This window comes from Bidens hawaiensis, unplaced genomic scaffold (assembly GCF_021521415.1).
Source record: "Bidens hawaiensis isolate Kalapana, Puna unplaced genomic scaffold, B.hawaiensis_p1.1 tig00038378_1, whole genome shotgun sequence".
Classification (NCBI taxonomy): Eukaryota; Viridiplantae; Streptophyta; class Magnoliopsida; order Asterales; family Asteraceae; genus Bidens; species Bidens hawaiensis.
This window is the reverse complement of record NW_027496734.1, coordinates 101,905-173,993: the sequence shown is the minus strand read 5'-3', so window position 1 is coordinate 173,993 and position 72,089 is coordinate 101,905. Positions and strand designations below refer to the sequence as shown.

Below are 72,089 nucleotides of genomic sequence, written 5' to 3'. Positions count from 1 at the left end.
CTAAGAGATAAGTGTATGCCTTATATGGATAATGTGAAATATATGAATGATTGCTTGATGGTACGTGAACGATCTTCGGATATTGCACGTACTGTCAGGTTGCAGCGCTAAGAATAAGGTAAGTATGTTATGTATGTTTATGTGTATGAACATGATAGAGATAGTAGAAGAAAGAAATGATAACGTATGGTTGTATGGTTACGAAGAGGGTACCGAGCCCTAGTAATACTCGAGGAATGTAGGGCGTAATGCTTTTTATAACGTAAGATATGAAAGTAAGATAATACAAAAGAAAGTAAGAAAGTATGAACGAAAGGATATAATTTTATGTGTATGCCGTGTATGGTATATGTGATCGATACGAATGAAAGCTTGTCGGTACGTGAACGATCTTCGGATATTGCACGTATCGTCAAGGGAAGTGATTAGCTCTTTACATGGATATTAAATAATAACGTATAGATAGTGTTCCTTTTATGGAAGGTATAGTGTTCCTTTTATGGAAGGTATAGTGTTGTTCCTTTTATGGATAGTAAAGTGTTCCTTCTATGGATAGTATAGTGTTGGAAATTATATATGGTAGGGTAATGGTAATGGTTCTTTTAATAGATATTACGTGACGATCCTCCTATGGATATTTATACAAGGTTAAGGTAGTAATATGTGTCTTCGGATACGGGAAGTAATATATGGGAATAGATTGTATGTTGCCTGATTAACTAGAACTCACTCAGCGTAGCTGACTTTTAGTATGCACGCAGGTGAGCCGATTACAGAGCTAGCAAGAGGATGACGCATGGCATGGATTGAACGGCTGGCATCTGAAGAAAGAAGTAAAGATGTTTTAAATATAAAGTTTTGTGTTATGGTATCAAAGAAAAGATTTAATGTTTTGTAACAAATGATTGATGTTTTATATTCCGCGAAAAGTTTTAATAAACTCTGAATTGAAGGACTGTGTTTATGAGTAAATCCGACGCTAAAATAGGGCTACCGGGTTCGGGGCCTTACAGTTTTTTTCATGTATTAATTCAAAAGAAAAAATACAACATCAGTTATGTGGCCCCTAATTCATTAGTATGTTGCTCGTGCTTCGTTTATTTATGTCTTTCGTTTATTTAGTTGTTGGGTCAGTCTACGGTTTGTTTGTGTACTTTGTTTGAAGATTTTTCCAAGCTTGGTTGTAAAGAGTTAACACTATTATCACGTTAGTTTGGTCACATTCATGTTTGGATGATTTGTTCTTGTTATCATACTTGTGTTTGCGTGATTGCGTATATGGTGTCCAAGCAAAACTTGGTTAATCAGAGACAGATTCACTATCAGAGGGCCAACAAGTTGTTATCTCTATAAAATAAAAAGAATCTCCAATGGAACATGCATGCATTCATGACACATGATTAATGATTTTAAGGTAACAAAAGAGAATTAGGTGTAGAAAGGAATACCTTGAACAAAACTGCTTGAGCTTTTGGAATGGCCTCAAACATGTCTCCCCCAACAAAGCTGAAGTTCTCACTTCCTACCAAACCATTAAAAACTTCTGGAAGATCAAAATTTACGTAACGAAGATTCGGAAAAGCTTCAGCAATGCATTTTCCAAAAGTCCCAGTTCCACCTCCAATATCAGCAACTGAATCTAGCCCTTCAAAGATACCTTTACAGTGTTTAAGAATGACACTTGCAACAAGCCTTCCATCGCTGGCCATCGCTTCGTTGAAGGACTGATAAATCTTTGGATCTTCGGCTGCTAGTTCATATGTCATCTTCCCATGGGTAGTTTGAAAAAGGGTTGATATCATTGTCATAGCAGAGCCATTTGCTCATGTTTTGCCATGGATCCATCATTACCGGGTCCAAAAAGACCATGAAAAGGGTCGTAATATTTAATGGATCGTCCTTTAGAAGTAATCGAGAAGCAGGAGTAAGTGAATAGCCATCTCTTTCCTCACCATCAACGGCGGGTAAACTTTGTAAAGCAAAGAAACCAGCATGGACAAGGATGCGCATCAATCGATACACATATTGAGATCTCTCCTTGTTGATGGGGAGTGCATCAACCAACTCCGAGAGCAACATTGGTGAACCATGGCGATTTATGATATCAGGTATATCTAGCTCAACTGCACATTTGAGTACATGAACTTTATAAAGCTATAAGCATGGTTCAATATGTGAGCTTGAGAATCAAGCAAGGCACTAGATTGCTCATCAATTTGCAATGCCATCTCTCTATTCTTATAATGTGTGATAATAGTGATGGACAGATTGATTGATGTGGTGTAACCTTTAGAGAACCTGCCTATATATAGGAAAAATTTGTGAGGTGATTGAGTTGGATTTGATAACTAATTTATTAGCTTAGTATGTGTAATATGTTGAATTCACTTAATTTTTTATCGAGAGTACTAGAAAGTCAAGTGATTGTGTGGAGTGGCTTGAAAAGGGAAATATAATCTGCTTACTATTATGTAAATTCTTGATATGTGGATATATTATTCATTTATTTGTGTACAAATTTGACATTTGGCAAGACCTTTCCATACCGAATATTGGAAATACCAAGAATTCATCCATACCCTTATTATCCGGGTACCCTTGAAACGCCTACAGGTGTAGGCGTTTTGAACGCGAATTGTGGCGGTAGCGTTCAAACAAGCTTCATCATTGAACGTGAATTGTGGGTGGCTCAATGAAGGAAAACTGGGATCTTTGTGATCTCTAGTTTGAATCCGAGGGCGCGCGGGTTTTACCACCTGTGGTTTTTCGGGCTGGTGGGTTTCCCCGAAACAGAAGATAACTTGGAGGAGCTTAAGGGTTCCGTACAGCTAGGTTGGGCCAGCTGGTGGTGGCATTTTACCATTGGGTCACCCAATACAAATTACCTAGACATTCTATGTTAGTTGGCCGTTAAAAACAAAGCATTTTTTTTATTTAAATTCACATTTAATTTTAGCTATCTATGGGTAATAGATTAAAACTATTTTAGTAATTGGGTTATAATATTGTCAGGAAATTAAAAGTAAAATATTGATTCTCAAACAAATATAAATATAAAAGTTAACCAAGTAAAAAATAGGCAAGAACAATTTTTTTTCTAGTGTCGGTTAGTTTGTTCCTTCCATGTCCACTTTATTCCTATAGACAAGTATCTATGGTAACCAGTAGATGTGGTCTAAAATTGGATGATGATGAGTATAGTTGTGATAAAACAATAAATGTTGTACATAAATAAATTTTCTCAAATTTATAAATTTGAGAATTTAAACTTCTTATTGTTTGTACTATATATTTAATTTCTTTTTTATCTTTAACTTTGTTTCTTTATATTAAATAACAGCCCTTATTTACTTTTATCATTTTACAAATCACGTGTAATACATGTACAGATTCTAAAAGTAGTTTATTTATATTCCTATACATAGGAACTGGCTTTGCCTTTGAGTGTGATAGTTGGATAGTTTGATAGTTTAATTATTAGTTTAATGAAGTTGAATTTTCCAGGCCACCATAGGCAAATATTTTTCTTCGAAGTGTACTTAAAAGTCATACAGACGCGACGCTGTATCTCAATTTCTTCTCGTAATAATAAATTGTTTGATGTAATAATAAATTATTTGATCGATCTTGTGTCATGAGTAGGTGGTTCTGGAATATTAAGGAACATGTACGAGCCGAAAAAAGCCCGTAGGCCATAGAGGATTATAAACTAATTTTTATAAATGATAATTAACGTTAAAGCAATAAAGATAACAAAACCTTCGTGTTAGTTTTGAGGTTTTAATATTTTATATAGAGATCTTAATAGGTTTTTTAGTTTTATATTTTAAAAAATATATATATATTATGTAACAACAAAAACAAGTTACTATTCGTTGTGACAAACTTTTAATTAAAAATATTGATTAAAAAAATAAAAGATGATAAGATAAAATATATACAAAAATAAAACTTTCCATATAAAAAACTTATTGGATTTTACCTTTCTACCCCTCCATTTAAATAAAAAGGAAAAATAATAGGAAATTTTTTATTGGTTGAAACCACTTCTCTCATTTCTTGCAATAATTTGATTTCTTTCTTGAACTTAAATTACCTATATTGGTTCAGGAGAGAAGTAAAATTATTGCGAGAAATACAAGAAGTGAATAATAACAATTGATTATCTTTGATCTATGTCCTACATCTAAGATGACAGTCTTGTAAATATTAATAGCTTTTATTACATGCTTTTAAGGGAAAAGGGGTATTTTCGTATTTTATGTGTAAGCTAAATTAAGAACATATATGTTATCATATCTCATTCCATATTTTATGCCTCGTAATTATTTTCTCAGCCATATCAAAAGTCAATCAATCATCTAGAGAATTTTAATACAATAGTCTTCTTTCGTTTTGAGATTATTTCATCCACACAATTTAAATGTGAGATCTTCGAAGGTTGTCACTTGATTATTGGTTGAACGATTTGTGATTTTTTTTCTAGCTTTTATTCTTCTAAAGCAAACTGTACATTCATACCTACATTTAGATTCTTTTTATAAAAATACATCCTTAAGGTTAATTATTTGGGGGAATAATAGGGCTTTTCTAAATAACTTTGACATTTATGTAGAGATTTTAATACTTGTGTAGAATACATTGATATAGGCTACACAACATATGTATATACCAATTATATTATATAGGATATATAAGTTATGTATATGTATCAATTATTACTGATTGTGGAGAGCAAACGCTAGTGGTATAGGCATAGATTAATATACTATGTGTTAATTGCTAATAGTGTGTATGAAATACTATATGTGTAGGATGAATACTTTATTGTGTAGGTATTGTATATGACACTCCGAATGAACTCTTTTTATTTATGTAGGATGAATACTTTGTTGTGTAGGTATGTATATGAAACTCTAATGAGCTATTTGTATATGTGTAGGACACTTATGTGTGTAGGCACTAACTATGAATTTGTCTATGCATGATTTTTTTTATGTGTAGGAAAGCTTATTTGTTGTGTAGGATGTTGTTTTTAAAATAATGATGTTTGTTTAATTTGTTGGATGTGTATGTTGTTATGTAGGACCGATGTGATGTTTAAGTATATGAAGAATGTCATGTTTGTTGTGGAGGACATATATGTAGAATTTATGTCGAACAATTTTATGTCGTTCAAGTATTTATGTCACTTGAATAATGTGATGTGTTTTGTCATTTGGAATAATCCATTTTTTTGTTATGGATTTATAATCTGCTATAATTGGTGATAAATAATAAAATTTTACGACCTATTGAATAAGTAAACCAAAAAGGAATTTTTGAGATGTATATAACAAGATATGAAAAAGATCTTCTAGGATTTCATCAAAATGATTTTTGATAGACATAAATTTTGAAATAAATAACATGGATTGTTAAAAAAAATACTGATTTGTTGTTTCTAGTTACTAACTTTTAGTTAGTGTTAATTTCCAAATATAGAACTAAAATACTTGACTAATATACCCTTAAATAAATCAGAAAATTAAAAGAAAAAACCTGATTGGTCTAAATCATTTCTCGCATTTCTTGCAATAATATCATTTCTCTCTTGAACTTAAACATATATATATATATATATATATATATATATATATAGAAAAGGGTTCAAATAAAAATAAATAGTTTCCTAAGAATGGTAAGAACCAATAGATTTTTGACATGTGTCATTACAACCTATGTTTAAAGAATGATTCTAGGAAACTATGTCGGTTTTTAGTAATTTTAAATCTCAACCATTGATTAACATGAACCAATGGCTATGATTTATTCTTAGTCTTTCTATGAAACTACTTCCTTTTAGTATAACCCTCCCATATATATATATAAATATATATATATATATATAAATTTAGTAGGGGTGTGCAGAATTAGGGACCGGACTGAAAAAACCCGAAGAACCGGCAAAAAAAATCCGATACCGGACCGACCCGAATTTTATACATACGGTTTCGGTCGTTAATTTCTGTTCGGGTCGGGTTCGGGTGTCAGACCCTGAAGACCCTTACAAACCCGAATAACCGATAGATGAAAAAAAATAGTTCGCAATAAACTAAATTAGCATGTGTGTAGCTGCTTCTAATTGAATGCAATACAATTCAATCTTCTAATAAACTGCCACAGTTAATCTGCCATCGCTTCGATTCTCCTGGATTTTGGTTCTCCATCTCCACTCTATTAAATTGCTACTAGTTAATGGAGATATTTGATCGAACATCTGGAGGGCATACTGAATCAAACTGTAAATTAAGTGTATATCGATGAATGAAGCACCAAAAATGAACAATTATATCATACTCTTCAATATAATATGATGATTCATGGACCTAACTGAACATATACTTCGAATTCACAATGAAATTGCAAATCATCAAGAAGAAAATTGCAATAAAAACATGGAAAATTACCCATTTGATTGTGGATTACTCTATTAATCGTTCAGAAGATGCGTTTGAAACGCATCCACGTCAATTTATGCGGTTCAGACCATATTATTTTCTGCAATTCAGATCTACAGGTGCGAAAATTTCCAGTCTCGGTTCAATTGCAAAAAACCGACGAACCGACCATTGCTAGGACCGAACCCGATTGTCCCTTAGAGGTCCAATTTTCGGTCTACATAATCCACACATGTCAGTTATCGGGTCGGGTTTCTCTCGGTTCGGGTCAGTTTTAGGCCGAGTCCTTGTAATTATATTACTTGTGCAATGTGCATACCTTATATTCCATCATCTACCTTTTTTCCCAATAATTTACATGTATTTGTGTATTTATGATTTTATATCCATAAATCAGGGCACCTTCCTTTTTGTTCTCTATATTTACAGCGGGAACAAAACATCATTCATTCTGAAGGTACCATACACAAACAGAGTAAATTGTCTGAGTAACTCCTAACAAAAGCACAAACATAACAGACTTTCCAGTTTTCAGATTGGTACGTAGCCTCGCCTCAGTGCCAACCATGCCCACAAATATCAATATCATATGCATACTAAAAGTCATAATCGCTAAGAAAGTTCTAGCGTTTAAACAGTCTAGCATTCATAAGAGTTATTAAATAAATTAATTAGTGACACATACGCGCTACATAAAGTACAACATTTGTAACATGCCATACCTACATAATAAGTCAAAAGAGTTTAGTTGCCTAGATCTACCCATATTTCATACGATGTTGTGATAACACCCCCCCCCCCCCCCCCGGAATGATTGTCATCATTTAACATTACAAAATTGTAAAATTTCCGACAAAACCACAAAATCATTCACCTTCATCGTCATGGTTACATATACTCCAAAGGGCAAACATTGGCCTATGTGGGGCATAGTAGATCTAAACCTACATTGACTTATAACAATATTCATTAAACGTACATTCGTTTAGAAAAACATACAGTAGCCTCTCATACTAGTGTGCACACCACTCAAAAACATGTAGAAAGAGACTAGAACTCACCTAGTCCATTGAGCTTGTAGTCCTAACAATATCATTTATACTAATGAAAACAACTTGACTATACATGCATGGTTCACATAGAAAATTATCACTTAAAACATTCAAGAGTAATTACCTTTCATCTAGGTTATCGCTAAGCTAAGTAATCGCCTAACATAATTTATCGCTAAACTAACTTATCGCTAAGCATAAGTTATCACTAAACTAAGTAATTGCCTAAGACGTATTTGCGACACCAAAAACTCTTAATATATCAATATATATTTAAACAAAAAAAATCACATATAATATAACTAAAAACACAAAAAAGAAACCACAAAAATATGTATGAAGAATGGAGTTCTACACAACAAAAAATAAATACCAAAAAATTTTACTTCATGTGTGGCTTGAAATTGCATGACTTTTCAAAATTCCAAAGAAAACTTTACAACAACCAAGACACCAAGATCATAATAATTGGTCAACTGCTAAAATGATTTTCATAAAAATAAAATAAAACTAATAATATATTTAAAAAAATCTTTGACACCAAACTTAATTATATATAGCATAATGGCCGCCATACATCACCCACTTGTGATTTATTTATTTAATTGATCTAATTAAAATTATCAGGTCGTAAAATATTAACCAATTATATGAACTAGTTTTATACCCGTTCAGTGGACGGGTGATTAATGAAACAATGACACAAGTATTTTTTTTCTTTACATTCCAAACAAAAAAGTGTTGTTGAAAAAACAGAGCCAAAATATGTGAAATGTTTCATAAAAGAGTTCATATTTACGTAGACATCATAACATTAATTACAACAAATACCAATAACAATGCTATAGATGTGACTGAAGAAAGAGGTTGCCCCTGTAAAGCTTCGTCCGCCATAGCCAATTCGTTTACAATCATAAAATAACCCTGTATTGTTTACAATTAAAATAAACACATATATAGAGGAACATGGTGTAAAAATGAAAGAGGTATGGCCTAATAAAACTGGTTATTTACACTCCAGACCACCCATTGTTTCCATCTCTGCCTAGTTCCATCTTAAGTAAGAAAAAATTAACTTAATTTAAGATAAATACCTTACGACCAGCACCTAAGGGAAGAATCCACTTCAACAGCTCGTGCATAAAGAGAGTAATAAGTGAACTGAAATGAATCCCAGCTACAATGCTGTTTGTGTGACCATATTTTGTCAAAACTCGTAGTAGTCCAACTTTCTCCGCTGCAAAATCACACTTAACATTTCAATTCCAAACTCAAACTGAATCGATCTCTAATGTTTATAATTAACCTTAATACAATTTCGTCCGAAACGTACCCAGAAAGTGTGCCACATTTTAGACGTTACAGAACCGTCCGGCGAAGAAATCAACACATTGCCTGAAAGTTGCAGATTGACTAGTTCTCCGGTATACTTTATTGGAGCAATTGTTTGTATGGAGGAGCCTGGTTTGACGGCGCATTATTTTCCTTCAATGATGATATGTAACTAATGGATCATAAAAATTGATTAGATCTGATCCGTTCTGGATCAAGACCTGACCCCATTGACAAACTTAAATTAGTTAAATAGCTAGACAAGTTCAAAAGTATGACTGGCACACTTGCCCAAGAAGTAAATCTGGCAAATACATATAGATCAGGTAAAAACTCTGAGCAATTAAAAAAAAAGAGACCTTAATATTCAAAGTTAAGCAACACTAAAAAATAAGGGTGCTATGAAACACCAAATGGACCTGGTGAACAGTAAGAACTTTTTTTTTCTAATTACCCTAACTCATAACCGCCTCAAAATAAGGCTCCTAAGACACAAGTAATGTTACCAATGTAAGTTGTAGGGGACTTGTGAGCCTTCATTAAGAACCAACTTGAACCTCGTTTTTGCCATTAAAGTATAACATTTAACCATGTATTGTTGGCTTCACACTAAGAACCAAATTTGCTACTGAAATCCTGCATTTTCTAATTTAACTTGACTGTTCAGATCATAAGCCAACTAAAAAAAATTAAGTAAATTTAAACTTTTACTAAATACTAATAATAAAGAAACTTTTAAAATACCTAATCACCATAATTTTTTTGTAAAAGCTTACCGGTAACATAAGCTTCATTAACAGTTTGCTGTAACTCTTTAAGCTCTGGCCCTTTGTATTAAGGTAGGGGAGAAATCTGAAACCTGAAGCGATAAAAAAAAGGGGAAGGTTAAATATCACTAAATGAATAAAAAAACCAAATGAGCAAATCTTTAGTTTTCTTAATACCTCAAGCAAGGGTTAACATATAGCAGGCTTCAACAATTTGATGATAGCTAATTAGTAACTTTAACTTGGCCTGTGAAGCCTTCAAAATTGATATCTTTTCCATTTTTGTCTTCAATTCAGCAAGATAAAATGAGACCTGCTCAATTCCCACAACAAAACCTTACATATATCAATTCAAACTCCTCTTCCTAACACTATATATATATAACTAAGAATAAAACATCACGTAAAGAAGAAAAATATAAACAATTACCAGGATATAATTGAGATTAAAATATCTAATCGACTCCCATATCTTTTCTAGAAGCCTAGGGCTTCGTTTCCTATGAATAAAAAGTAAATAGTACCTCAATTTCAGGCATCACAGTTACATAAACATCTAGAATATTGAACAAACCATCAAGGGCTCACCTGTCATGGAGACTCCATTAGCAAAATTAAGTAGCTTCAATGAGGAATGATGTTAACAGCAACAATGAAGGAGGCCATTGGCGATGGGGATGAAAGATGTTTGAATCGGCAAAATATGTTTGAATCGGCAAAATATAAATATTTTGGTGATTGTAACTGCTCCGATGAAGGAGGATCGTGGGGACAGAGAACGGAGGATGGTAACCGCTGGTAACCTCTCCTTCTAGAAGCAATTTACTGACTTTAAACGGTCAAGATCTTATTTCAACTTGATCCAACCGTGATGATTCAACATAATAGCAGTTATGTGCACCGGGAACAATATATTATATAATTATGTGAAAGCGTTGACTAGTTGCATGCATCATGCATGGGATAGTTGATAGAAGACCGAAAGGTATAAGTTTAAACGACAAAAAAAAGAATTATTCGAAAAACGTCAACTGTTGTTGCCACGAGCATATACTTTTCTTCCTGTTTCCGTACATTATGTCCTATATAAAGCAATTCGTACTAACTGTATTGTCAAAAACAAAGGCTAAAGCTTTTAATTTTCTCTTTAATCATATGGGTTAACCTAATCATATGGGTCTATACCCTTTTATAAAATCTCATGTTTCTTAATCATAAAGAAACACTAGTTTTTTGATCAAGGTCTAGGCTATACCCCTAGTTAGGGTCTAAGCCTTTGAAATAATAATATTTTATTTAGACAGAACCCTTACCTTGTTTGGCTTATTATTTTCTAGATTCTCGGGCAGCACCACCCTGTGCCACGTGGCGGACACGTGTCATTTTCTAAGACATGATCTGCCACGTTTTGGCACATGGCCTACCACGTTTCGCGACGTATGCCATGTGTCACCTCCGGGTGACACGTGTTGTTGAGTCATCGAGGACCATCGCGTATCGCGATGGCCTCTTTGGCTATGCCCATCGCGTATCGCGATGGGTCAATAAATCAGGATTTTTATTTTTAAACCCTTTTAGTTTCACTAACATGCCATTTTTAGATTGGAATTTTGGGGATGTTACATCCTCCCCACCTTGGAATGAATCTCGTCCTTGAGATTCGTGGTGAGTGATTTCTTGCTTATCGATTTACGATCAGTCTCTTTCTAATCTGCTGCTTGAGCTTAACTTGAACCGTTTGCATGGTTTGCAATTTATGATTTGTTGTTAACTTATATCTTTGGGTGATGTATTCAGTCAATAATTCAGAATATCATAAGTAATTGTAAATTGCTAAGCACAATGGCCAGTTGTGTTTAACTATTTACCTTACCTTTGTAATCTAAATATTTACTGATGTTAACAAGATTGCTTCTTGGATTCGGTCTATCGAATCCTTTTAACTTATTCGCCTTGATACCTTTCAAGATATTCATACTTAAGTAATAATATTCCTTTACTTCTTGATCTTGACGTATTCATTCCGTTTATTTCTATCAATTATACTCTTGAACTTTAAATGTTCGGATAACTGATTTTTCTTGAGTAGACATGTTCTTATGTCTTAGTTTAATTTATTCCTTTCATCTTTCTTTTTTCTTTAGATGATAGTTTCTTGTAATTCAAAAATTTTACTATCTCTTTTCCTTTGCGTGTAAGCATTCTCGTGTAAGACACGATCTATATGCTAATATCTTTCTTTATATACATTAGGGATTTAAATACCCTTATACGATTATAAAATTTCTCATTTTATAACGAGGTTACAAGCAGTTTACAAGACTTAATTAAACTATTAGTTATTTATAATACCTTTGGATCTTGAACATTCAGTTGGTATACTCTTGTCTACTTCTATTCTTGGTTGGATGCATCTTGTATGGTTAACATATTAGCTTTTCCTTTCTTATCACCACTTTCATTAGCGTTGTTTGTCTTGAAGTGTCCGTTTTCTCCACAGCTAAAACATACAACTGTTTTCCTTTTGCAATCGTCTTCCGAATGACCGAGTTTCTTGCAAAAGTTGCATGTGATTAATGGAGTATTTTAGGGGGAATTGGTTGGTCTTAAACATTTCCCATGATGTCTCTTGCCACGGTTTTGGCAGATTGGTCTTGTATATTTAAAAGACCCTTCCTCCTTTTCTTTGCCTTTCTTTGTTTTCTTTTCCTCAATTTCTTCTCTCTTTTCTTTGTTATTCTTATACTCTTCTTGATTTCTGATAAGACCATTCATAAGATAACCGGCTAATTCCATGGCTGAATCAGGGGTTTGAGGCGAATGAGATCTTACCATGTCTCTAATTTCCCGAGGTAAACCCCAAATGTAGCGGGTTACTTTGTTGGATTCGGGTATTACCAAGTGTGGTACCAATCTACAATACTCATGGAATTTAGTATTGTATTCCTTGAGATTAGTGCCTTTCACCTTGAGGTTCAAAAACTTAGTTTGAATAAGATCAAGTTCATGCATGGGAGAGAACTTTCGTAACACCAGTTCTTTGAATTCTTCCCACTTCAATTGGTACACAGTTTCTCTACCCTTTGACATGATCAGGGTATTCCACCATTCCAAAGCTTCACCTCTAAAGTAGTGAGAGGAGTATTGAATCTTTTCGATCTCGGTACATTTGCTGATGATAACAATGGACTCGATTTCTTCAAGCAATCGTACAGCTGATATGGCACCTTTATTGCCATAGAATTCCTTTGGTCCAAATTCCTTGAAGTTCTTGAAAGTACAGCCTTGAATTACTAATTGTTTCTTGAATTTATGATTGAATTTACTCTCAGCGTTGGAGCTATGAACACTTTCTTCATAATGAGAATGTTTCTTATACGGATGAGTTCTCGATGATTTATTTGAATGTTCTATTTTATTTTTGTGTGACCCTTCTTTCATTGCATCGACGAAAGGAGTCATTGCGTTATGAATCATTTCTTGAATTTGAACAAGATACTGTGCAGGAATCTCCTGTTCAGGTTTTGACATGTCCTTGTTGCTTCTATGAGTTGAAGCTTCATCATTATTCTCTTGATTGTTTGAGTTTGACATTCTGTAAACAGAATAGATTTTAGTATGAACGAAATTCTTTGTTTGTATACTAATGATTGAATGTTTATAACGGATGTGTGACATTATAATTTCAAAAGATTGATTTGTTTATGAAATGTTTAATTAAATACTTCGTATTTTGAGGGAATTTCTTTCTAATCTTTCTTGAGATTGTTCGTCTCGTAATGACACAATCTAATTGTTTTTTCTTTGTTTTGAATAATCGTTTGAAACGATAATTATATTATTTCCAAGTATTTTAATGACGAAAGTCGCTGGGGTTCTTGAGAGGCATCGATATTTTCTTGTTGCATATTCTTGAAATAGTTAGTACATACCTTGTGTACAAATAGACCTCTAAAATTTCTATAATTCTTATTTCTAGGTCATGTTTCATTTAATCTTTGCTAGTTACTTCACGTAGTGTCGTCTTGAGTTTAGTCATCTTTTAGACTTTGTCCACCTGGACCTTCCTTTATTTGTTAGCTATTACTCTCTTACTTCCAGATGTACTTGGAAGAATTATCTTGAGAGTTTGTGTAATCTTTCTTGACATAATTCTTTTTAAAAGATACATTACTAATTTCGAGGAAATTTAAATATATCTTTTATTTATGTTATTACAAGATTACACAGTAATTATTATACTTGCATGTGTTTACAACTCCTAAAATTCTTATTTCTTCCATCGAATAATTAGCTTCTTGATCTTCTCGTCCTTCTTAACGTTTTCTCCTTTCTCATTTTCTTTTCGTACTTCCTTAATATCCATTTCTTCATTGAACACTTCTTCTGGATAAGTCATTGCTTCCTTTCCTTTTGACACCATTGGTTTCTTGGATCTACTTGATACGTCTTCATACGTATTCTGATTTGGAATAATCAGGGCTAGCGGGATGTTTGAATCACACGAATCTGAATCTTCCTCCATTGCTGTTTGGTATGAACTTTCATCACTAGATATAGGAATTGGGAGAAAAGATGTTCCATATAGCCTTTCCCTTTTTCGGATCGAAGCTGAACAGATTCTTCGCTAGATTGACGATTGCACATCTGTATGAGGTTATTTTAGGGATAGGAGCGTGTTTTCCTATCTTATCCGTACTTGTCATATTTTATTGGTATTAAATTTTCAATTATTTCTTTGATATCTTTACTTGGATACTTATGATTATTATAAACTTATTTCTTATCGAAGCCTAGGTATGATTAAATACCTAATTCGCTAAGATCGATGGCTCTGATACCAACCTGTCACACTCTCACTTAGGGCCTATGCGTGTGACCAATAGTTGGTACCTATTTTGAAAATATATCAGAGTTTTAGCGGAAGTCTTTAGTTTATAATAAAATATTAATTTATGTTTTGAAACATTAGTTTATTTGTAAAATATAATAAAATATTTGATTGAGTATAAAGCTTCTCGAGTAATAGATATTCGAGGATTTAGTTTATAAACCTTACTTTGATTTTATAAACTTGGTTTAAATAATATTTTCAATATTTTAATAAGTTAAAAACGCATCCATCTCTACCTTGTGAGCATCTATCCTCTTGGATGGCTATAATTCTTTGCTACCTGTGCTTACTTTATTTGCTGTGACATTGGGGGAAAAATACGTCAGTGATATGCTGGTGAATCGTTGACTCTAAAAACATATTATAAATCTTTCTTTGACTGACAAGATAGTTTTCATGAAACACCCTCAGCAGAAACGTCTCTTATTTCTGGGATTTGTACCACTTGCCACACATACACAATTACGGTTCTCCGGGAACTGACGCCCATTGGGAACTGATGCCCATTTGAGAACTTTTATTATGATCTCTAGTCTGCGGCCACGTAGCCTTGACTGATAGACTAGATTGATTATGTTTGGATCCAGACACATGTGTACTCGGTCTGAGTTGCTTTTATTTTCTATCTTGTATAAAATAGGGATCACGTAATCCATAAATCTTTATTTGACTGTTTTTGTTTTAAGATAAACAACCCGTTTACCTTGACTGAAAAAGGTTTAACGTATTCACCTGTGACTGTCTGTTCTGAATGATGTGGTGATCTCGTTTGAAAACCTTTGTGAATGAATGAATGATTGATTGATTGATCGACCTATAATAAAATAGGTTTATATAAATACCCGTATCGTCTCTTAAACCGGCTATAGACCTTTAGTCTAGTTTTGATAGCTTAAACCTTGATTGATCATTTGTTTGTATAAAATACTTTGGACATGAATCCTTTCTCTTTATTTGCTAATCATGTGCCATGTTTCTTCTTCAAGAGGAAATGTTTATGATATGTTTCTTCTTCAAGAAGAAACGTCATTGGTCTATACCCTTTTATAAAATCTCATGTTTCTTAATCATAAAAAAACACTAGTTTTTTGATCATGGTCTAGGCTATACCCCTAGCTAGGGTCTAAGCCTTTGAAATAATAATATTTTATTTGGGCAGAACCCTTACCTTGTTTGGCTTATTATTTTTTAGATTCTCGGGCAGGACTTCGACGCTTGCACGTACTTTGAGAATCTTGATCAACAACTCCTCAGCACGCAAATCGAGTCAACGTTCGGGAGTCGTCGGGTCGTGCACGTACTTCGTGGCAGAATGTCGGGTCGGCACGGTTTAATTGATCGTTACGCGTTACGAGGTCGGTACGCAAAACAAGGTGCGCCGGTTGTCGGGATTGTCGGCACGAACTTCGAGGTGTCGTCGGTATATGGTGCGGATTACGAGGTTATTACTTGTCGTGTCGCGGCACGAAAACCGAGGTTAAATATATTGAGAGAAAGTATTTCTAGAGAGAGAGTGAAATGGTGTGGATGAAATGAGCCATGAGAGGTCTGTTTATAGCTGAAATTTGGTCCCATCGCGGTACGCGATGGAACCTTTCTTTTTGGTCATCGCGTACCGCGATGACACGCGTTATTCTGAGAGTGTCACGTGGCGAGTGCCACGTGGCGACACGTGACACTCTCAGAATAACGCGTGTCATCGCGGTACGACACGTGGCGGACACGTGTCACCGTCTTAACCACCCTGTGCCACGTGTTGCCACGTGGCGGACACGTGTCATTTTCTAAGACACGCTCTGCCACGTGTTGAGCCACGTGTCGCGACGTATGCCATGTGTCACCTCCGGGTGACACGTGTTATTGAGTCATCGAGGACCATCGCGTATCGCGATGGCCTCTTTGGCTATGCCCATCGCGTATCGCGATGGGTCAATAAATCAGGATTATTATTTTTAAACCCCTTTAGTTTTACTAACATGTCATTTTTGGATTGGAATTTTGGGGATGTTACAGAAACTATATTGGTTCATACGCTAATATTACTTCTTTCATTGAACTATATGCCGTGCAAAGCTCAGTTGTCTACTACCTTTTATGATAACACATGCCCTAATGCACTCTCAACCATTCAAAGTTCCATTAGTGGTGCCGTGTCAAGTAATGATCGCAATGCAGCCTTGCTCATTCGCCTTCATTTTCACGACTGTTTCGTTCAAGGTTGTGATGCATCCCAAGCTAATACTGGTGTGTCGGGCTATGATATTATTGATGACGCCAAAGCTGCTGTTGTGGGTGTATGTCCTGGAGTAGTTTCGTGTGCAGACATACTGGCTGTTGCAGCTCGTGATGCTTCCGTATCGGTAATACCTTCAAAACTATATGAGTTACATACATGTTTGAAAAAGCTATAACTATTTCATGGGAAAATGACCAAAATGTACATTTTAACTGTCAAAATCAAGAAAATGTTCAGTTGACCATCTTATTTTCAAAATGTCCACTCGTAAAATTCATCGTGTTTATTGGCTTTTAATCACTACTAGACAAGATTTTTAACCAACCATATTTTTCCACGTACTTGTCCAAAAAATCTCATCTGAATCTAAAAAAAAAAATCTTGTTGAAAGCAAGAAAAACTTCATTGAAAAAAAAACTATTAACCTGACAATTTTACAACGTGTGGCAAAATCTTGTTGGTTGAAAATCCTGATTGCTCTTACTGGACCTTTTCCTATTATTTTACTGGTAAATTAAAGTTTTGTATGATTACAATATGTAGGTTGGGGTCCGTCATGGTCAGTAAAACTTGGAAGAAGAGATTCTCCCGATTTCAGTTCGACAACTACTGATCTTCCAAGAGCTAATATGGATCTAACTCAACTCATCGATAACTTTGGTCGAAAGAATCTCAGCCCAAGAGACATGGTTGCTTTATTAGGTTATTAGATCCACTATTATTTTCTTCCTAGCTTATCTAGGCTTCATATATTATTTACTTCTTCATCGAATGATCAAACATGTACAATGTTTTATGTCCTTCAGGGTCTCACACAATTGGACAGGCATGATGCGTTACTTTTAGGGCAAGGATATACAACAATGCCTCAGACATAGGTGCTACTTTCGCAAGCAACCTTAGAAGCAACTGCCCAGCAGACTCACCAAATTAATGGCAACGGAAACTTGGAACCACTTGATTTAGTGACACCAAATTCATTTGACAACAACTACTACAGGAACCTACGAGACAGGAGAGGCCTTCTTGCCTCAGGTTCTCTTTAGTGGAGACTCGACTGATAGCATCGTGACTGAGTACATCGACAATCCTTCAGCATTTGATTCTGATTTTGCTGCTGCCATGGTTAGGATGAGTGAAACTGAAACCCTTACTGGCAGTAGTGGCCTGATAAGGAAGCGTTGCACCGCTTCTAGTTAATAAGGAACATGAGATGTAATGGTAATAATATATGGATATTACAACCCGCGATAATCACTGGTAGCACATTATACCAACATGTATTATGGTAGCTTTCATTATTTTTCTGATTACAAACAATAAAATTATCATTCACGTATAATGGATTTCGATCGTCATTTTGAAATTATTTCTTCCAGTAGTTCTTTAACTGTAACTACAACTTCACATTGATGAATTTCATGTTGTGCTTGTCCTTTGGGCAAGCTTACAAAGTCACATCTATCTAATTCCTATATTTGTGGTCCCAGTTACTTTGATCTATTACATTGCGTTGTTTGAGATCTTGCTACTGTGTTTATCATCCGTTGGACATAGATACTAATTTATGCTTCGTCAAAATGGTCTAACGACATTTTAATACCAAAATTAAACAAGTTCAAACTGACTTTTTTTCTTTTTAGTTTGGGGGTGGGGGAGGGGGATGGGAGATTTTATTTCAAACTAGTAGCATTTACCAAAAGAAAGTGGGTTTTAGGTGAATGACAAGAATGTTAATAGATAATAGGTGTTCCCCTATCCGAGATAAAGATCTTATTTAATGGCACGCCAAGTCAGCAGTGACGTGTAAGTTAGAGATGGCTGGATCCTCATCTGAGATGGCTGGATCCAAGATTTCTCACTTGCGCCATTTGCAAACTCGATTAGATTCAATTTCCAATTCGATTGGATTATTTTCAATACTCAATTCGATCCATTTATATCTCGATTATATCCAATCCAACTCGATTCGATCCGTTTCAAACTCGATCCACTTGTACTTGGAACAACTTAACAGAAGCTGCTGCTAGAAGACTGTTTGATTTACATTTTACTTGAACAATGATGACTGATCCTGAGATGTTGATAACATACCAACAAGCCTCCAAAGGATGCTTAACTGGAATAGTAACTTTGAAGAATTCAAGTGGAGATTCAAGAGCTATATAAGAATCAATGACTTTGCTCTTCTTTGGTAAATTGAAAACGGTCCTCCCCTACCCACTACTATAAATGCCACAATCTATGATGATGATGATGACAAAAAGATGACACTTGATGATGAAAAGGCCTATGGTGCTTTGAGTGTATGCCTCTCTCTTGAAATCTCTCAAACGTTAAGAGAGTACACTATTGGCAAAGGACTTTGGGATCCACTGGTTGACAAGTTTGTAGGGAACTTGGAAATGAGAAATAGTAAAAAGGCAATGTTGAAAGGAGAATTCAACACCTTCAATCATATCCAAGGAGAAAATGTTCGAACTCTCATCAATAGATTTGAGACACTAATCACCAGAATGAGAAGTTCAGGGATTGGCTATGATCAATCTGAAATTAATGACAAGCTGCTGAACTCCTTACCTTTCACTTGGAACAACAATTTCATCACCATCAAAAGAACAACCAACATGGACAAGACATCGTTGTCAGACTTAACCTCCACCATAAGATCAATTGAAATGGATGAGTAATCATATCAGTTCATTCAATCATGCAGGAATATCTACAGGGTCAGGGATCAGTACTGCTTCCCTCAGCCAAGCTCATCCTACCGTTCATCCGGTCAATGGAGTAAAAGTATTCTATGCTCATTCTCCACAGAATACTGCATTCAAGTTCACTGCAAGTTAGCAACCACCATTCGGTTCAAATTCATTTCAAGAAGCTGTAAACAAAGCAGTTGAACAAGCCATGAAAGCTCATGGGATCAACAAGCATATTGTTGGCTCATCCAACTCCACTCCTCAAGATGATGACTCAAATATTGCACTGTTTCATGAATTTACGACAAGTCATGAGGAGTTATTACATGGAAAACTCCTACCTCCTTCATTCCAACAAGGAGATACATTCCCGAAATCAACAAGAAAGATCTCAAGAAGATGGACATCAAGTACCACATGGCCATGGCAGTTCATCGTGCATCAAACTTCATGAGAAGGTATGGAAAAAATAGCTTGATATACTCTGTTGGGAAAGGAATTGAGTTTGACAAAGACAAGCTTCGATGCTATAAGTGAAATGAAACATGGCACTTTGTAAGGGAGTGCACAAACCCAACCAAACATGTCAATGATATCAAGATCACTGAAGTTTTTGACAGTGAAGGCGGTAAAAGGAGTGACAAACGACCAATGGATCAAACCAACTCTTCAAACCAACGAGTTCCCCAAATAAGTCAAAGCAACTCATCGAAAGGGAACTCTGGCTCAATCTCAAATTCAAGGGCCTTGATCATCTAGTCTGCTACAACGACAAAGCCAAATTGGGAGCGCGATCAATTCTGTGAGTTGATCAACCCACTGACCGTTGTTGGGATGACCTTTGTCAATGAAGATCAAGCATCTTCAAGTTCTGCTTCAGAGGGAAACCAAGCCACCTCTAACATTCATGAGGTACACAAACTCTGTTTTTAAACTTGTATAGATAAAGTTAAGAGTTATAAAATTCATAATGCCGCATTAGTTAATTACAACTTAGGCATTAAATTCAGAACAATGAATACAAAAAGGCCGAAAAGATATTCACCACCAAAGTTAAAACTCATAGCAATGACATGTCGAAATTACATGAGAAACTGTTTCAGTCTAATAAGCTAGTTGAGTTTCAAGAAAGACGAATAGTTGAATTAAACGCTAAAATTGAAGAACTAGAATTAGACCTTGCCCAAAGAAAAATAATTGTGGGTAGGTTTGAAATGGTGTCTGATAAGCTAAATGAGATTATTGGAGCACAAATGGGTGAAACAAAAGACGGGATTAGGCTATGATAGTACTGCAATTTTTGCGCCGTTCAATGAGAACTACACTAGCTTACCTCATTTTAGTTTCAATACCCTACTTGAGGATGAAATGGTGTATGGAGTTGGTCATGTACAAAACCAAAGATGCATGTCCGTCCCTTCTCCAAAGCCATTGAACCTATCCCTTTATTAGTTAGTTCTAATGGTGATTTATCTTGTTCGGTAGGTCATGTAGAATAAAGTGGGTGCGTGGAAAAGAACATGAGTTGTGGAAAGAAAAACGTTTTAAATTCACTTTTTGATTCCAATGTGAATCTAAAACAATCATTTGTCAACTCTGTCTATAATAATAACATTTCTGAATCCATAAAAAGTAATTTAATGTCATCTTCGAATGACAATGTAATTTGTGAGAGTGTTAGTCTTAGCACTTCTCAAAATATTTTTATTTGAAAATGATGTTTCTGTATCAAATAGCGATTGTGAAACCATCTATGATGAAAGTTTTGTTGAAACTAATGTTAATAAGATTAGATTCAATGAAGTGAACATAACTAGTTGCTCGTCAACAAGTTGTAAAGTTAAGGATAACAAAAAATGTGTTTTTGAAAATGCAAAGGAAAGTACTTCAAGTTAATATATTCCACCTCACAAAAACTTATTTGTAAGGCCCCGTTTCCGGTGCCGCACATTTGTGCGTTTGATTTACTCATCAACATAGTTCTATTCATCAGAGTTAATAAAAACATACGCGGAATATAAAAACTTTCATAAAACATTACATTAATCCATAACTTGTCTTAAAATAATCATTCTTGTCTTTCAATTATAAAACATTAATCATAAAACATCTTAAGTCTTCATATACCAGCCTCTTATTTTTCCGCCATGTGTCCCGCTCAAGCTAGCTGTCTCATTCTACTCACCTGCATGCATACTAAAAGTCAGCTACGCTGAGTGAGTTCTAGTTAATCATATAACATGCAATACATCCATACACATTCTTATATACGCACCCGAAGGTATATATACATACATAGTTCCTTACCTTTCTTCATACATTCATACAATCATACTTTCATTCTTTCCTTTTATACATACATATATACATATACCTCATCCTATAACCTTCGCAGATATTATTAGGGTATGTTCCTTACATTCGCGGATATTATTAAGGCCCGTTCCCTACATTCGCGGATATTATTAGGGTATGTTCCCTACATTCGCGGATATTATTAGGGTCCGTTCCCTACATTCGCGGATATTATTAGGGTCCGTTCCCTTTCTAACCATACATTCCATACCTTTCTACACATTCATAATTAATACTTCCATACGTACATACATCATTTATATTTCATATATATGTATCAATCATATCTTTAAACAATCCCTTAAAGGTACATGCAATATCCGAAGATCGTTCATGCATCACCAAGCATTCATTCATACATAAATCATATAAGACATACACTTACCACTTAAGGTAAGTGTATTAACTAATCACATCGAGTATGCACACAGCCCCAAAAACATAACAAGGAATTGGGCTAGAAACTCACCTGGATCCTGTTGCGTTCACTGTTAATCATTATCCCCTTCTTTAATTGTGCACGGCTAACTGTTATATAGATATCCTCATTAATTAACCGTATAATTAATTTAGTCGGTATTTTAATTAACCAATGTATTTTCTAAGTTGGGCTTGTTTGTTTAATTTTTGATGATGGACTAGCTGCTTTAGATTGGACATGGGTTTTACATCTAGGCTAGGTCAAACCCACTGTCCAGTATGGCTTCTGGCTCAATTGGGAATCAGGCCCAAAGTCCACCACAGGACACTTGATGGCCGAGAACTCAAGAACAGAGAACTCAGTAGAGAACTACTGGCCGAGAACCCACCTGACCGAGAACTCCGAAATCTCATGTTTGACCGAGAACTCACATGGCCGAGAACTTGACCGAAAACCATCAGTCTTGGCCGAGAACCCTTGGTTTGACCGAGAACTCTCAGCTTTGATCGAGAACCCACAGGTAAGATGTTATCAGCTCGTCTTTCTTATCTTTTTGTTTCATCCTTAGCCTAGTAGGTCCATATCATCGATTTTAACCACCATTCCTAACCGTTTAACACCCATTAACCCCACGGCTTCAAGATCTAACCCGTTTTAGTCCTAAAGTTTAAACCTTTATAGTGTTAAAACGTCATAGGCTAGTTCTAGGGTTTATCTATGAGCCATATATTGCCATAAGCCCATCAAGTCCATTTTAATCATCAAGTTTGCCACTTTATCACATAATAAGGTCTGATTCACTATCCTACTAAGTTTCATGCAAAACCGACTTCGTTTACCCGTTCTTTTCACAAATCGAACACTACTCGTTTTACCTGAAACGAACTAAATAACCCGTTTACTATCAAGTTCATTACTTTATAAATAATCATGACCCGATCTATATCCTACCAATTTTCATGTAAATCCATTCATGAAAAGTAAACATTTTTAACAAAAACGTACCTTTAAGGTTTTTGTCTGAAATTACTCGAGAGGCTCAAAACCATATCAAACGAACTCCAATTTGAGTGATTCAAGGGGTCACGGAACCGTCTTGTCCCGATCTACAAACCCATCAGCTCACCTTTGCTGGAAAACGCCGCTACAGTCGCCGGAACAGCTGAACAGTCGTTGGAATCTTCACTTTTGAGCTGCTATGGTTTTGCTGATAAAAACAGGACTTCCTGACCTCTGATCGAAGATATTTTCGGTGGAAAACTTCATTTATATGACATGAACACTCGGTTTAAATTTGAGACCGATCCGACGGTTAGATCTCCAGGAATCTTCATGTCTTAGTGGGTGGTTTTCTTAAAAAGGGGGGATTGGGTTAAGTGTGTGTTTTGATGGCGTAGGCTATGGTGTGGAGATGTATGAAAATGTAAATGATTAGGGTTTTAAGGGATATTTATACTCTCTTAAGCTCATGGACCTTAGGCCCATATTTCCTATTTTGTACATAATTAATTACATCTAATTAGTCTACTTATCCTTCCATCTTTATTATTTTACTATTTTTCTATTAACTCAAGTAAACTTTTCTATCTTAAATAAATAATATATTAATTATTTATTCTTAGAAATTTCGGGATGTTATATTATTTTCTCAAACGACTAATCATTTAAAGATTCCTCAGTCGTACAACTCTTTTGATAACAACTATTATGGCCCTCACAAACAAAATTATGTTGATTCATTTTACACATATGCTATTGATGATAGAGGTTACTAAAAAGATGGTTTGTATAGTCATGTTCCTTTCTAAACATCACCTTTCCCACCACAGCAATCGTATCATAGTTCTGATGAGTTCTATAAGTTCTCAATGAGAAAATGTTGTTTTGTTTATGGTAATTCTTCTCACCGGCACAGGCAGCAAAAAGAAATGAACAGTCAGTTTAATCAATCCCTGTCCAAAACTACTAGCGACTGATCGATCTGAAAGTACTGCCAGTGAAATGGACGTGAGATCCAATAATCGTGAGAGAGCTAAAAAACAGTTTTTGATAACCAAAAATGAAGGATCAAAAAGGGGTTGAAAGGTCGAAATTTCTAAAAACCCACAAAAAACAAATGAAAAGAGAAATCCAAAGATCGAGAGTTCCGAGATTTTGTTTTAAAACCAAGAAGAAGACGGTCCAAAAGTCAACTAAAAACAGAAAACATGATTCTTCATGAATTCCTAAGGACCGCTCTTCATATTCAGACTCACCACAACACTTCGTTTTTAAAGAAAATAAAATTAAATTTGGTGACTTCATAGGTGATCTTCCCGAGATAACTAAGTCTCGGGAAACCATGTCTAATTAGCTGTTAATGCGTATATGGTCAGTCAAGAAGGTCTGTCAAAAATATTTGGTACTTAGACAGTGGATGCAACAGGCACATGACATGAGACGAGTCCTTACTGTTTCACGTTCAACCGTTTGATGATGGACATGTTTCTTTTGCTGGAGACATGGGAGGAAACATAACGAAGAAGGGAAAAGTATCAAACGACATCTTAACCTTTGATGACGTTAACCTCATGGAACAACTTAATCATAATTTGCTCAGCGTTTCACAAATCCGTGACAAGAAATTCTCCACATTATTCACTGAAAATGAATATTTGTTTTTAAAACCAGGTTTTAAAGTTCCTGAAGAACGGATTTTAATAAAAAAGAATTGGAGACTAGTTAGGCCTAACTAGACGTGTATAGTTAGGCGGAATTCAAATAAAAAACAAAGTACGTAGGTGTGTGAACTAGTCAACACTTTCACATAATTCATATAATTGGCCTATATATTACGACCTGATAATTTTTATTAGATCAAATATATAAATAAATATATCACAAGTGGGTGATGTATGGCTGCCATTATGGAACAATGAACAAAGTACGTAGGTATATTTGTTGAGAGTATTTCCGCTACTTTAGCCATAAAAAGAAAAGGTTTTGTTCATATCATTTAATACACGACCAGATTGCCATTTCCAACGACAATATAATTAGTAAGATTGTCAAATGCACATGCACTTGAATCATTATGAAAGTACAAAACTTCGTGTTATCTTGAAAATATCGGATTGAATCATTAGGGTAAATCCACCAGACTTAAACTAAGTGGAAACTATGATTCAAATATGTGATTGTGTTGATAACTGTTAATCACATATGAGCGATGATTATGTACATAATACTATGTTTATTAATTACATTGTGTCTAATGTTAACCGTAAACAGTGTTCATCCCTGTAAATAGCGATGAAAGGTGTCGAAAGGTCAATCAAAAACATTTATACAATTACATTTACTAGCAAGGGCAAGCAAGGTGTCGAATTCACATGGAATTAGTAGAAAGTGCAAGTTTTATTGATTATTTAAATAGAGTGAACAAACGATGTCAACCGGTTTGAAATTTGATTTGGTTGTAAAACAGTTTGAGAAAAGTAACCAAACTCCAAGTTTCAGGTTGTGAAGCAACTAGACCAACTGATTGGCTTATTTGAAAAACTCGTTTGATTACACCTATAATCAAAGGACTAGATATTTGACCTTACTAATTGACAGAACTTAATGTGAACAATTCGTTTGGATGAATAATAACCTAATTGATTACCAGTTTTAGGATTTGATAAATATAAGTGATTTAATGGCTAAAGATCAACGGGTCAATGACTCTAAGAACTTAATCCTAAAAGTTTATGACCACAAATCAATAAACTGATAAAATCGCAAAGCATTCAATAATGTAATTACATAATTACTCTACTTGTATATATAATTACTCTACTTGATTCTCACGTTTAACACGTTAATTACATTTGTATTTGATCCAAACCCAATAAATATAAAAAAACTTCTGAAATGATACAATATATATATATATATATATATATATATATATATATATCCTGAAAAATAATTTATTTGTAATTTATCATATCCAAGTACTCCCTGTGAGCACTCACAACTCCCCAATCGACCGACCTGGCAGCGACTAGCAACTTCTGCAATATTGCACTATTGCAGGCAAGCGAAGGCCAAGAAACAACCAGTGGTTTGGAACATAAAACCGCAAATCTAAGTGTTGGTTGCGGCTTTTTAAAGATGTATGCGATATGATCTTCCAAGGATATAAATTGTAGCCTTAGCTTTCCTTGTGCAACTTTAACGCAAACACTTCAGCATGCTTTGTTCTTGAGTGAAAGATTGGATTATTAGTAAGGTAGGTTGAACCTAAATTATCAAACAAGGGAGTTGGAGTAGAAAGTATCCTTGCCCCAAGTTCTTTGAATAATGCTTCTAAAAAGTTAATTCAGCTACTGTGACGGTTGAGCTTTGTATTTAGATTATGTAAATGATATAGATACTATTTTATGTTTTCATACGATCCAGGAGATGGGGTTAAAACACATGTATATGGTGAGTCCCTTGTTGGATCGGCCGTCATTCGGGTAACCAACCTAGTTAGCGTCTGAGAAAGCAGACAGTGGCAAAGTTCCCTGTCAATGAACATCAGTGAATGTGACTGAAGGTGGGAGCTGGAGTTGTGACGAATTTGAAGACAATGATTGGTTGTTCCTTTTAAGTATCAAAGGATGTGTTTTGCAGCAGTTTAGTAATTCACAGAAAGAGTATGCATAAATTGGCAAACTTGTTTATTCCAAAGGTGATGTCCGAGAATGCATACGGTTGATTATATAAACAATGGTGTCAGAATCAAAATGTCAAAAACTTTTGGGAATTGATCATGCAAGAAGAGTAAGACTAGCTGCAACAACATGGCCGGTAATGACAGTGTGCGACGAAGTCATTTGCATCACTTATATGAGGTATGATAAGCGTTGAAAGAGAAGTAATAAAGTTAGCTAAAGGTCTAAATTCTCCCCCTCCCCCCACCCCCAACCCCCAAAAAAAATGAAAAGAAAAGTCAGTTTGAACTTGTTTGTTTAATTTTGGTATTAAATTGTCGTTCAACCATTTTGAAGAAAGTATCTATGTCCATTGGAGGATAAACATAGGAGCAGGATCTCAAACATTGCAATATAATAGATCAAAGTAACTGGGACTATAATAAGTACTGGAATTAGATAGATGTGACTTTGCAAACTTTCCCAAAGGATCCACAAGCACAACATGAAATGGGATATAAAGTTGTAGTTACAATTAAAGAACAACTGGAATACATAATTTCAAAAAGGCGATCGACATCCATAATACATGAAAGATAACTTTATTGTTCGTAATCAAAAAAATAATGAAAGCTTCCATAATACATGTGGCTCCAATGTGCTGCTAGTGATTAATTGTTGTAATCAATATCCATACATTATTACGTTTCATGTTCCTTATTAACTGGCAGCGGTGCAAAGAGTTCTTATCAGGCCACTAGTGCCGGTAAGGGTTTCAATTTCACTCATCCTAACCATGGCAGCAGCAAAATCAGAATCAAATGTTGAAGGATTGTCGATGTACTCAGTCACGATGCTATCAGTCGAGTCTCCACTAAAGAGTACCTGGTCTGAGGCAAGAAGGCCTCTCCTATCTCTTAGATTCCTGAAGTAGTTGTTGTCAAACGAATTTGGTGTCACCAAATCAAGTGGTTCCAAGTTTCCGTTGCCATTTGGTGAGTCCGCTGGGCAGTTGCTCCTAAGGTTGCTTGCGAAAGTAGCATCTATATCTGAGGCATTGTTGTATATCCTTGCCCTAAACGTAACGCATCGTGCCTGCCCAATTGTGTGAGACCCTGAAGGACATAAAACATTGTACATGTTTGATCATTCAATGAAGAAGTAAATAATATATGAAGCCTAGATAAGCTAGGAAGAAAATAATAGTGGATCTAATAACCTGATAAAGCAACCATGTCTCTTGGGCTGAGATTCTTTCGACCAAAGTTATCAATGAGTTGAGTTAGATCCATATTAGCTCTTGGGAGATCAGTAGTTGTCGAACTGAAACTGGGAGAATCTCTTCTTCCAAGTCTTACGGACCATGACGGACCCCCAACCTACATTTTATAATCATACACAACATTAATTTACCAGTGAAATAATTATAAACTTTAGGAGCATGTATGTAACTTATATATAGTTTACGAGGAATTACCGCCACAGAAGCATCACGAGCTGCAACAGCCAGTATATCTGCACATGAAACAACTCCAGGACATACGCTCTCGACAGCAGCTTTGGCATCATCTATGATATCATAACCCAACACACCATTATTAGCTTGTGATGCCTTCTCACTTCCAGTACCTTCTAGCAAAATAGATGCATCACAACCTTGAACGAAACAGTCATGAAAATGAAGGCGAATGAGTAAGGCTGCATTGCGACGATTATTTGACACCGCAGCACTAACGGAACTTTGAATGGTTGAGAGTGCGTTAGGGCATGTGTTATCATAAAAGGTGGTAGACAACTGAGCTTTGCATGGCATATAGTTCAATGAAAGAAGTAATATTAGTGTAGGAACCAAAATACTTCCAAATGACTTAGGATAACCCATATGACTAAAAGAGAGAAGCTTGATTTTGCCTCTTGTTTTGACAATAAGAGCTATGTGATTGACAACAGTCACGTACCTATTGCTATAAATACACAAAACAGGCAAGTCTGTTGAATAAGTCTTTATTTATCAACACTTGGAGGAAATAACTAAGAAAAGTATAAGCTCGTGGCAAGAATAATAAACTCATTTACTGCAGTTTTTTTTTGAATAAGTCCCTTTTGTCCTTTAAACTATACGTTTTGGTCTTCCATCACCTACTCCATGCATGCAATTAATCAACACTTTCATTTTATTATATAACGAACTAGTCTTTACGTACCAATAGTTTAGTATTAGATCAAGTCATTATATATCACAAGTGGATGATATATGGCTGCCATTATTGAACAACAAACTCAAGGGCTGTTTCCGACCCTATAGGGCTTTGGGGACGTCCAGGGCACGGTCTAGGTGAAGGCCTGAAATTTATATATATACATATAAATATCTTATCAATATTAATAAAGTGGCGGATCCATAAATTTTGTTCAGTAGGGGTAAAACGTAATCGGTAAAATTGATCGGTTTTAAACACTGTAGTCGAACTAATTACCAGTTATTTAATAAACAAAGTGGAGCTGAAACACGCTCTTTAGTACCTATCTTTCTTCTAGAAAGTCGTGATCAAAAAGGAAGATTATCTAAGGGGGTGTTTGTTTACCACTTAATGGTACCATTCAGAGGTTGATATCTGAATCGCTCAGATGCAAGACTGTTTGGCTTCTTCAATACCTACATCTGAATGCAATTTTGAAGGTCTGAATGGTTCAATTGAAAATGGAGTCTGAATGAGAAATAGGACCAAAATAACCCCTAAATAATGCAACGTTCCTTTCCCATCTGGACCCCTCCCAATCGACGGGCCTGCTGCTTCCCAATCAACCCTTAACCTCACAATTGACGGCGTTGCTGCTTCCCAATCAACCAGCCTTTCTCATCTGTAATCGGTAATCCCTCCCAACCCTTACCAGGTAATTTTTTCTAGAATAGCCATGGATGCGAATTTTATTTCCGAAATTGATTGTTCGTTATTTGTTCTCCCATCTACTAGTTAAGGTGTTTGTGTGTTTATATTTTATAACATGGACTATAGCGTATAGATTGATAGGATTTTGTCATAATTGTTGATATTAGGGCTCAATTCTAGAGATTAGGGATTCAATGGTGAAATCAAGCTGGACTGTCTAAAAACACATATTTTAAGACGTCGATAATAAGTTCTGAATAGGTGTGTTTGCGTCAGATTTTGACAGTTTTAAGATCAAACCGTAGCCAAATCATTAGTATCATATTTTGGTTATCAAAAGCCAAAACTGAATGGTACCATTAACGTTTGGTTCCGGTTGGTTTCATGGTTTTTCTAATATGTAATTTGCTTTGGATTATGACTTAAAAGAGTTTATGCTTTCTTTCAAAAATAAAAATATAACTAATTGTATGAGGATGTGATGACTCAATAAATATCATTGGATGGTGTGGCAGAATCGGTGGATGGAAAGTGTGAGGGTCTCTACTTGCAAACCGATGTTGCAGCCATGACAGTCTATTATACATATATGAGCCAAGTTGTTTTGTTATAACAAAAAAATTTATTCATTTTCAAACAACTTAAAATGTGAAATTATCTAATTCAAATGATGTGGTGTTGGTGGTTTAGTTGTAGTACTCTTGAAAAGCTAATATACTTGCTTATGAATATGAAACAAGTGAACATGTGGGTTAAAAACTTAAAATATGCGGTTTATTAGATGATTGGATTTCTAATTTATGCACTTTTGCTGGATGTTCATGTTAGTGCTAAGTGAAATGGGCCAAAATGCGTTGGAAATTACTTGTATGAAGTACAGTTTTAACAATTAAACCTCAAAAGATTTAAAAGATTATATTGTCTTTTAAAAAAAGGTTTAAACTTTTTGGAAAAAAATGTTACACTGGCCAACCTAAGCCAGACCAGTTACACGACCATCGATTTAGTGACCTCTAATTTTATAAATAATACTGGTACACCTATATTTATTTACAGGAGGTGGAGAAGGTAAAACCGTGATTCCCATCAGCTAAACCAAAGCATCAGCTCCGAAGAACATCCTTGAGCTCCTTTCTGATGGCTGATGAATCTGGCCAATGATCTTGAAGGTTTGGAATAACGGTTAATGTTTTTCGTTTGTGATCTTGGTATGAGTTATTGAAGTGGTTTTGCAGCAATGAAAGTGAAACGCTAGTATTTTGCTACTTTTCGGTTGTAGTTTGTTTTATATCTAGGTAATGTGACAGATTGTTTCAAGCAGTTTGTTGGTTGGTTAATATTGTCAAGAATGATCTTATGTACATTTGATGGTGTATGAGTGTATCGTTCGCTGACTTAACTTAAATTGTTCATTTAGAGACATGTGAAAACAACTTAAGCATTCACTAGTGCCCAAAAAACACAATGCAGATTATAGTGTGCATTCGTCTTCTGCATTCACAAGACACCCAAAAATCCCACTGCAAACACCTTTTCTAATCATTTTTTAAAATTTTATTAAATGTCATTTATATAATAAAATATGATTACACAAACTACATTACTATAGTAAGAAATTATATTTTAAAAATAAAATGGTTTAGATGGTTGTAAGCATTAAAAATACACCTTACGCAGCTTTCAACTTGAATATATTTCATTCAGCACGAAATAGTTCAGAGGGGTAAAATAGTCATTCTGCACAGTCATTCAGATGTCCAACCAAACAGCCATTTAGTCATTTAGCTCTTACTGGCTCAGAGTCTCTTAATCATTCAGACATCTTATTGGTTCAACACTTAATGGCTCAAGACTTGCCAAACAGCCCCTAAATAAACAAAAACTAGATTCGTAGTAACTAGTAAGACAACCTTTAATACCGGTCTTCTTTTATCAAATTAGGCTTTGAAGAGAAAGAATATAAAAGACTTGGGGCATATAAAAGACCTAGAACGGAGGCATATTGAATTCGAATCAATTATTACATGTAATCAATTAGATGTCAACACACTTGATTGCTGGATCAATCATGTAAAGACGGTGAACGTTGTCGAATTTCATTGAGCAAGAAACAAGTTGGGAATCTCCATTTACCGAGAAATTGTTAACCAACTATCTAAATTTAGTAAAACTCAACTACCGCCGCTATCCAACGAATGGAGTGAATTATAGGGTGATCAACCAAATGATGAGAAAGAATGTTGTTGGGCGTAATTTAGCTGGTTTGAGGGATAATGGGTTTGTAGCTGGGCAAGCAATGAAAAGGGCTGAAACGAAGAAGGTGGAGAAACATGCTAAAGCCTGCGAAGAGAACCAACATGTTTTTGTCCCTCTGGCTTTTGATACCTTTGGCTCCTTGGCACCGGAAGCTATCCGTTTCCTAACCAGGGTCCAACAGGTTGTGTATAGCAATGTGTCGACTCCAAAGGGGCAGGGGTATGCCTTTAACAGGTTAGGGTTTGCAATTCAGAAAGGGGTGGCGGCGCAGCTTGTTGCCCGCCTACCTGCTATGTTGATGTAATATCTATGTTTCTTATTAAATATATAATATAAATTTTATTTTGTTTTAAAAAAAATTTTTAGCAAAATATAACTACTAGCCATTACCACTTTAAGATATTTAGTAATAAACCGTTCTTACGATTTAAGATTGATCTTAACCTATATTGAATAGTTAATCAAATATACCTTATATGTGAAAAACACAATTTAAATTTGTGTTCACGTTTCATAGGTTAAGTAAACTTATTTTCATACAAATATGTACATATGTAACTGCTGGAAAAGGTATCTTCACTGTCATAACGGAGTGATTAAAGCATGTTGCCGGACATTGTGGAGAGAGTTTTAGGATAGGTTAACCATGTAACGACAAGGTCTTCGGGGAATAATTATATAATGACAAAATGTTGCCAGACGTGTGTTATGTTAGATCGTGCTATTCTCATTAATTACGAACAATCCAAAGTATATGTATAAATTTCAACGCACGTATCCCCGAAAAGCCTATTAACACAGGTTGATTGCTTCAAGTTCTGCTTTGGCATCATTGTTTTGTAGGTTGAAGCATAAAAGAGAATTTCATTATTGTTTTAAAAGTTAGTTAACTCACAACTTAAATACTGTTAATTGATTAAAAATGGATTATAAGGCAACTTCATAACTAAATATTTTTGAGGTCAAACAAATGATTGACTTGTATATTTCAATAACAAATGGCCCATAACTAGCTATTACAAGAGAACTAAACATGCTAACTGTAGTTCATAAGAAAAAAAAAAGTTACAAATACTGAACAAGAGACGGGTTGCTAAACTCAAATCCAGATTCAAGCGTTTGAAAGGAGCAGAGATGGTAGAACTGATATCAGTAGCTAGCATTCATCATTTGGTGAAGTGCAGGCTGCCCGGGCACTCTATTTAAATGATACTTGAACATAGTCTTGCCATCTTCATTTCTATGTCGTCTATAATGATTCGCAACATACAGACCATCGTACACAAACACCTCATCCTTATCAAATTTAATCTTCTTAATCACTCGGATTACAGCTCTCTCATCCATACTGTTCTTCAACGCCAGATTACCGCGTTTAAGTTCTTGATCTTCTGGTAGCGCTTTAGGGCCTAAGAATTTAAGACCACTATGACCACCATGACCACAGTATATCAACGTATCAGCAGACCCGGTCTCATTTGCGTACCGATGAGAGTCAACGATACTTATTGCCAAGTTTTTTCCTTCAATCCTGGTATAATCAATACCCGATTGAAGTTGGCAATGAAGACCGATCATCTTAAGCTGTGTCCGGTATTTGAACTTATCCCCGATTTTTACACCACATATGGGGCCTAAGCTCTTTACAGGCTCCATCCATTTCAGCATTTGTTTCGTATTTTTGACCGCTTCCAAAGGAACCCTCCAACGACCAATCATTTCCCCATTTATCTTCATTCGGTTTTCATGCAAAAGTTGGGGCTGGACTTGATCAAAGACATTCATAGCTTCTTTGATCTTCTCACGTTTCTCGTTTTCCTTTCGTGATGCAGTACTAGTCATCGTGACTTCTGATTTTTGGGCCTCACCATCTTTTGAGCCAAAAGAAGATTTCTTTCTGCGTAATTCTTCTGGTTGAAATCTTTTAGCCTCACCATTTGAGAAAACATTTTCAAAATTCTTGATCGGCTTTCCCCTTGATACATGAACGGTGGTGGTGACCTTTGGCTGTTGGTCGTGACCCGCTGTTAGAGGGTCCCAAAATTTAACCTTTCCAGCAGGCTTTGAGCTGGATGAAGGTTTGTTTCTGATGAACTCTGCATGTTTATAGCTTTTGAGTTTATCGTGCCCAAAGGATTGAGTTTTCAGCGAACTCTCCTTAATATTGACGTGCGAGTTGATCTTCGCAACGTTACTGTCTGCACCATTTAAAGGTTTCAATGGCTGCCTCACGGTTACAGTGGTGGTGACTTTAGGTTTATGGGCACCACCATTGTTTGAACTTCCGGGATCCCAAAATTTCACTTCACCACTTGGTGGTCTTCTTCCAGTAAAATCAGTGGGTCTACCAAATTTATTTGGCTTCAAGCTACTCATCAGTTTCTTATTCTCAACATCTGAGTGAACATTTGCCAAATTCTTCAATGGCTTTGTGTCTAATTCTTTGATTCCACAATTTGGAAGAGGGAAATTGTGAACTGTTTGCACCATCAGTTTTGGTTTCCTGATCAGCTTCTCGAGATGACGATCGCTAGAATCCTCATACGACCACTTTCTAGGAACCATCGGCACACCACATACGTGGCCTAAGCTCTTTACAGACTCCATCCATTTCACCATTTGTTTGGTTAGTTTGACAGCCTCCAAACAGTGAGCAATCTTTTTCCCCTTTATCTTCATTCTGTTTACTTGCAATATATTTATGAATATTCGTCAACAATTCAATCCTATAAGGCTATGTATGCATCAAATTTAGAGTAAAGATTAAAATCAAATGGATGATGACATTACTTAAGATGGCGTTGGTGGATAGTTTGAGTGAGTAAAATGGTGAATGGTTACGCCGCAGTGTGGTGATTTTAGTAGTTGTGGGGTGATTGTAGTGGTTGCAGGTTTTAAAAAGGAAGCCTTCGTATTTATAACGGATATAAATGCTTAATTGTGTTAACGGATACATTTTAAAATTTATTTAATTACCTAACGGTTACATATCAAATTTGAATTAAATTCTTAAGAGTGTTAATGGATACATTTTAAATTTTATTCAATTACCTAACGGATACATTTCAAAATTTGAATTGAATGCTTAAGGGTGTTAACGGATACATTTCAAAATTTATTCAATTTTGTAACGGATACATTTCAAATTATTTTTTATTCATTATATTACCATATAATCAATATTATTGGATCATTTTTTGTATATTTCAAAAAATTACGTAATTAGCTAACATATACATTTCAAAAGTTTTTTCAACTAGCTAACGGATATATTTAATTAATCTCTCGTTTTCTTCAGAAGATGGTTTTAACAGATACGCTTAAAAATTAATTCAATTACCTAACACATACATTTCAAAATTTGAATTAAATGTTTAAGGGTGTTAACGGATATATTTCAAAATTTATTCAATTTTGTAACTGATACATTTTAAATTAAATTATATTCATTATATTACCATAAAATCAATATTATTGGACCATTTTTGTAAATTTCAAAAAATTACATAATTAGCTAACATATACATTTTAAATTTATTCAATTAGTTGATGGATATATTTAATTAATCTCTCGTTTTCTTTACAAGATGTTAATATATTTTACTCAACGTTAAATTCAATTTTATATGTTTTATATAAGGGAATATTCCTAAAATAACCCAAATGAAGAGAGAGAGAAACAAAATGATCCTAAAAGTAACCAGATTCCAAAAATAACCCAACGAATTTGTACTGAGGCGACGCTTTGGAATTATAACCGACGGAATTGTAGAACCACTTAAAACTTGACACTTGGCATGAGTCTGACAAAAACGACCAAATTTTTGAAAATCTTGGGGTTCAGTCCAAATTTCTTATTTAAATTATTTTGTAAAAGGCAGTTTTTTCAGAAGGTTTTTTTATATTTCTTATATGGTCCGTTAAAATTCTATATTTCTTGAGAAAAGAGCTTATTGAATTTCGTCTTTCAAGACGCATTTTAAATAAATTTGTTCCAAGGAGATCATATTCTCATCTTTTGATTAAAAATTCTATACTTTTAATCAAGATTACAATATAGTAATTAGAGCATGTTTGGGATTGCTTCTTGAAATTGTTTATGGTTTTTTGGAGATGCAAACACCCCCTTAGTCTTATTAAGGTATGCATGACCTTGTTGGTTTAGGTCATAACAACACAAAAAATTAAAACAATAACTTAGCTAGGTATGATAATATTACATGTGCATACTTTATAATTCATCATCTTCCTCTTTTCCCCAATAATTTACAAACATCTCTCTGTGTATTTATGATTTTATATCCATAGGTTAGGACGGATGTCGTTCTGTTCTATACTTCTATGTATTAAACTGATGTAAACAGTGGTGTTGATGTTGCATAGGTGAAAAACTTACAGCAGAAACATGGCATCATTCATACTTGATGGTACCATAAATTGTCTGAACATTTCTTGACAAAAAGCATAAACATGACCAGGATGCCGGTCTTCGGCCATGCCTCAATTCCTCAAATCAATCAAGTTAATGTAATTTAATTGAAAACTAAACCATGCTCTCAAATCGATCAAGTTAACATAAACACGGTCCTTAGTTTCTTATTTGATTAACTCGTTCAGACCATATTGTGATTTTTCATTATTGGGTTTTTCAAGTTCTATTAGAGCATGTGTACTCTAATAACTTTATATTGATAGTGATTCACAATCTCTTATATAGATGTGCATTTGTTCAGTTATCACATCCTACTACTTTCCTTAAATTTGTGTTTCTTTGTACGATCCTGGTTAAGCCAAAAACATGATGTCCCCAGTACACTTGGTTATTCATCATCCTAGCTAGTGTCGACAATTTCTCACATTTTGGTTTATATGCTGAAAATTTTGTCATCGGGTCCCACGGCACATGCTTACTAGGTACCTCATCAGTTGTGTTCATTGTTGGCCACTTCTTTTGCATCTAGTCTTCAGATTCAGTGTCGTCTTTCTTTCCGTTTCCAAGACCGTACTGGGCGCTTTACCCATCCAAAAAGCCCCCAAAGCCCCCGGGCTCATCGCCCCAGGGTTCTTTGGGCTGCTTTGTGGCGGGGAGCACTTTCCACAAAGCGCCAAGTGTGGGTGTGTTTGGTCAAACTAGACGTTTGATGACTTTTTTTAATCCATTAATTTTCCTATATAATCACCAAAAACCCTACAAAAATCCTCACACTTTTATAAAAACTTTCTACAAATCCTGCAAAACTCACAGTTTTATAAACTTTTTACTCAAAACACCAACAAAATGGATTCTCCATTTTCCTCCGACATAATCATAGTTGGTGCCAGATTTGAACATAGAGAAATTCATACAAAAATGGTTTATAGTCAATAATGTCAAAATATTCTAATTAGATATGATGTGCTTTAAGGTGAGTGTTCGTGGGCGTGTACCTTAGATGAGGGTTCCCGGATTGGAAGACAGGTGTATACCAATGTGATAAATCTAGTCAGTAGTCCATTTGAAGGATTCATTGATCGTTCAAAAAATAAATAAATAATAGACTAGCAAACTATGAACGTAAAGATGAATAATAAATCAAACAATAGTTAAATAAAAAATTGACCAACAAACTTCCTACACAAACGATTATAGTAATTACTATTTATACAATTATGAACTAATACGTTTGTGATCTTCTTAACACTCATAGCCTGTGGTTACCAACGGCACACCTAAACTACAAGGTTGTAACGTTGGGTTTTGTTGCAAGCCATAACTATTCTAGTGTACCTTTTTCCACCCTAAATTATAGTTATTATGATGACCTTAACTTCTGACTTTTAGGAACCAGCCACTGATCGATGACCAATTGTTTTATGTAACATTATTTTAAGAACGTTTGAAACCATCTTCAATACATAGGTGAGCTTTTTTGAAACATGATGTCAAATGTTCATATTTATATTTATTTTAACGGCCCATGTCAGACTCACCCAATAACACCACCAACTATTGTTGGAAAACCTTTGTGTGCCATATTTCGAACTTGATACTTTAAGATTCTAAGCTTTAACCATCACTCTCATGTTATTAGACCAGAAGACCAACTATTTTCAAACCACATGCATCAGCTAGTTGGTCATTAACAACAAAATTGTTTAGTCATTTCATGGTTGTCACTGGACCATATAAGTTGTCAAAAAATGCATTTATTACAATTCAATTTTTCTATTTGATATAAATAAATGATTTGACAATTGATATGTTTTTAATGTATTGATATAAGTTATAAGTTATAAGAAAACATACGTATACAATTTTATATGTTTTTGTCTCGTATGTTTTAAAGAAACTGTCTCCACCAAATACGAAAAGTATTGTACTTGTATGAGCTATTGGGCAGTGATAACACGACTGGATCCACATTCCACACGTCAGTTCACACGTGGATTATTTGCATCTACATAAATTTACCCACAATTAGATTCTAATTCTTGCATTCTCCGTAGGAATCAACAAGTTCTCAATATCTAACGACCTCAAGTCCACAACTCGACCCGACATTGTTCCTGAAACACAACCGGCATCTTAAAAAGGAGAACAAAAATAATAAGAAAAACAACTGACAACTCCCGTCCAGGAAGAGTAAAGTGAAACGAGGAACAACGTCACGCATATCCAATTGCGATCATAATATGGAAAACTTAGTAGATAGGATGCCACAATTTATCATGCCCTTCTTTTTTATTTTTTCGGATTCATCTGACTCTTCTTGTTGGCGGTAGTTGTAGTTTGGGTATTGGAATTGAGGGTGTTGGTAGTGTTGCGGGTTATATAGGGGTTGTACATCGAGTTTGCCAAAAGAACGACGAATCCTTGAGGTTATATCGGTGGATTTGCAATTAGATGTGTGTTTTGATTTTGGTATTGGGATGGTGGAGTTGCAAACGGACCAAACCGTCTGTGAGACGGTATTTCTTGATTCGATTTGGGGTTACGGGAACTACTGGCTCTATTTTTTTTAAAAACCTTTAGCTCATCGTGATGGATCTATAAATTTTTAAAGAATGTTTAGGTGTAGGTTTGTTGACAGAAAAGAGAATGAATTCGAGTGTAAAAATTGTTAATTTGTTAAGGTTTATATAAAGTAAATTAATTATTCATTTTTAAATAGATGAACATTTGGAAATTGTCATATGACTGTCTGAATTTCAGAACGAGCGGTGCATGCACCCCTGTCGGGGTTTTATATTTTTGGGACTAGCCAATGAGGCGGTGTTCCCGCCAGGACCAAGTGGCACCGCTTCCCATCTTGAGGGTGGTTCACCGTTCACTGGCAAAGCTTCAATTGAACTTAGTTATGGCGGTGACCAAAATCACGAACCCAATACCACAAGGTCACCCTTACCTACTTTTCAGTTACCTTCACTTTTTTCATGTTCCTTATCTACACAAAATATTTATCACCACATAAAATTATAATAATAACATTGATTCAAATTAAGAATCCCATAAAAGGTTCCAAACATGCTAAGAAGTTTCATATTTTAGTACACTTAATGCTTACTTTATTTAAACCAGCTTTTAGTAATTTTGTTATGTAGGAAGCATGCGACTTAGCTAGGGGTAGACCTCAATGAGAGATCTTAACCCTAAAATCGGACTTATTTTGTAATCACTAAAGCCGGCATCAAGAAAGAGTCCTGCCCATTCTTTCTCGCTCCTCTCTCTTCCGGTCATCAAATTCATCATAAGCATATCAAAGAAAAGTTGAGTCTCGAGTAATTCATCCTCTCCTTTTTGAACCTTTACGACCATGTCTATGATGATTAGTTTTCCTCCATTCTCCTTGCTAGGAATAGCTTCTTTGCATTGCTTCAAAATCTTTATGAATTCTTCATCACTCCAATCATGTAAAATCCACTGTTTTTTTTTTCACAAATTAAACATAGATCAACATCAAAAGTTCTCATACACAAGCTTGTAGCCTAAAGAATAATTAATCTGAATTTTCTTCAATTTATTTCAGTAAAATATATGAATTAGAGCACGATTTTTATAACTTAAAGAAACTGAGCTTGGAAGATCGCAAATATGTATAAATTATCATCAAAACTATGCATAAAATAGGAACATGTGAAATATTAAGAATACCTTAAGCAAAACTGCATGAGCTTTAGGAATGGCTTCAAACATGTCTCCACCGACATAACTCAAGTTTTTTACTTCCAACCAAATCATCAACTACGTGAGGAAGATCAAGATTAATGCACATAGTATTGGGGAAAGATTTGGCAATGGCTTCGGCAAAAGTCCCAATACCACCCCCAACATCGACTATGGAATTTAACCCTTTGAAAACACCCTGATAACGTTAAAGAACGACGCTTGTAACGAGCTTTGCATCACTAGCCATGCCTTCATTGAAGAACTGATTAAGCTTCGGATCATGGCCTGCCAGATCCCAAAACATTGTGCCATGGGTTGTGTGAAAGGGGTTGACATCATCATTTTGGAACCATTTGCTCAAGTGTTGCCATGGGTCCATGAGCATTGGATCCAACATGGATAGCAAAAAGGGCCTGATGGTTAATGGCTCTTCTTTTAGAAGAAATCGAGAAGCAGGAGTGAGCATATAGCCTTCTCCTCCCTACTCATTATTGCATCCTTGTGTGGTGGATACACTTTGTTTCACAAAGAAACCAGAGTGAACAAGGATGCGCATAAGCCGATAGACACAATGAGTTCTCTCCTGTTTTATGGGGAGTGCTTTGACTAACTCGGAAAGCAACATTGGTGAACCGTGGCGGGCGATGATATCAAGTATGTATAGCTGAATGGCACATTTAAGTGACATGGACTTTATAAAGCTGAAAAGATGATTCCATATGTGAGCTTGAGAATCAAGTAGCTCTTTAGATAGCTCACCATTTAGCAATGCCATCTCTTTAGTTTTTCTACAATCTCTCTGTACCTGAGAGACAATCTGAGTATTTTACATTATATGAGCATAGAGACCCTTTCAATATATAGAAGAAAAAAAGTGACGACATCTGATTGAGATACCTTGGTAATCTAATAAAATGATTATTAGATATTCCATATATTTAACCTTCCCGTTTCACGTACTCGATCTACCATCAATAAAAAATGTTAAGTCATTTAAAAGTTTTTTGTTTGCTAAAATAACATGGAGAAATTCAACATACTCTTATAGTATCATAAAATTATATATTCAAATCAATTAACAATATATATATATATAGAGAGAGAGAGAGGTAGGTTAACGTACAATAATCAGTTATCATGCATTAGGTACGCGAGTTTTTGAACGTCGATGTTAATTTCACGCGGTGACAGTTTCGTAAATAACTCAAACAGTAGTTCGCGATCAAATTCATCGATTTAAAATCGATTCCGATCCAAATTCTGAACTCCTTAATCTATCTCATCCAATTTCAAAACTCTAATCACAATTTACAGTATGAAATCTCAAAAGTCAAACCCAAAATTGAAATAGAATGTCACTGAACATTAAAAATCTTCAAATTGATAAAAAAAATTGATAATTTAATCAATCGAATTGATGTGTAAGAGGCTTTAAAATCATCAATCGATTATAAAAATACAGATTAACACACTTAATTGAGCTATGATTATGGTTCATGTTTAAACGTTCTGCTCAAAGTTTAAACGTTCTGACCAAAATAAACACCAAAATGATGATTTAATCAATCGAATTAATGTGTAGAAGTATTTATATTCATCAATCAATTATGGAATTTCAGAAATATGCACTCAATCGAGCTCTGATTATGGTTCAAAATATTATGTTTAAACGTTCTGAAACAAAACTGAAGACCTATAAACGTTCTCATATGTTCAATGAAGTTATGGGTGTTAAAGAAAACGAACATCTTTAAACATTCTAATACTTTCTATGAAGTTCTGGGTGTTAAAAAAATGAACATCTTTAAACATTCTAAGAAGTTCTGGGTGTTCAAAAAGTTTAGAAGTTCTGAACTTCTAAATAGAACTTCTAAACAGAACTTCTAAACTAACAAAAAAAAAAATTAAACACTTGTAACATGAAATTGAACACTGAAATCACTTAATATAATCTCGTAATCATCAAAAAATTATCACTTGACCGTCAATTTGATCATCGATTCGATCATATGAACAAAATATGGAACGTCTGCAACTGGGCTTCAACAAATGGCGTATTTCAATTCAAAATCAATTGAAGTGTGTGTCTGCAAATGACGTCGGTGACGATGGTTGAATCGATGCAACGGTTAATTGGGATGGAAACAATTTGAAATAATTTACAAATTTGCCACCGCATGTTTTTTGAAATCTAGGGTTAAGGGTGTCGCGTACGTAATGTACGATAAACAATTTTCGTATTTGATCCTATATATATATATATGCGTGTGTGTGTGCGCGCGTGTGTTATCATTACGCTTAATTATTACATATAATTTAATTAAAGAATATGATTAATGATATATAAAAAAATAGTTTTAGTTATAACACCTAAAATAATCACATATATACAATTTCAAAGTTCGTTGTGCATACGCGTGTACACTACGCTTCTTAGTAAGTTGTACATTATTGATCATTTTATGGTACATTGTGCTTCTTAATTTGTATATATTTCACTTTACCATTTGGCTATGTTGAATCGCTCCACTTTCATACATGTCGTCCTCCACCTCATGTTTCATCCTCGTCTTTCTAAGAGCATCTCTAATGTTGCCATGATACATAGCTTAATGTTTGTTTTCAATTTAGGAAAGAAAAAATACACCCAATACTAATGATATCCAGTTTCAACTGACGATGTATTTGTTTGAATGTTTGTGAAGGGTTGATTCCTTCACATGAGATAATTCAGTATGTCTCAAAGTTCAATGCGTTCCACAAAGTGAATTTTGAATACAAAAGGTTCATATTTAGGAATATTAATCAAAAGATTGGTCAGTTAGTGTTTATTAGGGTTGAGCATTTTGTTCAAAATACCGTACTCGAACCGATTTAGCTTATTCGGTACGGGTATATATTGGTACTCATTTTTGTTGAATTTTGGTACAGGTACAGTCGGGTACAGGTACGGTTACAGTACGAGTATATTTGGTATTTTGTACATGTTTGGAGTATATAAATGTTTAATTGGGATTCTTCATATTTAATATATAAAATAAATTCTCCAACCATGTTATTATTGAACAAGTAGCAAATGTTTCTTCAAAATTAAATAATATAACATCCAAGACTCGAACCAACAAACAAATCACTTAAAGTTGGCGACCGAATTAGGGTTCTTCAATACTATCTTATCATTAAATCGACGGCTAATTTGGTACTTGTACTAATTTGGTACTTGTACTAATTTGGTACCCGTCACGTACCTGTGAAAGTATCGTTACCAGGACTAATTCATGTTGTTTGTTACTCGTACCGGTATCGGTTTCAATTTCGTCGAAGATTTGGAAATAAAAAAAGCAAAGTGGTACAAAAACGGGTATTGTACCAAAATACCCGTACCATACCGAAATTTTTGGTACAAGTATTGGTACGTGTTTTTGTTGATTTTTGGTACGAGTACAATCGAGTACAGATACAGATACTGTCTCATGCTCATCCCTAGTGTAATACACAGGAATTTTCATATGATAAACCTAATAAAGTTTGTTTTTTGAAATAAAGATACACAATTAAAGGGAAAAAGAAATTAAATACATATTACAAACAATAACTAGTTTGGAGTCTTATATTTACAATTTGAGAAAATCTCTTTATATACAACATTCGTAGTTTTATCACAGGTATTCACTTCATCATCCAATATCAAAAGTTTAAGACCACGTCTGCTGGTTACTCTAAATAACGCAACATGTCACACCCCGACCAAAGGCGGCGGAACATGTCGGGGTGCAACGATTGCCCATAAGCGCATGACACTATTTAAAGCGACAATATTTAACAAACTCATTTAATTTCACATCATCGAAAATGTCATATAACCAAATATTCATAAGTCAAATACAACAAAATATAGCAAAATATAGCAAATAAAATATTGTTCATTTTTGCTAATATCCTAACGGTATTTGTAACGTTTCCTTCACCGAACTCCATAATCAACCTAGATGCAAACCTGTAACATTTCATAAAATAAAGTTTGTCAACACAAAGGTTGGTGAGCAATTCATAAGTTTGAACAATAGTTATATAGTATGAAAAGCCACAAAACTAGTATACAAAACCATAAATAATAGCTATAAACTTGGATAAAATAGTTATCGCTAACAAGTTAGCGACACCCAACTATAAGGGTTGCTAAATAGATTAGGATTTTATAGTTATCGTTAATTGCATTACGTTAACGACACCTTGCCATGAGGGGTTGCCAAATGGTCTAGGATTTATAGTTCCACCATCCGAAAGCGATAAACACATATGCAAATAAGCATAGAACACCAAATCGAGCAATTATTCAAGTAAAGTATACAACAACGTTTGTGGTTTAAGACCCAAGTATAAAACATTTAGTTTAGATAAGATGAAATGTCACCCCCAAAACAAAAGATAGAAAACGGAGTATGAAGTTACTCACATTCAAGTAATAAACTTGAAAGTTTGATTATTTGGAGATTTGCCGGATCGACGAATTAACGTATGAAGCCTAAAATAAAAGAAGTCTTGGATTTAGAAAGGTTGCCTTGAAGATCTTTAAATAAAATAATTGTTGCAAAAAGTAAACAATTTAATGTTCGAAGTTTAAAATGTAACTATTTAAGAATTTATAATAATAACCCTTTAAAAATGTGAGTTTGCTCAAAACTGGGTTAAAGTATCTAACCTTAATATTTACTTAACCAATGTTAAGTAATAAGGTGGGAAAAATACTAAAATGCAAGTTCCATTGGAACAACGATACTAAAACGGGTTTTTAATGAGTGTTCGGGTTGTCGGTTCGGGTCTTGACAAATGGTCAAACCCAAAGTCAACTTTCCAAAATATTAATTATTATGAGGTAACTCATTAAAACATAATAACACTTAACCAAGTATGTAGATCTAATGTTTTAAAACTAACAACGTACGTTAAGCGAGTGTTCGGTTTTGTCGGTTCAAACTATGTTATGAGATCAAGTTGGATCCAACAATTCCAAGTACTTAAGAAAATACTAAAAATCAGTTTGTAAACTATTTTTAAAGAAATATACAAATCTTGATAGCTAAAAACACACTTGTGTGTCTTAAGCGAGTAAAAATCGGATTGGTTCGGTTTCCATCTCACAATTGTTAGGAACAAAGCGGCGCAGCGGAACAACACACGAACAAGCACACACGATTATACACGCAGTAAAACAGAAAATAATAACGATAAACACGACACAAGAATTTTACGTGGTTCGGTCCCAGCGAGGGACCTACATCCACGGGCTGCAACTAGGTTATTTCATTGATTAGGTGCAAATATTACAATTACATATCAGGGTTATTTATAAGATATGAACTAGGGTTAAATGCTTAATCAACAAGAAACAATAACGGGCCAAGTCCTTGTTCTTCTTGTCACTAATTTGAGCCCAAGCCCAAACTAGCTCAAAGCCTTCACAAATCCTAACAATCTCCCACTTGAAGGCTTTGCACGAACCGCAACAGCCATCCAAACAAAATCCAATACCCAGTAACTCAAGTAATCTTCAATAACATAAATCACCAAACATCCAGTTCCAAGAACAAGCTAAAACTTCAACAACGGAAGTTCTCCAAGCCTCCGGTTCTTCATGAACAAGCTAAGATTTCAACAATCCAATCCACCTAGTTGCAGCGGCCGACCTTTGCTTCAGTTTACCGAAAGGCCCATTGAAGCGCCCCAGCTCCAATACGGTCATCACATACCCAGTCATGGAAAAGCCCGCCAATGACTCATCTTCAATCTCAACCGGCACCTACTTACTCATATAACCGGCTCCAGAGACTTTCAGAAGAAAGAACACTCTCCTAATACAGCAAGCACCAAAGAGAGAATTTTCATTCGGAGTTCCGGTCTCAAAACCCCAACGTCACTATGTAACTGTACTTGAACACCCCTGTGCTCCCACTGTTACCAAATCCCCGTCAATATTTAAACCTCCGAATACGCTCAAGCTGACATCCATGTGGCTCCAGGATTCATGCTTGCAATACAAAACCATTTAGCTTTACTCGATGCAGCGAGCCAAGACTTTTACAACTCTAGAAAAGTCTTAAATAAATAGAGTCACCGATGTTTCATTGAAGTAGGTAACAAGAAAATGAATCAAAACAAAATCTCAAACCCAAGAGTCTTCACTGCCTTTCACTGAGTCTCAATGCATCATCACCGACACATTCTCAAAAGCAGAATTTGCCATTAATGGACATTGACTCTAAAGAATGTCCCACACCTTCATGCAGCCTTCACCAAGTCAAACTATGCTTAGCTCCCACTGTCTCTGTTATCCCAACCCATGCCAAACCAACACTCCATGATATGAATCCTCAATTGTACTTCCTCGGCCAACGTCTTTACCCAGCACAAGATCCATGTCACCTCAAATGTTGTACCACTGATCACCACCGAACAAGATAAAACTTCATTGTTCTAAACAAGCTAACAAACAAACGGTTATAACAACAGTTGAGTTTTCATGGAAAGCAAGCGGTACCAAGGGTTCTATGACCGTACACCCGATCAGTTAACACAAACCCTAACCGAAAGATCATCCAAATGAGCAATAGTTCACATGACTTGACACTAACCCTTTTTTTCACTTATGTCGTTACCAGCGCACCCACGGGTTCCATTTTCTCATGGTTTCGCGCATATCAGTACCACATCCAAGTTCCCATGACAACCCAATCAACCAAAATCCATAACTGTCAACATTCCGATCATAACCATCTCGTCTTCAATTATAACAATTACAAACGAGAACAAATCGAAAACAGTGAACAGACACAACAATGGCACGGGTCTGAACTTGACGGTTGTTCTACCGAACACTGACAAATAAACCAATTTGCTCCTGCTATAACTCGATAAATCTAGTAACTATAAATAAGCTGTAAAAGTTACCTCAGGCTGATCTCTTGCAAACAAATCTAAACCCGAACCCAAACGGTCTTCACAAAACTTGGTTAAAATAATTATGGTTGATGACCATAGTCAAACCCAAACTCAAAACAATACCCTACTTAGCTCGCAAACCAAACTCGATCAACAACTGAATAAACCCCATCAGCTTCTCTAATCGAATTAAAAATAAATAAAGCAAGAGCTCCAAGGATATTGGTACTGACCTTTATCAAACAAACCTCCAATCCAATAGCAAGACAGCCACAATTAAACACCTTGTCCTTGAAGCACTCGATCAAACAAACACACACAAAAAAGGAGGAAAAGAATTGCTTCCATGAGTATGTGATGCAAGTACCAAGAAATAAAAAAGAAACAAATATATTATGCTTTCATCATGCTCCACTTTGCTTTGTGACCACACAGACAGCAAAGAAAGAAAATACTTTCTTTCCACACACAAACTCCAAAGCAGTATAACTCACTTTATTTTTCTTATGTTAATCGCAATTCAACCGACATGGTGACGGCGTCTCATAATGTCGATCCCATATTTGAACAAAAAATCACCAACGGTTCCAAGGTTTAACTCGACCAAAACCTAACCGACCTTGATGTTCAATCTTCAAACCCGAGTAACCAACTGCGAATCGTTTCCGTGCAATGAACCATGCATTCAATGAGCCAAAGCTCTGATACCACTTGTTAGGAACAAAGCGGCGCAGCGGAACAACACACGAATAAGCACACACGATTATACACGCAGTCTAACAGAAAATAATAACGATAAACACGACACAAGAATTTTACGTGGTTCGGTCCCAGCGGGGGGCCTACATCCACGGGCTGCAACTAGGTTATTTCATTGATTAGGTGCAAAGATTACAATTAAATATCAGGGTTATTTATAAGATATGAACTAGGGTTAAATGCTTAATCAACAAGAAACAATAACGGGTCAAGTCCTTGTTCTTCTTGTCACTAATTTGAGCCCAAGCCCAAAACTAGCTCAAAGCCTTCACAAATCCTAACAACAATATGTTCCTTGATGGTCTCCACATGCCCAAATATCATAGATCTTGTATAATAATTTATAAATGAGAAATATTTAAGTTTACAACTAAAAAAGTTAACAAGTCTTTTAAGCAAAAGTTACGGTTTGGTTCGGTTTCCATCTCCCAACGAGTTCATAGATGGATTCCACATGCTTAATATCAAAGAACTTGTAAAAATGATTTTAGAAACTCAAATCTAACAGTAAACATGTTTAAACAACTATTTTTAACAAAACTAGTAAGCAAAAGTTCGGTTTCCGGTTTAGAGCTATTTATGGTTAAACCGAAGCATAGACTCTTAGAACCCACACCATGGAACTTGTAAATAAACTAAAATGAGCAGAAGTTAGTCATAAATAATATGTGCAAACAAGTTATGTGTGTGTGTGTATCAAGAACACGAAGTCCTCCATAAAGCCTTGCCTTACGAGGTCGAAACTTAACCAACCGGAGTCGAAGAAGTAACTACCAAAAGAACAAGGGGTGTGTATTATATATATGTTGTACCACCATAATCAAGTATAAATAATGTTAGATGAACAAGTTAGAATTAAAGATTAAACTCAGTTTGACTTTTAGAAGTCAAACATTCAAGAACAACTGTGAACAACCTTTGAATCTTTGATGTTTTGAGAGAAAAATGAGAGATGTAGCAGGGAATTATGGATGAGAATAGTGGTGTATATATAGGGGAAGGAGTTGGGTCAAAGATGGGTGTTAAACACAAGAAATTTCATGCAAAAAGGGTAAAAAATGAACACAAAACAACAAAAACGAGTGCAGGTCCGCAGGTAACGTCGCGCTACACGACCGTGATGGCCTTCCCCCGTCGCCCTGTGCGACGGGGTTGATTTTCTGATTTTCAATATTTTCAAAAATGGCAGTTTTGGCCCCCGAAGTTCGTTTTAAGTGATTTTTAAGCGTTTTAAAGACCGAAATGAATGTTTTCAAGACCCAACAAGTGTAAAACAATATTGTAACATAAAATCCATCATTTTGATTATATCCAAGGTTTAAGTTTACAAAACGGGTCGGTTTACATCAATAAAGTTTACAAAACTGATACAATTCGAGACCCGAAATTGACGAATGTCACACAACATATAACTGCCCGTGGGAAAAAAACAGGACATCAGAGGAACAAACCAACCCTAGAAAGAGATTTCTCTTGGCTCTTTTTAATCGTCATAGCAAAGCAAATAGGAAGCGGAAACTGTCTTCTGTTGAATTTAAATGGAAACTTTTTATCAGTCGGAGTCAAAGTAACTCTGTGTGTGGCATAACGCTTGCCTATTTCACTGCGTGATACAACCTCTACCTTTATAACCCGATTACCAAAAGCTTTTACTATTAACCTTATTTCGTTACACAAACCATTCTTCTGATCAATATTTCTTAGCAACATAACTGGGACACCAACTTTTAGTACCAACTGGACAACAAGGAAACTTTAAACTATTAAGAACATCATGTGAGTATAAGCTAGGATCAAAGTCTTCATTTACGAATTCTGACTTGTCAATATATCAGAACTTAGGTATTCCTTATGCTCTCCAGGAAACCTTGCTAGTAATATATCATCGATCTCTTGAACAACTTCGTTTTTGGTGCTAGTATGGCTCTTTCTTGAAAAAAAAATCATTCTTCTTATAATTTTGAAGTATTAACAGATAAACAAATTCAATTAAATTCAAAGTTGGATCAACTTAATCTTTAATAAGAATATCATGAGGAATATCTATTTGCACTTCACCATGATTTAGACCACAAAATTTTCCTTCCTCGATTTTTAAAAGCCATTCAGCAAACAATCTAGTTTCCTCAATGTTTGGATCTTTACTTCCAACGGTTAACCTCATGTTTTTTTGTAAGTTTAAGCACTTTGCAATATTTCCAGATGTATGACGAACTTAGAGACGCATTCACTATTTGGTGCCTACTTCCATTAGTAATAACCGGATATTTGTCGAAAGTCTCCTCCAAATACGACAACCCACCAAATAGGCCATCTCTTTTTAAAATGTCCTTAAAAGTTAAATCCATAGCTTCAATGCATACTTATGAATCATTGGCCCTTCGTTCCAAATAATCAAACTGGTTTGTTTAATTAAATCTACAACTTCGCTTTGAGGATCAAAAGAACAAATAGAATCCTCAGTTAGATAGATTGGAATTTTAAACCGGGAATGAGCATTTCGACTACCGGTCAATAATAACAAAGCAATGCCACTGGAAGCAACATTTAAGACAATAAGGCCTTTAGATATGACGGATGATGCTAAAGTCTTCCATAGAAATGGTTTACGGATTCCTTCATATCCATAAACGAAAAACACACCACCTTTTCCTTTCTCAACGGCTTTATTTATTTAATTATAGAAACGCGTTGTTCATATGTAAGTGAGATAAAAAGAGTATCAAACTCATGTTGTAAGCTTTCACGATCATAAGACGACTCTTCAATAATAAGTTGATTATTTGCAGAGTCTACAAATTCAAGACCGGGAAACAGCATTGTATTAAATCTTCTTAATGAGGAAATGTTATGAAGAAGAATTTTCTCAATCTCAGCAAAGTCAATTTCTTGATTTGGTCCTCGCTAATTGATAGTCCTGCATTCTAATAACAAAAGAACTGTTGGAAAACCATATGCCCGAGACACATAATTAGATTAATGTGGCTAGTTGTGTTTGATCCAAGTCGGGTCATACCCAATAACGAGTTAGACACACACCAATTATGTATTTGTTAAGATAAGATCTATGAGACAAATACAGAACACGATACATTCAGAAATCGGGTTTCTGAATTCTTACTTGAAAGTGTTAAATAAATTAATTGGTTAATTTATTTATTCAAATAATTATTGTTGGAATGATTATTTAACTAAGTGTTCTTTTATAAAATGGTTTATAAAAGATGGGGTGTTTATATATTTTATAAAGTATAAAATAAAAATAAAAAAAAAAAAAAATTAAATATATTTGGGGCCGGTTTTGGGTGGGCCCCACACCCCATGCTTGTGGTCAATATCTTGTCATGCTTTTGATAAGGATTAAGTTTCCAAAATACCTAACATCATGTGGGGATGTGATGTAGTAATGATAAAAGGAAAGGATCAAGATCATAAGGTATACACTTTCAAGTAAACAACAACTACTCCACTCTTTCTTTTTCTTTTTCTTGTAATCGGCCAAAGAAAAGGAAGAGGCTCGGGTCTCGGGTTTTTGGTGTTCAAGCTCCCTAACATAGCTCGGTGTGTGTTGGAGGCTCGGGGTATATTCCGTTTGAGGATTTTTCCTTTGAAAGTCTAGCATCAACATCATCATCTTCTTCAACCATCAACTACATCTCTTAAAGGTTTAAGAATGTAAGTTTTACAAGCTTTGATAGTTTAGTTTTTCCGTATTACTTGATCCTTGCCTCGGGTTTCTATCATATAGATTATTGGTAATCTTATGACATGAATAAACTAGGTTATTCATGAACACATATCATATAAACTTGTAATATATATATATATATATATATATATGATAGATATGTTTAGTTTGTAAATATCACGCTTCCGCCTTAATTGTGACTAGTTAAATGGTTAACTAGGTATAAATTATCCATAGAAGCCCAACAAATGGTATCAGAGCCGGGATACGGGAAACTAAGCTTCGGGTTTTCGGTTTTATATTTTTCCCCTTGAAAGATTTTATACAAAAATAAACATGCATGATTTTTTTTTGTATTTAATCTTGTTATTATTTTGGCTTTGTTCAAAAAAAAAAAAAAAAATATATAAAACCGGGTTAATGGGCCGAAGCCCAATTCGGATGAAATTGGGCCGAAGCCCACTTGTTTTGGTTATTGGGCTAACCGAAAAAAAAAAAAGGGAGAAAGCTATATGGGCCGAAGCCCATTTTTGGTTAAATGGGCCGAAGCCCATGAGACTTCTTATTGGGCCGAAGCCCATGTGTTTTGCACATGTGGGCCGAAGCCCATAATCAAGTTATTGGGTCAAGCCCAATTGAGTTGGGCTAGGCCCGATAAAGTCAAGGGGTTTTGGAACGGGTTCCTAAGACATAACGGGTTATGTTTGTTAAAACTAGACCGAGCCGTAGACCAAAATGGATGTTTGTTTGTGGTTGATGATTGTAATTGTAATTAATTATTCAAGTTTCGGTTTGTAATAATTAATTAGGGGCAATTTTGCAGTTTTGTAATTATTTATTCATATGGGTATGTAATAAATAGATTGTTTGTAATATTTTATTTTATAGAAAAATGTATTAGGACATTTGTTTTGTAAAATTAAAGAAGATTGCAAAATTGAAAGTTTGGGCCTTATTGGGCCGGGTATGGTGATAATGGGTCTCACAAGCCCATTAAGGGGATTCAAGCCCAAAAGGACCTAAGCCCACCAATTAAAGCCCAAATGGAAGCTTATGGAAGCTAAGGCCCAAGTTCAAGCCCAATGGATCACAACGGGGTTGAAGAAGATGCTCGAAGCATTTGGATGCGGGATCGAGTGGGAGCTATAACATCCATGTGTCATGTGTCCCTTAGGATCGGACCTAAGACACACACTTGTTTCGGCTAACAAGTGTGGTCTAACTTAGTGGCTCGTGTCTAGTATAATTGTCTATGCTTGTTAATTGATTGTTTGATTATGTGGTTGCTAGATATTAGGATATCAACTTCGTCACATAGAATTAATTAACAAAGCATAAAACGGGTTCTAATAATTATCGGTAATTACGTGACACATAGTTTAATAAAATGGATTTATTAACTAGCCGTCTCACGCCCATAATAAAATGGTTTTATTATAAATTAGAATTTTGAAAATGGTTTCAAAATTATCATGTTACTAAATGCATGTTAGAACATGATTTAAAATTTTACAACTAGAATTATTAAAACTAAAAATCCCTTTTAAAATTAAGGATAACAAGTTAAACACCATCCTTTTGTATAACGCTTAACATATTAGTAAGCTCTTAGTGGGAAAAAGGTCACCTAACCGCATAGAGTAAATTAATATGTTGAGGTAATATTGGCATATAAATGGGAAAAAGGTCACCTAACCGTTTGTATGTTGATATTACAAGTTGATACAAGTAGGACGACTTAAATTGGAACCATGTGAAGAGGGTCACCCAAGCATGGGGTCTAATAGGTGTTGATGGGATAAACATGCCGACACGAAATATGATTTCGAACCGGTCCCATAAACTCTAGAAGTTGCAAAAGGGTTTGCAATTGTTATGAATAACTACCTTGATAGACCGACAATGGGAAAAAGGTCACCTAACCGGAGTCGTGTTTATCGTTGGATTCTAGATTTTAATTATTAATTATATTTGGTATATATAAAAGGGTATTAATAATTAAAATATGTAAAACACTAAAATGAACTTAATTAAAATTCTGCAGATGGCCGCACACGTCGACGACAACATAATCCCTAACGTCCAAAACGTATCTCTCCGATCTATTCTCGCTAAAGACCGTCTTAACCACAATAACTTTTCGGATTGGTTCCGAAATTTAAGGATTGTTCTAAAACAAGAAAAATTATATCATGTTTTGGAAACACCTATCCCCGAAGAACCGGAAGAGGGAACTGAGGTCGAATACATGAATTGGGTCAAACACACGGAAGATTCCATTCAAGTGTCATGCCTCATGTTGGCGACTATGGTTCCCGAAATCCAAAAGGATTTCGAAAACCATAATGCGTACGACATGATTACTCAACTTAAGGAAATGTTCCTTAAGCAATCGAGGGTTGAAAGGTTCGAAACGGTTCGAGCCTTGCATGCATGTAGAATGGATGATAATCAACCAGTTTCAACTTATGTACTTAAGATGAAAAGTTACATTGATCGCCTCGCCATGCTCAATTGTCCCATCTCAAAGGAGTTAGCAACGGATTTGATCCTTAACTCTTTGTCGAAAAGGTTCGACACTTTCGTGTTAAATTATAACATGAACGGGTGGGACAAAAACATTGGAGAACTTCACTCAATGCTTAAAACAGCCGAGGCGAGCATGGGTAAAAGGGTTTTACCCGTGTTTGCGATCAATGAAGGTAGATCCAAGAATCGATCTCAACCCAATCCTAAGGCTAAGGTAGCAAAAAGAAAGGGTCCTCCTGTGCATCTTAAGGGTAAGGGCAAATCACCGGTTATGGCAAAGAAACAAAAGGTTATGGAACCGAGGGGTCATAAGGATGATCCTTGTTTTGGTTGTGGGGAGACCGGACATTGGAAACGCAATTGCCCGGTCTACCTAAAAGAGCTAAGAGACAAGAGGAATGCGGGGCATACCTCGGGTAATGTCTTTATGATTAATATTGAGCTAAATCTTATTTCTTCTAACACATGGGTATTAGATACCGGATGTGGAACTCATATTTGCAATTGGTTGCAGGGGTTCAAAAGGAATGAAAACTTAAAGAAGGGCGAAGTGAATCTTTTCATGGGCAACGGTGCAAGGGTGCACGTGGTCGCTAGAGGAGACTTCACTTTATCGCTTCCAAGTGGTTTGGAAGTTGTTTTGAGAAACGTTTTGTATGCTCCTAGTTTGACTAGGAACATTATTTCCGTGCACCTTCTTAGACAATGTAACTTTGACTTTAAATTTGTAAAATCAGAAATGCATGTATCATCTAATGGTATCTTTTATTTTAAAGCTGTACCAAACAATGGTATTTATGAATTGGTTCATGACAATACCTTAAATAGCTCATTATATCAAACTTCCACTAAAAGACTCAAAAAGGATTTGAGTGATTCCTACATTTGGCATTGTCGTCTTGGACACATAAACAAGAATCGTGTAAATACTCTCCAAAAGAATGGTCTTTTGAAAACAAATGAGTTAGGTTCGTTTGATGAGTGTGAATCTTGTATTCAAGGCAAGATGACCAAAGAACCTTTTAAAGGTACAAATGAAAGGGCTAAGGACTTGTTAGGTATCATACATACGGATGTATGCGGACCTCTCAAGCCCAATAGTAGGAATAGTGAAAGGTACTTCATTACCTTTACCGACGATTTTAGTCGATATGGGTATGTGTATCTAATGAAACACAAACATGAAGCCTTTGAAATGTTCAAGGAATTTCAAAATGAAGTACAAAATCAGCTCGACCGAACAATCAAGGTACTCCGCTCCGATAGAGGAGGCGAATACCTAAGTGATGCCTTTCAAAGTCATCTTAGAGATTGTGGAATTATTTCACAGCTCACTCCTCCTGGAACTCCTCAACATAACGGAGTATCCGAGAGGAGGAATAGAACACTGTTGGACATGGTTCGATCAATGATGGCACGAAGCTCACTACCGCCATCATTTTGGGGATATGCGCTACTTACAGCGGCTCGTATTTTGAATATGGCCCCGACCAAAAAGGTGGATCGAATACCCTATGAAGTGTGGCATGGAAAGGTTCCATCCTTTTCATATTTAAGGGTATGGGGATGCATAGTTTATGTTAAACGTGACACCCCAAATAAGCTTGAGGCTCGATCCATCAGGTGTATCTTCATAGGATACCCAAAGAATGATATAGGATATATATTCTATGATCCTAGTGAACAAAAGGTGTTTATTTCACGCAAAGGATACTTCTTAGAAACTAGGTTCCTTATGGAAGGACCTAGTGAGAAAAGAGTGGAACTTGAAGAGGTTCAAGAATCACTGGATGATACACAGTTGGTCGATACTAGCTTTCAGCACGAGGATGTTGAAGATGATCAAATGGTTGATCATACACACGTTGCTCGCAGATCTAATAGGATTAGTCGACCTCCCAAGAAATATGGATTTCTTGTGGATGATTGTTACTTGGTCGATTCGGATGAACCGATCTCCTACAAAGATGCTATGTCACAACCTGATTGTGACAAGTGGCTTGAAGCCATGAGCGCCGAGATGCAATCCATGCACGATAACCAAGTTTGGGAATTGGTTGATCGTCCACTTAACTCCAAAATGGTTGGATGTAAGTGGGTCTTCAAAAGGAAGACCGATATGCATGGAAATTTAGATACTTACAAAGCACGACTTGTAGCAAAAGGTTTCACGCAAACTCAAGGGATTGATTATGATGAAACCTTCTCGCCGGTCGCGATGCTTAAGTCGATCAGGATATTATTTGCCATTGCAGCTCATTTTGATTATGAGATATGGCAGATGGATGTCAAGACCGCTTTTCTTAATGGATATCTTGAGGAAGATGTCCATATGGTTCAGCCTGAAGGTTTTGTCGATCCATCTAATCCTGACAAAGTATGTAAGTTAAGGAAATCAATCTACGGGTTGAAACAAGCATCACGGATGTGGAATCATCGTTTTAATGAAGAAATCAAAGCGTTTGGTTTCGTCCAAAACGGTGATGAGGCGTGTGTGTATAAATGGGCTAGTGGGAGTATAATCATGTTCCTTATTTTGTATGTCGATGATATACTTTTATTTGGAAATGATATACCAAGTATGGAGAACGTTAAAGCGTGGTTGAGTAGTCGTTTCTCAATTAAGGATCTTGGAGAAGCGACATATATCTTGGGAATAAAGGTCTATAGGGATAGACAAAGGAAATTGATCGGACTCAATCAAAGTGCGTACATTGATAAAATCCTGAAAAGGTTCAGGATGGAAAACTCTAAGAAAGGTTTGGTACCTATTCCTAGAGGAACCGTGTTAAGCTCATCCCAAAGTCCTAGCTCTAAGGAAGAGCAGGATAGGATGAAGCATGTTCCTTATGCTTCGGCAATAGGATCTATTATGTATGCAATGATGTGCACCAGACCGGACGTCTCGTATGCTTTAAGCATAACGAGTAGATACCAGCACAACCCAGGTGACAGTCATTGGATGGCTGTCAAGAATATATTAAAATACCTTAGAAGGACTAAGGATATGTTTTTAATATATGGGTCTGGTGAGGAGGAACTCGTCGTAAAGGGTTACGTGGATGCGAGTTTCCAAACTGACCGAGATGATTCTCGGTCACAGTCGGGATATGTCTTCATTTTGAATGGAGGCGCTGTCTCTTGGAAGAGTTCGAAGCAGGATGTTGTCGCGTTATCCACTACAGAATCTGAGTACATCGCCGCTTCAATGGCAGCCCAAGAGGCTGCATGGATGAAAAAGTTCATCATGGATCTAGGGATTATCTCTACCATTCAGGAGCCCCTAGAGATATTCTGTGACAATGAGGGTGCTATTGCACAGATCAAGGAGCCTCGTGCTCATCAGAAAACAAGGCACATTGAGCGCAGATTCAACTACATAAGGGATGAAGTTGAAAAAGGAAAGATATGTATTCATAAAGTTCATACCGATCAAAATATTGCGGACCCACTCACGAAGCTCCTCGATAGGCCAAAGCATGAGGGTCATGTTTGTGCATTAGGACTTCGGTATTCTAGTGAGTGGATTTAATCTGTGTTTAGTGTTTGTATAAGAACAAATGTAATGGGTATCTTATGATAATTAATTATGTTTTAATTTTTCAATAAGTTATGTTCTATATTTGCATGTTTAATCCATGAATGACTTATGTTGTTCTAAACGTCCGTAGTCGATCATGCTTGTGGGAACAAGTATGAAGTTAAGACTATTATGAACCCGGATTGGTTGATATTCATGTGATGAATATAGGGCATAGGTTTGCCACCAAGGTTCATAGATATTTGTGGGATACAAATATTGGACATGATCCGCTCTCAAGGATCACTGCATGGAGTTAGTGCAACTGATCATAAGTAATCCTTGAGTAAAGGCGAGTATCATTGTGTCCTTTGACCTGAAATACATATCGGATCTGGTTTTTCATCAAGTCTGATATCTTGACTCTCTTCTTTGTTATTTCAGTAACACGATGACGTGTAAGAAAGAGCTCAGATATCATATGAGATGTCAACGAGGATGTATGCAGTCAAGATGGAATTTGTTCCTCTTATGTGTTGAGAGTTTAGATGTCTAAGGCCTGTTAAGTTAAATCATTAAGAGAATGATCACTCTGTGTCTCTTCGATTTGACAGGACATCTAGTAACAAAGGGATATAATGATAAGACTTACCTATATCATATCAAGTATGGACTTGAAGGGGATGATGTTATTGAATGGCACTTAGTCAAACACACTAGGGGTGGTGACCTGTTGTTAGGCGGTATTCACCATTAGCATTAACTTCTTATGAGTCACGTGCAAGTGGGAGATTGTTGGAAAACCATATGCCCGAGACACATAATTAGATTAATGTGGCTAGTTGTGTTTGATCCAAGTCGGGTCATACCCAATAACGAGTTAGACACACACCAATTATGTATTTGTTAAGATAAGATCTATGAGACAAATACAGAACACGATACATTCAGAAATCGGGTTTCTGAATTCTTACTTGAAAGTGTTAAATAAATTAATTGGTTAATTTATTTATTCAAATAATTATTGTTGGAATGATTATTTAACTAAGTGTTCTTTTATAAAATGGTTTATAAAAGATGGGGTGTTTATATATTTTATAAAGTATAAAATAAAAATAAAAAAAAAAAAATTAAATATATTTGGGGCCGGTTTTGGGTGGGCCCCACACCCCATGCTTGTGGTCAATATCTTGTCATGCTTTTGATAAGGATTAAGTTTCCAAAATACCTAACATCATGTGGGGATGTGATGTAGTAATGATAAAAGGAAAGGATCAAGATCATAAGGTATACACTTTCAAGTAAACAACAACTACTCCACTCTTTCTTTTTCTTTTTCTTGTAATCGGCCAAAGAAAAGGAAGAGGCTCGGGTCTCGGGTTTTTGGTGTTCAAGCTCCCTAACATAGCTCGGTGTGTGTTGGAGGCTCGGGGTATATTCCGTTTGAGGATTTTTCCTTTGAAAGTCTAGCATCAACATCATCATCTTCTTCAACCATCAACTACATCTCTTAAAGGTTTAAGAATGTAAGTTTTACAAGCTTTGATAGTTTAGTTTTTCCGTATTACTTGATCCTTGCCTCGGGTTTCTATCATATAGATTATTGGTAATCTTATGACATGAATAAACTAGGTTATTCATGAACACATATCATATAAACTTATAATATATATATATATATATATATATATATATATATATATATATGATAGATATGTTTAGTTTGTAAATATCACGCTTCCGCCTTAATTGTGACTAGTTAAATGGTTAACTAGGTATAAATTATCCATAGAAGCCCAACAAGAACGACATACATTCTTTGCAAAAATTAACATATAAGCCAAAAATACATCTTCACACACACACACACACATATATATATATATATATTATTGTTTAAAAATAATACCCGGACAATCCAAAAGTTGTTGTTTGTAAATATCTTCTGCCAAATAATTCCATGTTTTCTCCCTAACTATTTCATATCTTGATAGACTTCCACACGCTAGCATTACGCAAAATAAATTTCTTAAGTAAAACCCGGTACCGGCATTGCTTGTTTCCACAATGCATTCGATATACTCATTGCCATTGTCTAATAAATCAAACTCATAACATGCGTCTCTAAAGGTCAGAAGGATCTTACCATTAACTTTGCGAATGTCCTCAAATTTTGTAGGACCTTTGACTTTATTTAATAGAATTCGTAGATAGTATCATTCGTCAGCTATATGTGAACATAATGAATTCTACCAATCGAACAACCTCTTTTTTCTTTGTTGCCATTTCCTTTCTTGAGCTTTTCAAACGAAATGGGAAGGAAACTCAACATAAGAGAGCTTTCAAGCTTAAACAAAAGATTGTTCAGTTAGTGATTATAACTTAAGTCTAAGAACACTTGAAATACAAGTTTGATAGAAATATAATGTATAAGCGTTTAGTGTATTTATTGTTTCCACGTGGTACCATAAAGAGTATTAAAAGATCCATTTGTGAGAAATCTTTCATCAATCATATCATAGATTTTTATATTGTCTGCTTGATTTTCATGAAAGCTTAATGAACTTGTGGTTGGTATATTTTATCGAGGGGCGAATTTAGTATTGAGCTAAGGAGAGCGTATGCATCCTCTCAAATTCGTATTTTCTTCTATAAACTTCTATTTTATTAGGTTTAAAGACCCCAAGTGCCCCATCCGTTTTTTTCTAGTGCCCTAAACTCAACTTTTCGAGCCAACTTTTCAAACGCAAGTGTAGTTTTTCTCTTCACAAAATAACAATTAAGCTTAGATTGTTTAATTGTCTAACCACTTCATTAATTAGTTATTAATATAGTGATATATTTTGTTAGTTTAATCGAACAATTATAAAAATTAGACCAAAATATGAAATTATTCAGAGTATCACTTCTTTTTTATGATTATGCACTATTTAACTTTAATTTTTTTTATTTATACATAAGAGTGTTTTGTGTCGTAACAATTATGCAAAGGTTTTTATCAACTGTAATATGTATTTTGTTATTGTGTTTTGGGATTGCTTACATTTCTATATGTGGTTTATTTAATATAATTTCATTTGTCCTAACCAATTTTGGTTTGCCCCGTTTTAGTTTGACTTGACCCGTTCTATGTTGACCGTTTTTTGCATCCCCTGGCAAAAATTTTTAGATCCGCCACTGATTTTATCAATGCTATTCTTTGATAAGAAGTTTTTGCTCTTCTTTGATATAGGTAAACTCCACCAATGGCTATTGATCAAATAATTGGCTATTATATTTATAGCAATCGACTGTGATGAGTTATGTCCAGATCGTCTCTTGGTGAGGCAGAATCGAAGGACATCAGAAGTGACTTTCTCCACTTGCAAACTCTGTCGCAGCCATGGAAGCCTAACTGACACATCTAAGTCAAAGGGGTCATTCGAGTAAACGGTTTTCCCTACCACATAAGCTAATCTAAAAACTTTTTTAAAAACTCTTTTTTTAGAAAAGTCATAGGATAATAAGTTCTTTTACAAAATTCCTTTTAAACTTAAATAAGCAAGCCCTAACGTACACCCTTAACTAAACCCAAACCGGTAATGAAAACCAACAAAGAATGCATACAAAAAAGACTATGGCGCATCGTGCCCAAACGTACATCCACTAGTTTTATTTGAATTATTAGCTATTTTGAAAAGGTAGTTTCCTTTATTCTTTTGGGTGATGGTAACACTAGACAAACGATTTCAATTATTAGATATTGTCGTGTCTGTTCGAATATTCAACTTGTGAGGGTGAAAGGGACTCTTCGGGTAACCCAATTGTGTACGTTATGATCAGCTTTTTTTAATAGCTTGAGTGCAACTGGTTGTCGGGGATTCAAAAACGCTTACACTCGCATACAATCAACCTTACCTGAGTTCAAATCCTATGATAGTGATGTTCTCCCCTAACAGTGGACGTACACTTGTTGAAATTGAACTACGACCCCTACGAGGTTCCAAAAAAATTTTGCCACACGTATTATCGAACCTTGGTTTTTACATACGTGTTATTGACATTTTCAAAATATAACTCGCTCACTTACCTACAAAAATCTTTTTTCGTAAAAAAAATGGGGAATAGCTCATAGAATAGTAACCAAGTTTTGAAAGTGTTACAATTAGGTCACCTATGCATATTTTTCCCCATGTTCAAAAAATGCTTATTTTTCCCACATCAGGTTACTAAATCTTCAAATCGAGTCTCACCGATATTTTTGTGCATCAAGAAAGAAATTGAGGATAAGATGTGGGGGTCGGAATTTGCAATATATGTAGTTAAATTTAAAAAATTTTAAAAACGTTAATTACATTATAATTTAAAAATACAAAATAAAATTATCGTCGACATAAAAAAAATATAAAAAGATTTCCAATGTGAAACAAAAAAGAAAAATGCTACAAAATTATATTAAAACATTTAATTTAATAAAATATAAAAGTTGAGTAATTTAACTGTACCACTTTTTAAAGTTGAATGACCTAATTTAAACACTTTTAAAACTTGGTTACTAGCTATTCTATGAATTGTCCATTCATAAAACTATTACTAACACCAAAGTAAATGAACACATATAGCCTGAAAACTTTTCCAGCCATATTAAGAGCAAGAGATTTATATGCAAAGCGTATCGATTTCTTTTATCTAATTAAAAATTACTATCCAATAATAATAACTTAACATTTTGATATCCCCATGTACCTATCGGTAAAACGAAGGATCGCCTGACGTGGGTTATGGGGGTGGGGAGTGTAAGACCAATAATCTGTGACCTGTGATATTAACATGACAAAACTCGTAATATATTTATGGTCAGTTAAGTTAATAATTAAAGTGGACGTGAATTCCGGATCTGGTACGAGAAATTCGGTGCACGCGTTTAGCTTTGACGGAGAAAACACTTATAGAATGTTTATTGTTTTTGCTATAAATAGGACTTTGTTGGTTTTAGTTATTTGTGTGTTTTTTTTGTATGGTATAAATCACCCACCCAAGGGGGGTCGGTTCTTGCTTAATGTATCAATCTTTAGCCGATAACGAGATCGTTCCTTTATTTTATCATTATATTATTTATGTTCGGTCGTTTGATTTACCGCACCCGTCTCGAACGTTTATCAAGTGCAAAATCCGTTCGCGTGTTAGATTCGGTTGTTTGGCGATTTTTAGACAATAAGGGTGACGCTGGTCATTTTATATCTCGCCTGGTAGTGTCTTGAACCGGTCCTTACAAGCCTCAAAATCTTGAATCGAATTGGACCATTGGGTCCTTAACTCAGATTCATTAGCTTAAATTTTGTGTACGAAAAAGTTTTGTAGTTTTATTAACATGGGTGGATCCACTTGTATACGAAAAGCTTTACGGGAACCCATTGAATTATAAAGCTTTTGTAGTGAGTTTATAAATTCTTTTATGAGTGAACCCATAAGTAATATTTTTGGAAACCCCAACCCCTCAACCCCCCCCCCCCTTCTCTTTCTTCTCCATTGGTTCTTTAAAGTTATGGACCCATCACCGTGCAAAACGACCGTTGTCTACACAACGAACCCCGGAAAAACAAAGGAGAAAACGATGGGGCGGTGTGTGAGCTCGTTTTGGAGCCCACAGCGAGTCACTACGCGTGGTCTTAGTAGGGAGGGGTGAGGTGGGGTTGATGTTTAAAATAATTTATTATTTATAAATAAAAGGTTTTAAATATCTACTTTTTAAATACTCACTCCGTCCCATTATAAGTGTCCTAGTTTGATTTTTCAAGTTTTTCTTGTTTAACTTTGACCGACAATATTTTTGTTTGTGTTATAGAATACTTGATGTAAAATATATGAAAGGATTGAGTTTTAAATGTATTTTACATTGATATAATTTTCATCAAGTATTATATGACACGAAAAAAAATATTAAAAAAATATTTACAGTCAAGGTTTCAAAAGAAATACTTGAAAAGTCAAACTATGACACTTATAATGGGACGGGGGGAGTATAAGGTATTGTGGTCATTTTACACTAACTTAATATAGAAATGTTAATGGTAATTCAAACTGAAACCATTTTGAACATGTAAATTTAGAAAAGATGTATCAAATCTGTAATATGTGTAGACCAACAGTGTAATTAATTTCAAATTGAAGTAATTAAATCAACGGTGATGATGCACTAAAACCTACGACATCAAACGCAATGAACTCAGCGGCAAGCTAATGCACTAAGACCTACAACATTTAATGCAACGAAATAAACTATTAATACACTAGCCAAATAGTGCATGTGATAAAATACACCGGCCCTAGCTTACAAGCCACAAAATCTTGAATCGAATTGGACCATTGGGTCCTTAACTCGGATTGATCAGCGTAAATTTAGAGTACGGAGTAGGGCCGTCAATTTATGACTTGACCCAATAAAACAACATGACTCAACAGGTTAGTTATAAGATGAACTATTTCAACTCATTATCGGCTCAACACACAAATGGCATAACTAATAGAAACATGCCTAAACGGGTTCAACCTGATTTATGACACACATAGCATGTATAACTTATCGTACTAAATGGGTTAATAAGTCCACGCAACAGTACGCTGGCATGTGAGTTTTTATCAAAACGGCTTAGTTTTGTAGTTTTATACGGGATGGATCTACATGTATTCGAACGAGTTCATGGGAACCCATTGAATATATAGATTTTTTTAGTGAGCCCATAAGTAAAACTGGAGTGAACTCATGACAATATGAAAGTGAGTGGGTAAGTCCTTATATGTGTAACAAGATGTCTCTGGTACAAATCTCGTGAGCTGCATATTTTATATATAGCACATATTTTCACTACACTATTGATGATTAGTTTTGATCTTTGAACTGTTCAAGTTGTAGATGCTTTTACCGATCTGGTTAATTTATTAATGGCGTTTAGATTTTGATCAAGTCAAGTGATCATTTTAGTGTTCTGGTGTTGCTAATTTAGTTGAAAACTAAAGAAAATGTAAACATGATTAAATTTTCATGAGATTTTTAGGGTGTTAAAGTGATCAAAGGCCAGTTATGGTGTTAGGATCTGATGTAGAGAATATGTAATGACAATGTTGAAATTCTTGTTGGGGGCAACATTAAACATTATCAACCTTGTCAATAGAGGTGAACAAATCGGGTATCTCAGGAAGCGGAACCAGGCCGGACCAGTTTGCTATAAATTGGCTTTAGTTACACTAGCTAGTGAAGTATTTTCGGATAGTTTGGGGTAAACATTATATTTCTTCCATCTATTTCTCCTATGTTTTGTTAAGTACTTGCATATGTAAATATGAATTTGTGTATATGAATTTGTGATTTTAGTTTTGTTGAAACTTCAATTTTAGGGCTAATTAATTGAACACCCATGAGTTCCTCACTTTTCATTTTTGGAGGGCTAGCTACTAAAACACGTACCTATTTACTTCTACTCCTAGACTCTTCAAGGGAAAGTATACTCTAACGCTAGGATTTGAGTCTTTACCACCCGGCTAAGATTGAAATGGCTACCATAACTCAGATTAATAGCCACATGTTATTAAAAAAGATCTATGGAAATCAGTTCCTCACTTTCCATCTTAAAAGTGCTAAAAAGCTAGGTTAAGTGGAAAAACATTTTTTCCACTGTGATAAACCTAGTAACTTTATGTATTGATTACCATAATTCAACTCTTTATACATATGTAACCAAGTTATAATATAATGAGATAACAATAAAACGTCAATTACTATCTTAATATTTGTTGTAATATTCAGCTTTGTTATGCCACGTTAGCCAAGCCACATCAGCAAGTTTTGTTAAGCTTATATGTTAATATCTATATAACAATAACAGTTAGTTAGTTCAGGTGGTTAATCATTCTGAAAGATCTCGTTCTTAATTTCTCTCTCAACTGATCAAATCAACATGGTATCAGAGCTATTGGAGCTCCTGATTTTCGTTTAAATTCACCAATCAGTCGTTCAAATTCATCGATCAATCGTTCTTCCTTCAATCAACCGTTCAATTTCATCAATCTATTGATCAATTTCATCGATAGATACCTCAATTTCGTCAAATCAGTCTAATTTTGTTTTCTTCCGTTTCCGCTATTTTCGTGCCCTAATTTCATGGCATCAACAAATTCTCCAATTGATTCGTCAAGTCCTCTTTACCTTCATGCCTCTGATCATCCAAGTATGCTACTTATATCCAAATCTTTTGATGGATCTGGATTTGGTGCTTGGAAGAGAGCAATGTATATTGCTCTTTCAGCAAAGAACAAGCTTGGTTTCGTTAATGGAGATATTCCGAAGCCTACTGTTCTGACTCAACAACAATTATGGCAACGATGCAATGATATGGTAATTTCTTGAATATTGAATACTTTATCAAAAGATATTGGTGAAAGTGTGCTTTATACTCAAACTGCTCATCAATTGTGGACTGAACTTTATGATTGATATGGTCAAGCCAATGGTGCAAAGTTGTATCAATTGCAGAAAAATTTATATGATATTTCACAGGGAAATGATGACATTGCATCATATTTCACCAAAGTTAAAGGAATTTGGGATGAACTGAATGCATTATCTGGAATTCCTCCATGTACTTGTGGTAGTTCACAACTTATGGCTAAAAGAGAAGAACAACAACGACTTATGCAGTTTCTCATGGGTTTAAACTCTGCATACGATGTCATTAGAGGGAATATTTTAATGATCACCCCTCCTCCTTCGATCAATCAAGCCTATGCACTTCTAACCCAAGATGAGAAACAAAAAGAGATTCATGCTAGAGGTCAATTTAACATGGAGGCAGCATCAATGAATGCTTTCAACAATAGCCGTGGGAATCAAAATAATAAGTTTGTTGAAAAAAAATCTGTTTGTAGTCATTGCAAAAGAAATGGTCATACTGTAGACAAATGTTACAGGTTGGTAGGTTTTCCAAAGGATTTTAAATTCACCAAGACAAAGAGATTTGCAGCAAATGTGTCTTCTAGTGCACATATGGAATCTGGTCTAACACAAGATCAATACAATGGTCTTCTTCAGCTGCTGACCAAAAGACATGAGCATCACAATTCTGATTCCACAAATACTCCAAATGCTTCTGTCAGTTCAGCAACATTTGCAGGTATAATGGCCTGCAATTCTTGTTCTAAAACTAATAATATCAAAAACACATCATGGATTATAGACACCAGTGCTACTGATCACATGTGTTTTGATGAAAGCTTACTTACAAATGTTCAAAATCTTGCTAAACCTTTTCATATTGCTCTTCCAAATGGACAACTCATCCGCTCAACTAAAATTGGGACAGTTCATTTAACTTCTGAATTTTCTATTTCTAATGTTCTTTTTGTTCCTCATTTCAAGCAAAATCTTTTATCTGTCCCTAAACTCTGCAATGATACAAATGGTTGTGTTTATTTTTCTAACAAATCATGTGTCTTGTAGGCCCCTTCACTGAAGAAGCTAGTGATTCTTGGTAATCTGATACAAGGACTCTATCTTCTTCAACAATCTACTCCTCCTCAAAACAATTTCATTTCAAATAATGTTGAATCTCATGTTTCTTCTGTATCAAAATCATATTGTAATGTTGCTATTAATGGTTTTACTTGGCATAGTCGCCTTGGACATTTACCTTTGTACAAATTGAAAACTTTAGATGTGTTTTCTGATACACATATTCATGACATTGAAACTTGTACAGTTTGTCCTCAAGCAAGGCAACATAGACTGCCTTTCCCTAAAAGTCATAGAGAAACTAATCATCCTTTTGATCTTATTCACATTGATGTTTGGGGACCTTATAAAATTTCCACTTATAATGGTTATAACTATTTTCTTACTATTGTGGATGATTTTAGTAGGGTAACATGGACTCATTTGTTATCTACCAAAAGCAATGCTTTTTCAGTTTTGCAAGGTTTTGTTGAAATGGTTAAGACTCAATTTAACACAACTATCAAATGTATTCGTTCTGATAATGCCTTTGAACTTGGTTCTGGAATTCAGCAAACTGAGTATCTCTTAAAACAAGGCATTATACATCAAACTAGTTGTGTGGGTACACCACAACAAAACGGCATTGTTGAGCGAAAACACAAACATTTATTAGAGACCTCAAGAGCTCTTTTATTTTAATCCAAACTTCCTTTAAAGTTTTGGGGTGAATGTGTACATACTGCAACATATCTCATCAATTTGTTTCCTACTAATCTTCTTAGTCTTAAAACACCTTTTGAAATTCTGTTTGGAAAATGTCCTGCATATTCACATCTCAAGAGTTTCGGTTGTTTATGCTTTGCATCTACACTCAAACAAGGCAGGGATAAATTCCAACCTCGTGCTTCTCCTTGTATTTTTATCGGGTATCCATATGGTAAAAAAGCTTATAAACTATACAATTTAGATACGAAAACCGTTTTCACCTCCAGAGATGTCATGTTTTTTGAGCATATTTTTCCATCCACAAATCAACATGATCCTAAATCCATTTTTCCAGATCTAGATCCTGACTTTCATAATCTCATTGCTTCTTTAGATTCTACTCATCCTTCTCATTCTCATTCTCCTGGTTTGCCAAGTTCTTCAAATCCTCCCCTTATTCGTCGTTCTTCTAGAATACATAATTCCCCAGCTTATCTCAATGATTACGTTTGTAATGCAGCTTTCTCTTCTTGTTCTTGTCCTCACACTATCACCGCTTTCTCTTCTGTTAAAAGTATTGCGACCAGTGAACTTTCTCAGCCTGGCCAAGCATTATTGCACTCTTTGGATTATATTCAAGAACCTTCTTCATATAAGGAGGCCGTTTTACATCCAGCTTGGCAGGAGGCTATGCACAAAGAATTCGAGGCCTTAGAACAAAATCACACATGGATTGTTGTCGATCTCCCAAAGGGAAAGAAGCCTATCAAATGAAGTGGGTTTATAAAGTTAAACATAATGCAGATGATTCAGTAGAAAGATGTAAAGCTCGTTTAGTTGTTCGAGGTGATACCCAAAAGGAGGGTATTGATTACAATGAAACCTTCTCTCCCGTGGTTAAGATGACTACTATTCGGAGTTTAATTGCAACAGCAGCAAAATTAAAATGGGACTTATTTCAATTGGACGTGAATAATGCTTTTCTTCACTGGGATCTTGATGAAGAAATATATATGCTTCCTCCTCCCGGTATGGATTTGGATACACCGGATAAAGTTTTAAAACTCCAAAAGTCCCTTTATGGTTTGAAGCAGGCTTCACGCCAATGGCACAGTAAACTATCTGATGCCTTAAAATCAAAAGGGTATGTTCGGTCTTTAAATGATTATTCTTTGTTTTCAAATACCATGGGAAAATCTGTTGTTCATGTTGCAGTATACGTCGATGACATCTTATTGACTGGAAATAATACAGATGAAATGCTTTCATTAAAGGCATTTTTAGATTCTACTTTCAAGATTAAGGATTTAGGTTTCCTTAATTACTTCCTAGGCATTGAAGTTTTGAAAGAATCAAATGGGATCATTATGACTCAACGCAAATTTGCAAAAGATTTAATTGCTGAATTTGGTGTCACAAGTTCTGTTTCTTCACCTCTTCCTGCTCATTTACAATTAGCAACTGATGTCGGGCCTGCTCATTCTGATCCTTTACAATATCGTCGTCTCATAGGTAAACTGAACTACTTAACACATACTAGGCCAGACTTGTCTTTTGCGGTTCAATTTTTAAGTCAATTCATGCAAGATCCTCGTACTCCTCATTGGGAAGCTGCTCTACACACTCTCAGTTATGTTCAAGGAACTTTTTCTCAGGGTCTATTCTTTAATAATAGTCAAGACTTAAAGTTGGAAGCTTTTTGTGATTCTGATTGGGCATCTTGTCCTAATACCAGACGATCTGTCAGCGTGTATTTTGTCCTTCTCGGCGGTAGTCCTATCTCTTGGAAGTCCAAGAAACAGTCCACTGTTTCTTTAAGTTCCGCTGAAGCCGAGTATAGGTCTATGAGACGTGTGACTGCTGAACTAGCATGGCTTTCTCGTCTTCTTCATGAGCTGTCCATTCCATCTGTTGTTCCTATTCCTTTAAAGTGTGATAGTCAAGCTGCAATTTACATTGCAAAGAACCCGGTTTATCATGAACGCACCAAACATATTGAAGTCGATTGTCATTTCGTTCGAGAAAAGTTACAAGAGGGCTTAATTGATTTGACTCATGTTCGTACTAAAGATCAACTCGTTGATGTCTTTACAAAGAGTCTACCCATCTCTTTACATTCTTTATTGATTTCCAAGTTGGGGCTTTCATTGCCTCCAACTTGAGGGGGGCTGTAGTAATATTCAGCTTTGTTATGTCACGTTAGCCAAGCCATATCAGCAAGTTTTGTTAAGCTTATATGTTAATATTTATATAACAATAACAGTTAGTTAGTTCAGGTGGTTAATCATTCTGAAAGATCTCGTTCTTAATTTCTCTCTCAACTGATCAAATCAACAATATTCAATTAATCTTAAGACCCGCGTGTTGCGACCCATTTTTACCACCTAACAAGCGTCCAAACGTGTAAGTTGTGACTAACAAACACGTATCCAAGTAGTGAACTAATTAATTATTAACTCCATGCGAATCAACATCATCCTATATTGAACTGTTTTCATTAGCAATTGAATTTTAGTAGATCATATGATATTGCAAATTAAAAAGAACACTCATTCCTACATAGCTGCAGTATGAAAACTGGTGTTTACAATCTTAACAACACCGTGCATTGCGAAATGAGTTGGTGAAAATAATGTGACGGCAAGTTTCCTTAATTTTCTTTAACGGCAAGTTATTGTCATGTAAGAAACTTGAACCCAATACCTTCTTATCTCTTAGGACTTAGGGTATATTTGATATGGGATAATAGAATATATGAGATAATGGAATGAAATGGTAATGGAATGAACAAATGAATGAATAGATCATTACCATTTTATTGTCATGTTTGGTTACCATGTAAAAATTGAATGATTAATCACTATATTATTATTATTAGTAATACTAATAAAATGAAAATAAAAATAAATAATATTAATAATAATATGAATATTCATAATAACTAATCTTTAGGACCCTCGTGCTGCAACGAGATCGTTAAACCGAATAAAAATAATCGTAACAACGTTGAATCACTTATGTGCGTTACCAAATGTTAACTCGTCAAATTTAAAAAAACTAATATTGATAATGTAGTACGAGTTCTAATATTATACTCCATCCGTCCCATTATAAGTGTTATATTTTGACTTTTTAAGTCTTTCTTTTGCAACTTTGACCGTAAATATTTTTGTCCGTGTCATATAATTCTTGATGAAAATTATATCAATGTAAAATACATTTAAAACCCAATCCATTCATATATTTTACATCAAGTATTATATAACACAAACAAAAATATTGCCGGTCAAAGTTAAACAAGAAAGACTTGAAAAATCAAACCAGGACACTTAAAATGGGATGGATGGAGTAATAGTTATATTACAATATACAAATCAATAATGAATAATTATAAATAATGAATAATTATATAATAATACTCCCTCCGTCCCGGTTAAAGTGTCTTAGTTTGAAAAACACAAAATTTAAGGTAGATTGAATTATTGTTTTTTTGCTTACCAAATGACAATAACGTCTTTGAAAATTGAGTCCATAAATATTGTTTATTAATGTTAGTTTGTGTGTTCAAGGGTATACTTGTAAATTGACTAATAAATTTTGAAAGTGGACATTTGAAATGAAACAAATAAAAAAAAGAAAATATAGACACTTTTAATAGGACATAGATAGTAATATAATAACTATAATTGGAAAATATTAGTAATTATAATAACATTATAATTATATGATAGTAATAATGATTGTTGACGCTTTTGACTTTTTTATTCCTTGAAATAATGAAAAAAATACAACACATACCTAAAAGAATGAAAATCCTAAAAATATGTGTAACATCCCGGCCTTTCGTACCACCAATATTGTCCGCTTTGCCCCCAATAGGTTGCCCATCCGGGAACTCACGGCTTTGTTTTTTGTTGCCCAGGTATTGACTTCCCAGGTGGTCACCCATCCTAGTACTACTTCCACCTAAGCGCGCTTAACCGTGGAGTTTTCATGTGCTCCACAGCCAACTAAGCCCAAAACACGTTGGTGATTGAAAAGGCTGGACATTTACTTATGAACCAAGAATCTCTCTTGTCCACGGCCAATGTGGGATTTGCCTAAGAGTGAGACGATGTTGTGTTTGCCAATGGTGTTACAAACAACCCCCCTTTGGACTCATCGTCCTCGATGAGACATGTCCCATCATCCCGAACGGCAGTGGCTCTGATACCACCTTTAACATCCCGGCCTCTCGTACCACCAATATTGTCCGCTTTGCCCCCAATGGGTTTCCCATCCGGGAACTCACGACTTTGTTTTTGATTGCCCAGGTAGAGACTTCCCAGGT

General features: G+C 35.2%; 2 protein-coding genes, 1 long non-coding RNA gene and 3 pseudogenes across 5 annotated transcripts in view; 1 reads left to right on the top strand and 5 right to left on the bottom strand.

Moving 5' to 3' along the window:
* The window catches only part of LOC143590290 (trans-resveratrol di-O-methyltransferase pseudogene), a 3,686-nt pseudogene extending 1,336 nt beyond the window's left edge, over positions 1-2,350 (bottom strand). The window contains exon 1 of the transcript XR_013145452.1: positions 1,449-2,350. The product of XR_013145452.1 is annotated as a trans-resveratrol di-O-methyltransferase pseudogene (transcript). The remainder of the gene's footprint in view (positions 1-1,448) is intronic.
* Positions 2,351-8,465: 6,115 nt separating this feature from the next.
* On the bottom strand, positions 8,466-9,684 carry LOC143590283 (uncharacterized). The gene is made up of 3 exons (XR_013145451.1): positions 9,331-9,684; positions 8,587-8,729; positions 8,466-8,537 (listed from the first exon to the last, which is right to left on the bottom strand). It is a non-coding gene; the product is annotated as an uncharacterized LOC143590283 (long non-coding RNA).
* Positions 9,685-16,461: 6,777 nt separating this feature from the next.
* LOC143590289 (basic peroxidase pseudogene) lies at positions 16,462-18,639 on the top strand (annotated as a pseudogene).
* Positions 18,640-27,574: 8,935 nt separating this feature from the next.
* On the bottom strand, positions 27,575-29,158 carry LOC143590281 (basic peroxidase-like). The gene is made up of 3 exons (XM_077070809.1): positions 28,338-29,158; positions 28,080-28,239; positions 27,575-27,975 (listed from the first exon to the last, which is right to left on the bottom strand). The coding sequence occupies exons 1-3, from the start codon at positions 28,740-28,742 to the stop codon at positions 27,581-27,583; spliced, it is 960 nt and encodes a 319-aa protein (XP_076926924.1). The 5' UTR covers positions 28,743-29,158; the 3' UTR covers positions 27,575-27,580.
* Positions 29,159-33,156: 3,998 nt separating this feature from the next.
* On the bottom strand, positions 33,157-34,686 carry LOC143590287 (uncharacterized). Its single transcript, XM_077070813.1, has 2 exons — positions 33,955-34,686; positions 33,157-33,825 (listed from the first exon to the last, which is right to left on the bottom strand). The coding sequence occupies exons 1-2, from the start codon at positions 34,684-34,686 to the stop codon at positions 33,157-33,159; spliced, it is 1,401 nt and encodes a 466-aa protein (XP_076926928.1).
* Positions 34,687-39,292: 4,606 nt separating this feature from the next.
* On the bottom strand, positions 39,293-41,005 carry LOC143590280 (trans-resveratrol di-O-methyltransferase-like; annotated as a pseudogene). Its single transcript, XR_013145450.1, has 2 exons — positions 40,139-41,005; positions 39,293-39,907 (listed from the first exon to the last, which is right to left on the bottom strand). The product of XR_013145450.1 is annotated as a trans-resveratrol di-O-methyltransferase-like (transcript).
* Positions 41,006-72,089: the final 31,084 nt, after the last annotated feature.

Coding starts and splice junctions, on each gene's coding strand:
- LOC143590281 (XM_077070809.1), bottom strand. CDS start 28,742: ATGGGTTATCCTAAGTCATTTGGAAGTATTTTGGTTCCTACACTAATA. Junction 28,240..28,337: donor CTCGTGATGCTTCTGTGGCG/GTAATTCCTCGT, acceptor TATAAAATGTAG/GTTGGGGGTCCGTCATGGTC. Junction 27,976..28,079: donor AGACATGGTTGCTTTATCAG/GTTATTAGATCC, acceptor TATGTCCTTCAG/GGTCTCACACAATTGGGCAG.
- LOC143590287 (XM_077070813.1), bottom strand. CDS start 34,686: ATGAAGATAAAGGGGAAAAAGATTGCTCACTGTTTGGAGGCTGTCAAA. Junction 33,826..33,954: donor CGATCAAGAATTTTGAAAAT/GTTTTCTCAAAT, acceptor GCATCACGAAAG/GAAAACGAGAAACGTGAGAA.